Genomic DNA, 72089 nt, shown 5'->3' with positions numbered 1-72089 from the left:
TCTCCTTATCCATTAGGTCTTTTACGGCCTCTTGGCCGGGTACATTACGTGTTATGTGGTCTCTCACTTATTAGTTATTCTTTGTGTCCTGCCTGTTATATCCTAGTGTTATATAATTACTACACATTTGCACTCGGCCTTAATTCTAGTACCAGTTAACCTTTAGGTTTCTGCAGAATTAGTTTCCATGTCACTATAGGCTAAGGTCTCATACTTACTACGGGTGTACCTTTTAAGTTAAATCTAGTCCTCGGACTTGGAATTGTTACTGTTAATTCTTACTTTATATATTTACTTTATATATTTTAATATAAAGGTTATATAGTCCTTAAATTATATATTTTGAAACTTTATATATTTACATGTTCAATATTAAGTTTAATAATATCAACTTTGTTATAAGTCTATAATATAAACCGTGTTTAATATAAACTTTATATAATTACTTACTTTATATTTGAACTTTATATATTTACATGTTCTGCAGAATTTAATCTTCAATAAACTTTAACGCCCCATACTGCCAGTATCTTTCTCCCCCTGGTCAGAAAATTATGTACCCCGCCCTGCCCTGGTTACTCTCTATTACTCCCTCATCTATCCATACCTCAACTATGGTATTTGTGCTTGGGGTTCTACTACCCAAAATCATTTACGTCCTCTTATTACTCAACACAAAGCTGCTATTAGGACAATATCCAACTCTGGCCCCAGACATCACTCGGCACCCCTACTCAAATCTCTGAATATGTTAGATATTAAGTCACTGCACATTCTCTCTTGTGTATTATACATATATAAAACGCTGAACTGTAATGCCAATCCTGACCTCAAAAGCTTCATTGAAGGTTGTAACAGAACCCATGAGCACCACACCAGAAATAAATACAGTTTTGATATTCCTAGAGTACGACTTAATCAAACAAGAAATGCTCTACAAATCAAGGGGCCCAGAATGTGAAATGACCTTCCCAACCATGTTAAAGACTGTACCTCTCTCAACCAGTTTAAGTTAAAAACGAAGCTATACCTAATAAATTCCCTGTAACCTACCTTACCCTTCTATTGTCAACCCATGTCTGTTTTTTTAAAGAGCGCTGTTTGTCGACATAATTGTATTTGTGCGGCTTTTCATCTATGTTTTCATTTCTTGTTTTCATTCTACTCATTATGCTCAATTAGTATTAAGCTTGTCATTTAAGTTTATCATGCCCGAAACGCTTTGCGTAATAGTGGCTTTAGGCATTGCATGTACTAGCTCTACCTATAAGTCAACCATTCTTTGTAAAAAATTATTGTATGTATGTACCTTACCTAAATAAACATTTTATTTTATTTCATTTTTTAATTTTTTATTTTAAGATATAGTTTCACCGAAGAAAGTTCAACACCGGCCGATATAAATATCCCAGAACTAAGTCAACTCTCATACCAAGAATGGTTAAGGGCCACAGAGCTAACCTTATTTACTTATTTATTTATATACAAGATGGTATAACCACACTGCAAACCACGCATGACAGAGCGGATTTCACCGAAACGTTTAAAACACTGAATAATTTGGAGGATGTTGAACCAGACAACTTCTTCAAGATGTCAGATGCAACACAAACAAGGAACAACGGTTTCAAGCTTAACAAACCTCAATGTAGGTCTGAAAACAGGAGCTGCTTTTTAACCCACAGGGTTATAAACCCATGGAACTACCTACCCGCCGAAGCCGTAAATGTCAAAACACTGTTGAATTTTAAGATCTAGCGTGAAAAAAATCATCAAAATAAATGGGGGGACCTTTGACAGGCCGCCGGCTTCTAACAAGAAGCGGCTTCCTGTCTTCGTCGAGGCCACTAGTGTTAGTGAATCATAAGAACATAAGAACAAGGTAACTGCAGAAGACCTATTGGCCCATACGAGGCAGCTCCTATCTATAACCACCCAATCCCACTCATATACATGTCCAACCCGCGCTTGAAACAATCGAGGGACCCCACCTCCACCACGTTACGCGGTAATTGGTTCCACAAATCAACAACCCTGTTACCGAACCAGTATTTACCCAAGTCTTTCCTAAATCTAAACTTATCCAATTTATACCCATTGTTTCGTGTTCTGTCTTGTGTTGATACTTTTTTAGTTAGTTAGTTTAGTTCATTTATTATGCACCCTATACCCATCTTGTGGGTGGTAGTGGAAAGGGCATGTAATGGCTGTTATCCCCTTTGTTATGTCCATTCATCCACTTGTAAACCTCTATCATGTCACCCCTAACTCTTCGCCTTTCCAGTGAATGCAACTTAAGCTTTGTTAATCTTTCTTCATATGAAAGATTTCTAATTTGGGGAATTAACTTAGTCATCCTACGCTGGACACGTTCAAGTGAATTTATATCCATTCTATAATACGGCGACCAAAACTGAACTGCATAATCTAAATGCGACCAAACCAGAGCAAGATATAACTGAAGAACAACACCAGGTGTCTTGTTACTAACGCTTCGATTAATAAATCCCAGTGTCCTATTTGCCTTATTACGAACATTCAGGCATTGATCATTTTGTTTTAAATTCTTACTAATCATATCTCCCAGATCCCTTTCGCAATCCGACTTCGCAATCTCAACACCATCAAGCTCGTATCTTGTAACTCTATCATCATTACCTAGCCTCAGAACTTTACATTTATCAGCATTAAACTGCAGACTCGGGTAAATTCAGGTAAAATATAAAAGTATATCTAACTCGTTTTCTTTGAAACGGTCTGAATAATTTGATTTCTGCAAATGAAATTTATCTGAGGGGTCACTGACATATATTGGTCTCGACGAAAGAAAGGATTAGTAGAAATTCTAAGAGAGAATCAAATAGTTTCCGACTTTCATATTATTTCACCTGTCAGCTAATGATATTAGGTGAACATGCTTGTGCTTTAATTTTATTTAGTAGCCCCTCATATATAATATGGTATTAGTAGAAGTAGTACATTGTACTACCTAAGCTTTTAATCAAAACAAAATACATAAATTCACTACACAATTGAGGTTCTTATTTGCGTCTTATTTCATTGTAAAAGGAGTTAATTTCCAAATAGGGTTGTATAAATAAATCTTATCTTATCTTTGCATTCAATTTTGTACGGTAATGTTGACCAGACCACACACTAGAAATTGAAGGGACGACGACGTTTCGGTCCGTCCTGGACCATTCTCAAGTCGATTGTGATGAGGAGGTAGGGACAGGCAATAAATAGGCAAGAGAGAGCTGAGGAAAGTAAGGTGTAGGGGATAGTAGTAATGAGAACTGCAGCAGGCCTATTGGCCCATACGAGGCAGCTCCTATTATAACCACCGAAGGAGATAGAAATAGGAAAAAGAAGAGGATAGCAAGGGAGCGTAGGAGAAGACAATGAACAGAAAAAGGGAGAAGAGAGAAAGAAAAGGAAAGAGAAAGAAAGAAATGGAAGGGGGAAAGCTTATGTTAAGTCACGTTTGTTAGAAAGATTAGAGCATTTGAGTATATACTGTGAAAGGGAAGAGTCCACAGCAACAAAGCCAGGACTCAAGTTCATGTTGGGTACATTGTTTATAAGAGCCGATTCTACAAGACGGCGTCTGTGTAGAGTAGAGGCAGGAAAGATTATTTTGGAGGAAGACCAATCAATGGGATGATTAGAATCCCTCACATGGCAGAAGAGAGCATTGTTAGTGTCTGCAGACTTAACACTTCTCTTGTGTTCTTTAAGTCTGTCATTCAGTGTACGGCCAGTTTCGCCAAAGTATTGGAGAGGACAAGATGAACAGGAAATAGAGTAGACACCAGCAGCATTAGAAGCAGGAGGAGCAGTGTGAACTAGATTGCTACGATGTGTGTTAGTTTGTCGAAAGGCGAGTTTAATGTCAAGAGGACGAAAGGTATTGGTAAAAGTTTTGAGTTCAGATATGAAGGGAAGGCATAGTACAGTGCTACTAGTGTTGGAAGCAGGTTTAGGATGAAAGAAATTTCGTTTAGCTTGAGAGTGGGCACAGTAATTGCCCACTCTCAATTTGTACGGTAATTTTACGGTAATTTTTCAAACTTAAAATGTAAATAGCTATATATATATACCCCCTCTAAATGAAAAATGGCCTAATTTAACATATGTGCTAAAAATATTAACATAAATAATTCGTTTGTTAGATAACAAGATATTCATAGCAATAAGGTTTCTTGGAATGGCCTATAATGCACGCAAATACTAGTTTACGCACTTTTCGGGTAGTACGCCTGGAATTTCAAAATGGCGTTCAAACGGCGGTTGGTCGTTAAAGGCTCAGGCGCTCAGTATTGTCGCTGCCGCCGACGCGACAACATGTACCGCTGATTTCCGCGACATCAGCAACATTGCTCCAGGTAAGAGTGATAATTCTTTTTGACATATTTATATCTTATATATACACAGTATATAGAATTATATAATATAATGGGGTTTCGCGTATGGAGTTTACTTCGAACAATGCCTATCAATGTTAGTTTAGTTCGTTTATTATGCACCCCATACCCATCTTGTGGGTATAGATACAAGTTAAATGTGTGCTATAAAATATGTGTATGTGACATATATTTATATAAGCACAGACGTTGCGGTATTCAGAGTTACCTACCTTGAGGTTACCTTGAGGTGCTTCCGGGGCTTAGCGTCCCCGCGGCCCGGTCGTCGACCAGGCCTCCTGGTTGCTGGACTGATCAACCAGGCTGTTGGACGCGGCTGCTCGCAGCCTGACGTATGCGTCACAGCCTGGTTGATCAGGTATCCTTTGGAGGTGCTTATCCAGTTCTCTCTTGAACACTGTGAGGGGTCGGCCAGTTATGCCCCTTATGTGTAGTGGAAGCGTGTTGAACAGTCTCGGGCCTCTGATGTTGATAGTTCTCTCTGAGTACCTGTTGTACCTCTGCTGGGCGGTAGTGGAAAGGGTTACAGAGGCACATAATGGGCTCAGGGACTGAACCCCACAATTCATTTAGCTAAGCAAGTTACAATCTTGATGAGCTAGTTACAAAATTCAATATCAGTCGTCACATCAACAATGGGTTCGAGATCGACCTCAAGTACAGGTTCTAAATTAAGCACCTGACATATGTGGAGAGCTAGTGTCACAATTTATGTTTGTCCTGCACACCGCCCCCCATCCAGTGGGCAGCGGTGGATAGGTTACAATCACTCGGTTACTACCTACAGTTAGCAGACTGGGGATATTTGGCTAAAATTTCTGGTAGCAGATCAGGTCCCCCATTTGTTCCGATTTTTTTTCAAATTGGATTTTACAATTCAAGTGTTATGTTATTTACTGCTTTAGCAGATAGGCGGTTCCATGGGTTTATAACCCTGTGGGTGAAAATATAGCTTATGTTTTCAGTCCTACACTGCGGCTTGTTGGACTTGAAATGCGTTGTTCCTTGTTTGTGTTCCATCTGACCTTTTGAAGTTGTTCTCTGGATCCATATCTTCGAAACTGTTCAATATTTTAATAGGCAGGCGATGAGTCACAATAACGTGGCTGAAGTATGTTGACCAGACCACACACTAGAAGTTGAAGGGACGACGAGTTTCGGTCCGTCCTGGACCATTCTCAAGTCGATTCAAGTCGATATTTTAATAGTTTCGGTGAGATCCATCCTGGCATGCCTAGTTTGCAGTGTTGTTAGCCCTGTGACCCTCAACCGTTCATGGTATGAAACTAGACCTCATTCTGCAATTATTTTTGTCGCCTGGTGTTCAATTTTCTCCATGAAAGGTTGGGCGCGGGGTGGGTTCTCTGTCGGGCTCCAAGTGGGTTCTCTGTCGGGCTCCAAGTGGGTTCTCTGTCGGGCTCCAAGTGGGTTCTCTGTCGGGCTCCAAGTGGGTTCTCTGTCGGGCCCCAAGTGGGTTCCCTGTCGGGCCCCAAGTGGGTTCTCTGTCGGCCTCCAAGTGGGTTCTCTGTCGGGCTCCAAGTGGGTTCTCTGTCGGGCTCCAAGTGGGTTCTCTGTCGGACTCCAAGTGGGTTCTCTGTCGGGCTCCAAGTGGGTTCTCTGTCGGGCCCCAAGTGGGTTCTCTGTCGGGCCCCAAGTGGGTTCTCTGTCGGGCCCCAAGTGGGTTCTCTGTCGGGCCCCAAGTGGGTTCTCTGTCGGGCCCCAAGTGGGTTCTCTGTCGGGCCCCAAGTGGGTTCTCTGTCGGGCCCCAAGTGGGTTCTCTGTCGGGCCCCAAGTGGGTTCTCTGTCGGGCCCCAAGTGGGTTCCTCTGTCGGGCCCCAAGTGGGTTCCCTGTCGGGCCCCAAGTGGGTTCTCTGTCGGGCCCCAAGTGGGTTCTCTGTCGGGCCCCAAGTGGGTTCTCTGTCGGGCCCCAAGTGGGTTCTCTGTCGGGCCCCAAGTGGGTTCTCTGTCGGGCTCCAGGGTGGGTTGTCGGTCGGGGCTCCGGGGTGGGTTGTCGGTCGGGGCTTCGGGGTGGGTTGTCGGTCGGGGCTCCGGGGTGGGTTGTCGGTCGGGGCTCCGGGGTGGGTTGTCGGTCGGGGCTCCGGGGTGGGTTGTCGGTCGGGGCTCCGGGGTGGGTTGTCGGTCGGGGCTCCGGGGTGGGTTGTCGGTCGGGGCTCCGGGGTGGGTTGTCGGTCGGGGCTCCGGGGTGGGTTGTCGGTCGGGGCTCCGGGGTGGGTTGTCGGTCGGGGCTCCGGGGTGGGTTGTCGGTCGGGGCTCCGGGGTGGGTTGTCGGTCGGGGCTCCGGGGTGGGTTGTCGGTCGGGGCTCCGGGGTGGGTTGTCGGTCGGGGCTCCGGGGTGGGTTGTCGGTCGGGGCTCCGGGGTGGGTTGTCGGTCGGGGCTCCGGGGTGGGTTGTCGGTCGGGGCTCCGGGGTGGGTTGTCGGTCGGGGCTCCGGGCAGGCTTTAGGTACTCAACTGGCGGGCTCTGGGTGGGTGACTGTTCGGGCTCCAGGTGGGTGTCTGTCCGGCTTCGGGTGGGTTCTTGGTAGGGCTTGGGGGGTGTGGGTTCTTGGTAGGGCTTGGGGGGGTGTGGGTACTTGGTAGGGCTTGGCGGGGTGTGGGTACTTGGTAGGGCTTGGGGGGGTGTGGGTTCTTGGTAGGGCTTGGGGGGGTGTGGGTTCTTGGTAGGGCTTGGGGGGGTGTGGGTTCTTGGTAGGACTTGGGGGGGGGGGGGGTTCTTGGTAGGGCTTGGGGGGGGTGTGGGTTCTTGGTAGGGCTTGGGGGGGGTGTGGGTTCTTGGTAGGGCTTGGGGGGGTGTGGGTTCTTGGTAGGGCTTGGGGGGGTGTGGGTTCTTGGTAGGGCTTGGGGGGGTGTGGGTATTTGGTAGGGCTTGGGGGGGTGTGGGTACTTGGTAGGGCTTGGGGGGGGGTGTGGGTTCTTGGTAGGGCTCGGGGGGGTGTGGGTTCTTGGTAGGGCTCGGGGGGGGTGTGGGTTCTTGGTAGGGCTCGGGGGGGTGTGGGTTCTTGGTAGGGCTCGGGGGGGGTGTGGGTTCTTGGTAGGGCTCGGGGGGGGTGTGGGTTCTTGGTAGGGCTCGGGGGGGGTGTGGGTTCTTGGTAGGGCTCAGGGAGGTGTGGGTTCTTGGTAGGGCTCGGGGAGGTGTGGGTTCTTGGTAGGGCTCGGGGGGGTGTGGGTTCTTGGTAGGGCTCGGGGGGTGTGGGTTCTTGGTAGGGCTCGGGGGGTGTGGGTTCTTGGTAGGGTTCAAGGGGGGGTTTTGGTTTTGGGAAGGGCTCGGGGGGGGGGGGGGGGTTCTCGGTAGGGCTCGGGGGGGGTGTGGGTTCTCGGTAGGGCTCGGGGGGGTGTGGGTTCTCGGTAGGGCTCGGGGGGGTTGGGTTCTCTGTAGGGCTCGGGGCTGGCTCCAGGTACTCAACTGACGGGTTCCAGTTCACTCGACTGGCGGGCTCCGGTTCACTCAACTGGCGGGCTCCGGTTTATTAAACTGGCGGGCTCCGGGTGTTTGACTGGTCGGGCTCCGGGTGGGTGACTGTTCGGGCTCCAGGTGGGTGTCTGTCCGGCTTCGGGTGTGTTCTTGGTAGGGTTTCGGGGTGGGTTCTTGGTAGGACTTAGGGTTGGCTCCCGGTCAGGCTCAGGGTGGGCTCTTTCGGGTTCGGGATGGGCTCTCGGGCTTGGGGTATCTCTGTAGGGCTCTGGGTAGGTTCTTGGTCGGGCCCAGGGTGGGTTCTCTGTAGGGCTCAGGGTGTTTTCATGGTAGGACTAGGGGTGGGTTCTCTGTAGGGATCAGGGTGGGTTCTCGGTAGGGCTCTGGGTGGGTTCTCGGTCGGGCTCGGGGCGGGCTCCAGGTACTCAACTGACGGGTTCCAGTTCACTCAACTGGCGGGCTCCGGTTCACTCAACTGGCGGGCTCCGGTTTACTAAACTGGCGGGCTCCGGGTGTTTGACTGGTCGGGCTCCGGGTGGGTGACTGTTCGGGCTCCAGGTGGGTGTCTGTCCAGCTTCGGGTGGGTTCTTGGTAGGGCTTGGGGTGGGTTCTTGGTAGGTATTAGGGCAGGGTTCTTGGTAGGGCTTGGGGGTGGGTTCTTGGTAGGGCTTGGGGGTGGGTTCTTAGTAGGGCTTGGGGGTGGGTTCTTGGTAGGGTTTGGGGTTGGCTCCCGGTCAGGCTCGGGGTGGGCTCTTTCGGGATCGGGATAGGCTCTCGGGCTTGGGGAACCTCTGTAGGGATCGGGGTAGGTTCTTGGTCGGGCTCAGGGTGGGTTCTCGGTAGGGCTCGGGGCGGGCTCCAGGTACTCAACTGACGGGTTCCAGTTCACTCAACTGGCGGGCTCCGGTTCACTCAACTGGCGGGCTCCGGTTTAATAAACTGGCGGGCTCCGGGTGTTTGACTGGTCGGGCTCCGGGTGGGTGACTGTTCGGGCTCCAGGTGGGTGTCTGTCCGGCTTCGGGTGGGTCCTTGGTAGGACTTGGGGTGGGTTCTTGGTAGGTATTGGGGCTAGGTTCTCGGTAGGGCTTTGGGCTGGGTTCTCGGTAGGGCTTTGGGCTGGGTTCTCGGTTGGGCTTGGGGGGTGGGTTCTCGGTAGGGCTTGGGGGATGGGTTCTCGATAGGGTTTGGGGAGGTGGGTTCTCGGTAGGGCTTGGGGGGTGGGTTCTCGATAGGGTTTGGGGGGGTGGGTTCTCGGTAGGGCTTGGGGGGTGGGTTCTCGGTAGGGCTTGGGGGGGGTGGGTTCTTGGTAGGGCTTGGGGGTGGGTTCTTGGTAGGGCTTGGGGGTGGGTTCTTGTTAGGGTTTGGGGTTGGCTCCCGGTCAGGCTCGGGGTGGGCTCTTTCGGGATCGGGATAGGCTCTCGGGCTTGGGAACCTCTGTAGGGCTCGGGGTAGGTTCTTGGTCGGGCTCAGGGTGAGTTCTCGGTAGGGCTCGGGGCAGGCTCCAGGTACTCAACTGACGGGTTCCAGTTCACTCAACTGGCGGGCTCCGGTTCACTCAACTGGCGGGCTCCGGTTTACTAAACTGGCGGGCTCCGGGTGTTTGACTGGTCGGGCTCCGGGTGGGTGACTGTTCGGGCTCCAGGTGGGTGTCTGTCCGGCTTCGGGTTGGTTCTTGGTAGGGCTTGGGGGTGGGTTCTTGGTAGGGATTGGGGGTGGGTTCTCGGTAGGGCTTGGGGGTGGGTTTTGGTAGGGCTTGGGGGCTGGGTTCTCGGTAGGGCTTGGGGCTGGGTTCTCGGTAGGGCTTTGGGCTGGGTTCTCGGTAGGGCTTGGGTGTGGGTTCTCGGTAGGGCTTGAGTGTGGGTTCTCGGTAGGGTTTGGGGGGGTGGGTTCTCGGTAGGGTTTGGGGGAGTGGGTTCTCGGTAGGGCTTGGGGGGGTGAGTTCTCGGTAGGGTTTGGGGGGGGTGGGTTCTCGGTAGGGCTTGGGGGGGGTGGGTTCTCGGTAGGGCTTGGGGGGGTGGGTTCTCGGTAGGGCTTGGGGGGGTGGGTTCTCAATAGGGCTTGGGGGGGGTGGGTTCTCGGTAGGGCTTGGGGGGGTGGGTTCTCGGTAGGGCTTGGGGGGGTGGGTTCTCGGTAGGGCTTGGGGGGGTGGGTTCTCGGTAGGGCTTGGGGGGTGGGTTCTCGGTAGGGCTTGGGGGGTGGGTTCTCGGTAGGGGTCGGGGTGGGCTCTTTCGGGATCGGGATAGGCTCTCGGGCTTGGGGAACCTCTGTAGGGCTCGGGGTAGATTCTTGGTCGGGCTCAGGGTGGGTTCTCGGTAGGGCTCGGGGCGGGCTCCAGGTACTCAACTGACGGGTTCCAGTTCACTCAACTGGCGGGCTCCGGTTCACTCAACTGGCGGGCTCCGGTTTACTAAACTGGCGGGCTCCGGGTGTTTGACTGGTCGGGCTCCGGGTGGGTGACTGTTCGGGCTCCAGGTGGGTGTCTGTCCAGCTTCGGGTGGGTTCTTGGTAGGGCTTGGGGTGGGTTCTTGGTAGGTATTAGGGCTGGGTTCTTGGTAGGGCTTGGGGGTGGGTTTTGGTAGGGCTTGGGGGGTGGGTTCTCGGTAGGGCTTGGGGGGTGGGTTCTCGGTAGGGCTTGGGGGGTGGGTTCTCGGTAGGGCTTGGGGGGTGGGTTCTCGGTAGGGCTCGGGGTGGGCTCTTTCGGGATCGGGATAGGCTCTCGGGCTTGGGGAACCTCTGTAGGGCTCGGGGTAGGTTCTTGGTCGGGCTCAGGGTGGGTTCTCGGTAGGGCTCGGGGCGGGCTCCAGGTACTCAACTGACGGTACTCAACCCGGCTTCGGGTTGGTTCTTGGTAGGGCTTGGGGGTGGGTTCTTGGTAGGGATTGGGGGTGGGTCCTTGGTAGGGCTTGGGGTGGGTTCTTGGTAGGTATTGGGGCTGGGTTCTCGGTAGGGCTTTGGGCTGGGTTCTCAGTAGGGCTTTGGGCTGGGTTCTCGGTAGGGCTTGGGGGGTGGGTTCTCGATAGGGTTTGGGGGGGTGGGTTCTCGGTAGGGCTTGGGGGTTGGGTTCTCAGTAGGGCTTGGGGGGGTGGGTTCTCGGTAGGGCTTGGGGGGGGTGGGTTCTCGGTAGGGCTTGGGGGGGGTGGGTTCTCGGTAGGGCTTGGGGGGGTGGGTTCTCGGTAGGGCTTGGGGGGGAGGGGGGTTCTCGGTAGGGCTTGGGGGGGGGTTCTCGGTAGGGCTTGGGGGGGGGGTTCTCGGTAGGGCTTGGGGGGGGGGTTCTCGGTAGGGCTTGGGGGGGGTTCTCGGTAGGGCTTGGGGTTCTCGGTAGGGCTTGGGGGGGGGGGTTCTCGGTAGGGCTTGGGGGGGGGTTCTCGGTAGGGCTTGGGGGTGGGTTCTCGGTAGGGGTCAGGGTGAGCTCTTTCGGGATCGGGATAGGCTCTCGGGCTTGGGGAACCTCTGTAGGGCTCGGGGTAGGTTCTTGGTCGGGCTCAGGGTGGGTTCTCGGTAGGGCTCGGGGCGGGCTCCAGGTACTCAACTGACGGGTTCCAGTTCACTCAACTGGCGGGCTCCGGTTCACTCAACTGGCGGGCTCCGGTTTACTAAACTGGCGGGCTCCGGGTGTTTGACTGGTCGGGCTCCGGGTGGGTGACTGTTCGGGCTCCAGGTGGGTGTCTGTCCAGCTTCGGGTCGGTTCTTGGTAGGGCTTGGGGTGGGTTCTTGGTAGGTATTAGGGCTGGGTTCTTGGTAGGGCTTGGGGGTGGGTTTTGGTAGGGCTTGGGGGGTGGGTTCTCGGTAGGGCTTGGGGGGTGGGTTCTCGGTAGGGCTTGGGGGGTGGGTTCTCGGTAGGGCTTGGGGGGTGGGTTCTCGGTAGGGCTCGGGGTGGGCTCTTTCGGGATCGGGATAGGCTCTCGGGCTTGGGGAACCTCTGTAGGGCTCGGGGTAGGTTCTTGGTCGGGCTCAGGGTGGGTTCTCGGTAGGGCTCGGGGCAGGCTCCAGGTACTCAACTGACGGGTTCCAGTTCACTCAACTGGCGGGCTCCGGTTCACTCAACTGGCGGGCTCCGGTTTACTAAACTGGCGGGCTCCGGGTGTTTGACTGGTCGGGCTCCGGGTGGGTGACTGTTCGGGCTCCAGGTGGGTGTCTGTCCGGCTTCGGGTTGGTTCTTGGTAGGGCTTGGGGGTGGGTTCTTGGTAGGGATTGGGGGTGGGTCCTTGGTAGGGCTTGGGGTGGGTTCTTGGTAGGTATTGGGGCTGGGTTCTCGGTAGGGCTTTAGGCTGGGTTCTCGGTAGGGCTTTGGGCTGGGTTCTCGGTTGGGCTTGGGGGGTGGGTTCTCGGTAGGGCTTGGGGGGGGTGGGTTCTCGGTAGGGCTTGGGGGTTGGGTTCTCGGTAGGGCTTGGGGAGGGTGGGTTCTCGGTAGGGCTTGGGGGGGGTGGGTTCTCGGTAGGGCTTGGGGGGGTGGGTTCTCAGTAGGGCTTGGGGGGGAGGGGGGTTCTCGGTAGGGCTTGGGGGGGAGGGGGGTTCTCGGTAGGGCTTGGGGGGGGGGGTTCTCGGTAGGGCTTGGGGGGGGGTTCTCGGTAGGGCTTGGGGGGGGTTCTCGGTAGGGCTTGGGGTGGGGGTTCTCGGTAGGGCTTGAGGGGGGGGTTCTCGGTAGGGCTTGGGGGGGGGTTCTCGGTAGGGCTTGGGGGGTGGGTTCTCGGTAGGGGTCGGGGTGGGCTCTTACGGGATCGGGATAGGCTCTCGGGCTTGGGGAACCTCTGTAGGGCTCGGGGTAGGTTCTTGGTCGGACTCAGGGTGGGTTCTCGGTAGGGCTCGGGGCGGGCTCCAGGTACTCAACTGACGGGCTCCGGTTCACTCAACTGGCGGGCTCCAGTTCACTCAACTGGCGGGCTCCGGTTTACTAAACTGGCGGGCTCCGGGTGTTTGACTGGTCGGGCTCCGGGTGGGTGACTGGTCGGGCTCCAGGTGGGTGTCTGTCCAGCTTCGGGTGGGTTCTTGGTAGGGCTTGGGGTGGGTTCTTGGTAGGTATTAGGGCTGGGTTCTTGGTAGGGCTTGGGGGTGGGTTCTTGGTAGGGCTTGGGGGTAGGTTCTTGGTAGGGCTTGGGGGTGGGTTCTTGTTAGGGTTTGGGGTTGGCTCCCGGTCAGGCTCGGGGTGGGCTCTTTCGGGATCGGGATAGGCTCTCGGGCTTGGGGAACCTCTGTAGGGCTCGGGGTAGGTTCTTGGTCGGGCTCAGGGTGGGTTCTCGGTAGGGCTCGGGGCAGGCTCCAGGTACTCAACTGACGGGTTCCAGTTCACTCAACTGGCGGGCTCCAGTTCACTCAACTGGCGGGCTCCGGTTTACTAAATTGGCGGGCTCCGGGTGTTTGACTGGTCGGGCTCCGGGTGGGTGACTGTTCGGGCTCCAGGTGGGTGTCTGTCCGGCTTCGGTTGGGTCCTTGGTAGGGCTTGGGGTGGGTTCTTGGTAGGTATTGGGGCTGGGTTCTCGGTAGGGCTTGGGGCTGGGTTCTCGGTAGGGCTTTGGGCTGGGTTCTCGGTAGGGCTTGGGTGAGAGTTCTCGGTAGGGTTTGGGGGGGTGGGTTCTCGGTAGGGTTTGGGGGGGTGGGTTCTCGGTAGGGTTTGGGGGAGTGGGTTCTCGGTAGGGTTTGGGGGAGTGGGTTCTCGGTAGGGCTTGGGGGAGTGGGTTCTCGGTAGGGCTTGGAGGGGGGTGGGTTCTCGGTAGGGCTTGGGGGGGGTGGGTTCTCGGTAGGGCTTGGGGGGTGGGTTCTCGGTAGGGCTTGGGGGGGGTGGGTTCTCGGTAGGGCTTGGGGGGGGGTGGGTTCTCGGTAGGGCTTGGGGGGGTGGGTTCTCGGTAGGGCTTGGGGGGGGGGGGGTTCTCGGTAGGGCTTGGGGGGGTGGGTTCTCGGTAGGGCTTGGGGGGGTGGGTTCTCGGTAGGGCTTGGGGGGTGGGTTCTCGGTAGGGGTCGGGGTGGGCTCTTTCGGGATCGGGATAGGCTCTCGGGCTTGGGGAACCTCTGTAGGGCTCGGGGTAGGTTCTTGGTCGGGCTCAGGGTGGGTTCTCGGTAGGGCTCGGGGCGGGCTCCAGGTACTCAACTGACGGGTTCCAGTTCACTCAACTGGCGGGCTCCGGTTCACTCAACTGGCGGGCTCCGGTTTACTAAACTGGCGGGCTCCGGGTGTTTGACTGGTCGGGCTCCGGGTGGGTGACTGTTCGGGCTCCAGGTGGGTGTCTGTCCAGCTTCGGGTGGGTTCTTGGTAGGGCTTGGGGTGGGTTCTTGGTAGGTATTAGGGCTGGGTTCTTGGTAGGGCTTGGGGGTGGGTTTTGGTAGGGCTTGGGGGGTGGGTTCTCGGTAGGGCTTGGGGGGTGGGTTCTCGGTAGGGCTTGGGGGGTGGGTTCTCGGTAGGGCTCGGGGTGGGCTCTTTCGGGATTGGGATAGGCTCTCGGGCTTGGGGAACCTCTGTAGGGCTCGGGGTAGGTTCTTGGTCGGGCTCAGGGTGGGTTCTCGGTAGGGCTCGGGGCGGGCTCCAGGTACTCAACTGACGGGTTCCAGTTCACTCAACTGGCAGGCTCCGGTTCACTCAACTGGCGGGCTCCGGTTTACTAAACTGGCGGGCTCCGGGTGTTTGACTGGTCGGGCTCCGGGTGGGTGACTGTTCGGGCTCCAGGTGGGTGTCTGTCCGGCTTTGGGTTGGTTCTTGGTAGGGCTTGGGGGTGGGTTCTTGGTAGGTATTGGGGCTGGGTTCTCGGTAGGGCTTTGGGCTGGGTTCTCGGTAGGGCTTTGGGCTGGGTTCTCGGTAGGGCTTGGGGCTGGGTTCTCGGTAAGGGCTTGGGGGGGGGGTTCTCGGTAGGGCTTGGGGGGGGTGGGTTCTCGGTAGGGCTTGGGGGGGTGGATTCTTGGTAGGGCTTGGGGGGTGGGTTCTCGGTAGGGCTTGGGGGGTGGGTTCTCGGTAGGGCTTGGGGGGGTGGGTTCTCGGTAGGGCTTGGGGGGGTGGGTTCTCGGTAGGGCTTGGGGGGGTGGGTTCTCGGTAGGGCTTGGGGGGGTGGGTTCTCGGTAGGGCTTGGGGGGGTGGGTTCTCGGTAGGGCTTGGGGGGGTGGGTTCTCGGTAGGGCTTGGGGGGGTGGGTTCTCGGTAGGGCTTGGGGGGGTGGGTTCTCGGTAGGGCTTGGGGGGGTGGGTTCTCGGTAGGGCTTGGGGGGGTGGGTTCTCGGTAGGGCTTGGGGGGGTGGGTTCTCGGTAGGGGTCGGGGTGGGCTCTTTCGGGATCAGGATAGGCTCTCGGGCTTAAGGAACCTCTGTAGGGCTCGGGGTAGGTTCTCGGTCGGTTCTTGGTGGGTTCTCGGTAGGGCTCGGGGCGGGCTCCAGGTACTCAACTGACGGGTTCCAGTTCACTCAACTGGCGGGCTCCGGTTCACTCAACTGGCGGGCTCCGGTTTACTAAACTGGCGGGCTCCGGGTGTTTGACTGGTCGGGCTCCGAGTGGGTGACTGTTCGGGCTCCAGGTGGGTGTCTGTCCAGCTTGTTCTAGAATCTTGTCTAGAAAGCTTGTCAGAATCTAGGTCCTGGACCTAGATTCAGGAAGCTCTCTGTATTTCTTCGTAAGTGGGTTTGCTACGAAGGTTCCTAAGTGCGCCCTAAGAAGATGCTTAGGTGCGATTCAATAAGGTATACTTAGGAAGAAAATTGTTGGTTCACCTGCGTGCCGATAGAGGTCACTACTGTGTTTCGTTTGGCCAATCAGAGAGCAGCAACATTCTTCATATTGAAGATTTAGCGCTGGCTTATTGGAGCTCTACTGCCTCCTATTTACGTCGAATTTTCTTATAAAATTAGTATATTTCGAAGTAAAACAATGTTTTTTCAACTTCTACAGCCAGCACCGACATTGTAGTAAACAAATATGTTATATTTGTTGTTTACCTACGTAATTCTAAGAGATACTGTGTAGCTGTCCTTGTTGCTCGGAAGATGCGCTGACAATTATTGTATATATTTACTGAATTTACCCAAGGGCCACTAACTATCTAGTGACCTCGAAGAGGACAGAAAGCCGGCAGCTTGTTAAAGGGCCCACCAATTGTCTTAATGATATTTTTTAGCTGGAATTTGGCATTTACGGCTTCAGCGGGTAGGCGGTTCCATGGGTTTATAGCCCTCTTGGTGGAAAAAAAACATCTGTTTTTAGTCCTACTTGAGAGAACATACTCTCCAACACTATATCTGTGATTGTCCTGTTATCAGTGACTTCATACCAAATGGTATGAGGTATTTTGAGCTCTGTAATTACTTCATACACTCAGGAATATTGGAAGATATTCTTGTGCTGCACCCAGATTTTGCCAGTGGAGGCTAATAGATCAGCATTAAGTATTTTGTTCTCTCCTAATTCCATGTATGACTGGCCATCCTGTGAGGTGAGGATGTTGGGTGAGCTTGTAGCTGGTTTTTGATCTACACTGTGTAGTCCTTTATACAGAATAGGGAAGCAGCACATTGCTGTGTATACCTAAACATGTTTAAAAATACATTGTTTGAGAGGAGTTTTGTAGAAACTGGTAAGAGTAATTATAATATAATGTTTTCATGATTCAGTGCTTACCTCTTGTGAAAATTGCTTAGAGTTGTTTAGTCAGAGTCGATTTGTTTTTTGTATTGAGGCTGGTATTTTCTAAATTGATTCCATGTACAGTATCTCTAACCATCCTGTGAGATGGGAGTATTAGATAAACTTATAGCTAGTTTTTTATCTACACTGTGTAATATTCCATATAGAATAGGGTAGCAGCACATTGCTGTGTATACCTAAATCTTCTTAATAAAAAAAATCAGTAATAAAAATGTTAAATTATAGTTGGTATTATTACAAATACAGTACTGTATTATCCTTATTAAATCATGTTGACCATGGATCATTAAGATCTCATGTTGATATGTAATACAAGTCATATTTCTTTTGAACTGCTAATCCATGCTAATCATTCATTAAATTGTGCATTATGTCTCAATTTTTCACTTCCTTGGATATACTGTACAGTACAAAAAGATAGGATAAAAATAAACCAGTAATATTTCTTTCATTATATTTTTCATTTAAATAACTGCATCAATATTTTTACAGCTGACAGGATATGTTTTCCCATACAGGTGCATTATTTGTTAAAAAGAAATTGGTTTATTGTTACACACAATGGTGCTACATAGCCTTCCCAGCTTGGTGCCTTCTTTTAATACTTACTGATTAAAAAATAAATAATAAATACATTTTATTCAGGAAAAGTACATACAGTTGATTTACAAACATAATGATGGATTTATAGACAGAGCTAGTACATACAATACCTAAAGCCACTAATACTCATAGCATTTCGGGCAAGGTGTGGGGGAAAAAAACAGACTAAAACTTAATAGTAATCGGGATTAGGTATAAATTGTGTTGAAAGAAGGAATAAAAAATACAAAAAGGGGGTTAACATAGCATAAATCAGCAATTGCACATATTGGTGAACAGCGTTGTTTAAAAAATAGCAAGACATGGGTTGACATTTAGGAGGTAAGTTAGGTTACATGGAGTTAATTAGGCAGTACTTGGTTTAACTCTTAAACTGGTTGAGAGAAGTACAGCCTTTGACATGATTCGGGAGGTCATTCCACATTCTGGGTCCCTTGATTTGTAGAGCACTTCTAGTTTGGTTACACACAGCCAAATTGAGTAACTGGAAGAGGTCTTGGACACAAATTTGTTCCATGCTAAATGTAGAGGAATCAGCTGAGTATTCCTCAAATAAAATAAGTTGCCTCAGCTTATAAGGTAAATAAAATAAGCATTTCTCAAATAAGTAGCTGCCTCACCTCACTGCCTTACTGCTACATAGCCTTCCCGGCATGGTGCCTTCTTTTGATAATTACTTGTTCCACACCCAAATTGTATAACAGGAAGAGGTCTTGGACCCCTACTTCCCTCTCTCTTTTTTAATAATCTATATAGTCATAATTATAGCTTTAAGTATTCAATGAATAAAGTTTTTGACATGTTTACCCTTTTCCTTACCTAACATCATTTGTGCAGCATATTTTTATTTTATGTCTCACCCAGATTTAATTTCAAAATAAAACCAAACTAAATAAATTAGAAATGGGTATGTATAGCTAAGGTACACCCTTACTACTAGGTGAACAGGGGCATTTGGTGATAGTAAATGATCCCATCAGGCAGGGCTCATCACCTTCTCTCATATTTCATGTTCACCAGTGTTTATTTACTTAATAACTACTGGTATAATATCTTGCTATTATAAAACTAATTCTACTATCATCAAACACATATTTACTTCAAGTTTCAAGCAGAGAATGCATATATAACTAACACGAAGGATTCCTCTTCACTAGATTCACCAGCTATAATATTTTGGTCATGTTCCAATATCATAAATCGATCCCAGTGTTATGTAGTAGAGAAAAAATGACTTATATCCAGTTTACGTAAAGCTACGAGTGGTCGAAACCACACTTAAATCCAGGAATGCAGTCTCCGTGGTGTAGTGGTAGCAGTCTCCGTGGTGTAGTGGTAAGACACTCGCCTGGCGTTCCGCGAGCGCTATGTCATGGGTTCGTATCCTGGCCGGGGAGGATTTACTGGGCGCAATTCCTTAACTGTAGCCTCTGTTTAACGCAACAGTAAAATGTGTACTTGGATGAAAAAACGATTCTTCGCGGCAGGGGATCGTATTCCAGGGACCATAGGATTAAGGACTTGCCCGAAACGCTACGCGTACTAGTGGCTGTACAAGAATGTAACAACTCTTGTATATATCTCAAAAAAAAAAAAAGAATGAACTTACGAAGATTTTTCCACTTAGGGTAGTTAATTGAATACGGACGTAGCCGCCACGAAGGCGCTAAGACGGAAAACGCTCTTAGCTAAGAGGAAAAACCTTCGTAAGTACCTTCCTGAATCCGGCCCCAGGGGCCGGATTCAGGTCTACAAGATTTTGTTGAAAATTCTTGGTGAACTATTGCTCTGAGACTGCTTATTGGCAATCCAAGATTATACTCAGTTTCTCCTTTCAAGGCAGATTCTTTGGCTAAGTCATTAGCTCTATCATGCATTCGGAGGCCAACATGAAATGGCGACCACATTAGATGGACTCTGTTACCATCATTAATAATGGTCAGTAATTCGACCGTGTGGGATGGGAAGGGGGGACCTCGATAAAAAGCTTAACGTGTACGAATACACTGACTGCTTTCCCCCGACACAATTAATTCTTAATATCAGGAAGAGGGGGGGATAGGGTAGAGTAAGTGAGTAGTTAGTGTGGAGTACGAGGGCTGGGTGTCCCGGTGACAGCTCACCCGTGACGTCATTATTGATCAAGCGCCAGCCGTGTTGGCAGTGTGGAATACCAAACACCTGTCCGGCCGAGCGCCCGAGCACTCAGGTAACACTTGTAGCCACCTCAGCTACCAAATACAGCCACTGTATCATGCACAGTAGTATAGGGAGAGCCCGTTGTCGCTTGCTGACTCGCGTCGTGGCCAAGTGCAGTGGGAATCTTGCTCGCAGAGTACAGATAACTTTACGAATAATTATGCATAATATTTACTGTAGAAGCTAAGGTCATTTCGTTATGTGTTCATTAGTAAGGTTTTATAGTTTAAGTATTGGTAATGTATAAAAATGAGCATGACAGGAAGCTATTAATCTTGTAAATTGTACTGTGCCATTTAACTGACATGTCCTATCACAGGAAAATTAAAGTATTTCTTCAGCTGTTACTTTTAGCATAAATTACATTATGACATTAGCTAAGAGTGCCGTTGTGTTATCAAGGGAGAGAGGCACACTATAATGAGGGGAGTGTAGTATATGGTATTGTGTTGAAGTGTCCCTTTTCCAGCTCCTTGTCTACCTATCTAATTGGATCTAACCTAGCTCATCCAGATATGCCATGAAAGCATGTTTAGATGAAATTAATTTAATAATTCCACTCATCATGAGTGGGTGTCACACTGGTATGGTCAAATTGCACAATGCACTTCATTTCATTTTCTAATTCTTGTAAAAAGCTAATACTGTACAGTTAATTGACAGTCGAGAGGTGGGACCAAAGAGCTGAGGCTCAACCTGTGTAAGCATAACTTGGCGAGTACTGTATATCATTACGGTAGACTGTGTTAGCTTAGGTCGAGTTAGGTTCCGATTGGTTCAGTTGGGTTAGGGTGTAATGTGTAGGAGAAGTTGGGTAAGGTTAAGTAGCGTGGGGATGAGTGGGCTAATGCATTTTGTGAACTTTCTAGAATACATACAACACCCACATTTTTTCTGTTTTGAATATTAGAATTTTTGTTTGTTAATTAAAAATTTAGATCTAGTCACCCCATATAATACTTATATTTATAGTTAGAAAATTATATTTATGAAAATTATATTTATTATATTTATGACTTTTTTCCAGAAGTAACAAAAGTAATTTGAAATTGAGTTAGAATGCAAGAGGAATCAGACACTACCACGGCATTGAAGGAGGTATTGCCTCGTAAAGGTTTATTGTACCAAGAGGACTCGGCTTACTTGGCATTGTGCCGCCCCAAGCTCATGCCCCTGAAATCTGTTACCTTGGAGAAGTTAGAAGCCATGCAGAAGAATGCACAAGACAAACTTCGGCAGCAGCAGGAACAGCAGCAGCAGGGGTTGACCTCAGGCTCTAGTGCCAAACCTCATTTCTTCTGATACTGTATTTCTTGTGAATTCTTGAAGTTACCGTTATACAATACTGTATGTGCAATTTTTGTTTGCTCCCAGCACTTTCACACTAAGTTTCCTGCAAGTCTGCAATGAATGACTGACTAGCTATAGTTTAGCTGCAATTCATGGAGAGACTTTTTAACTTATAATTTGCTTGTGCTTGACTATGAACTAAATGGTTCTTGCACTTCATCTTAGTACTACAATATGGTGAAAGCATAGTGCATTGATTTTTACACCTTAAACACACTGCTTGAAAATAGTTTTATCACCCACTGATGTAGAGCCAACTGTCCTGCTCTAAGACTAAAAGTCTGAACTCTTTTAAACAAAACGTGTAATGAATGACCTTCTATAGTGAATGTTATGCTTTGTTAAATATGTGTAGTGGTGAATCTCTTGAATTATGCTGTTCATTTTTTAACATTTATATTTGACTTAGTTTGTTGTAAGCTTTATGCAAAGTTATTTTAATGAATTACTGTGGCATGCTAGTCCAAATAATGTTAAAGTCAGTTTAGGTTGTGAATGTAAGTGACATGTACATAAGAAAATGCGATATTGAAGCAAGTTAAAAAAAAAGACTCCTAGATCCATATAACTGACAAAATGGGAGTGGGACCTCTGGTTGTTGAGGTCCTTTTGACTTTCGTAGTGGCAGCCGTGGTGCTTTCTCAGTATGGTAACTGGTACCGCCATCACCTGGTGGTTACAGTGGCTGTACTAGTAGCCTGGTACTTCTCCATGCTTATCGTCTTCATTCTGCCTCTGGATGTGTCAAATGTGAGTATTCATGTTTCAACAAAGCGAAGCAACAGTGTATGTTGTATCTATTTGGAATGATTGTTGTAAAAGTGTATTCATCATGCATGTTTTATTACTCAAGTTCTGTATACAGTAGTACAGTATATAGTAGAACTTAGTTTGCTTCTGTCTCTTTATTAATGTATAATCTGAAAATATTGTTAATGTCTCATGAATATAACTTTATTTTTCATAATCCTGGGAGACAATTGATCCATAGTTTTTACCAGATTATGTATTAAGGTCTGTCCTGAGACTGAAAAATTATTTTATTAATATATTTTTAATCTATAGTATTGTATAGTTATGTTCTAAAACTTCCAAGATTGATTATTCCTATTTAATAATTAAAACTGCAATCATTCATAGAGGTGCAAACCTCAAATAATTGTAAAATAAAGAACAAATAGATAAGCAAACTTAGCAAGATGGTATGAAAGATCTAGGGATGGAAACTTAAGGTAAATGTTACCAGAGGTTTTGCACAAGGGAAATATTAATCTTGGTAACTAGTGATATATACTTTGTTTAATCTTCTAATTTCCATTTCTAGAGTTTTTCCCATTTGGTACAGTTTGTGTTTGAGTCATTTCTCCTTGTCAGTTATGAGTTTGTGCCATTGTGGGCAGTTAGCCTCCAGAATTTGCTGCGTCAGTGGTTATGGTTTTATGTGGTTCCCCATGTGTCTTCTGTAGCTCCTGCTGGGCCCAAGTTGTTTTTTCCCCTCACTCTTAGGCATGAGGTATGGCCACTCAATCAAGAATTATCTGGCCACTCTGCTCCGGTTGTGAGTGTGTACTTGTCCTGTTTTTAACCTGCCTGTTTGACTCTATGGGGGGGTTGTGCTTACCAAACCCCATAGAGGGGGTTTGCTTAGACCCTACTATGGATTTAACCCCATTGCTTTAGGTTTATCCCTCATTTTCTCTCCATCGGTTTGTTATTTCTTGCCACAGTGGTTTGGTAAAGCTGGAGTTTTAACCTGCATCAGCTGGCACGACTATCCAACCCTCTCCTCTACCCTCCATGCCATCTTTTCTTGTCTGTTAAGGGTTTCATCGGGTTTTTATCTTCCTTGAGCCTTCTTCAAGTACAACTTCCTCTGTGAGGTAAGGTAATTATCAGGAGAAAGCACTCAGCTATTATGACTATATAGCATTTGGAAGGGATATGAGGATAAGGATTTAGGATAGGATGGAGGAAAGGAATGGTGCCCAACCACTTGGACAGATGGTGTCCAAGTGCCCAACCCACCCTTCTTGTTTGGTGGAGGTCTTTGCTTTTGGTGGCTTACAAGTGAGAAGGCAGGCTGCCTGGAACCCTAGATGACCTGGGGCTCCCACCTGATGGCAGTCAAATGCATTGTGATTAAGGTGTTTACCCTGTGCCAGTGACTATTTACCTTGTTACCTCAGGATACCTAATTTTCTCCCAAGCTGTTGCTTATTTCCTTATGCTTATACTTTGTAGGTTTTTCTTGGCTTTGGGTAAATCTCTGATCTCCAGAGGTTCTAGTAGGCAAGGATGAGTCTTGGAGGCCTTTATGCATTTCCATAAAGCATGGCTGGACTAAAGTTTCTTTCAGAGAGCTTCTCAGGACTCGCCAGAAAAAGGGGTTTCATTATATTCAATGAGTGATTTTTTAATTTTTTAAATGATTATTCAAAAACAAATTACTGTATGTCAATGTTAAGATCCCGTTCATGAAGCAGCCTATATGACAGATACAGTATCAATACTGTACTTGATTTACTGTGTCATTAAATATCCATTCCACAAGGAAAACTGGGTATCAGAATTGAATATCTTGCATGCTCTTTTTATATTTAGATGTCTTTTTGTAATTAAGGAATTTTAATCAAATATTTGCATTTTTAATTAGATCTGTTTAACTTTTATATTTACTATTGTTATTTCTCATATATGTAGACAATCTACGAGAACTGTCTCCAAGACCATGTTGAACTGATGTCAACTAAACACTTAAGAGCAGTAGCTGGCAGTTCGGTGCCAGAGACCAACTTCAGTGATGCTGCTTTGAGCAACATACCACTGGATGATAGCAATGAGACAGTACTGACCACCCCTGCACCTCCTGCCCTGGAGTGCCACAAGCCGTGGAGTCTAGTTCCTGCAGGGGTGTTTCCTGTATTCTGGAGAATCGTGTATTGGACATCACAATTTTTAACATGGTATAGTGTTTTCATATAGTGTACTGAATCTTTAAATATTTCATTACTGTAAAGGAAGCGTCTGTTTGGTTTTGCAAATCAGCTATTCCTGAGACAGAACTAACAGTCCCACAGAATGTTTATTCTTAACTCTGAATAGAGCATGGTGCAAAAAGTATAGCTATACAGTATGTAGGCAGTATAAATTTTTAACTGTAAATGTCTTTCAGGTTAATATTACCATTGATGCAGTCCTACACAAAAGCAGGAGACTTCACTGTTGGAACCAAATTGCGGTCTGCTGTAATTGACAATGCCATATATTATGGGTCGTACCTACTAATCGTGGGCATCCTCTTCCTTTACATATTGCTTACAGATCTTGGCCTTGATGGGTGAGTAAGAAGTAATGGTGTCATTTAAGTTATTGTAGTTAGATGAAGCATGAATTTGATGAAAGTTTATGGTGCACAATTTTTTAAATATTGGTACAGGTAATTATATATTGATGACCACGAGCTAAAATAAAATATTATAACTTGTAACACAGTCAGCTTGCAACCAATCGGTCTTGGATTCGATTCCCAGACTGACAGATATAGAATGCTCCAAAATCACATCTGCATTTCTATAGACCATTGCTCCTCGTGCCTCTCAGAGGGGGGCCAGGTTCTGGCCGTGGTCCCCGCTAGGCCTAGAACTCCACCCACATCGACTGATGCCAAAAGTTAGGACTATCCCTATCAGCCTGGATAGCTCCGGGTAGCCTCTGGGACTCACCCAGAAAATGGTGTTTCATTACATTTAACGCTGGGTTTTTTTATTAGTAATGCTAGTACTGTATTTGTTTATTTATTTACCATACAAATACACAATTATAGGAATCACTAAAATAAATCTTATAATTTCTAAAATCTTTACAGGGCGAAGATACGTGCCATTGCCGCATCGGCTTCTAACACTTGGGGTTTGTTCTGGTTGGTGTTGCTGTTAGGTTATGGGTTGGTAGAGGTACCTCGCTCTTTATGGTACTCGGCCTCCATTGCCCACACACTTCACCATTCATATTTCCGAGCAGCTAAACTTTCTCAAGAGCGAGCAGAGTCCAATGAACGAGTTAATGATCTTTTACAGGTAAATCTTCATCATTTATCCAGTTAGTACTTTATGTATGCCAGACTTCCATTTATTTTCTTTAAAATACTTTTGTGGGATGCAGGATTTGGGTTTTACTGAGAAGGCTGCTTTACCTTCCTCACCACTAGTTTTATTGATAGATGTTCTGTATACTGAGGTATTATTTGGTTAATTAATTTATGTAACTTTATTTCTTAACATCATAAAATATAAATTTTGTTTTGTTTTGCATGTAGCATGTATTATTCTCTTGTGTTTATATGATGCAACTGACATTAGTGGTGTAGTGCCACAAATATTTAAAAAAAATTAATCACTTATCATTTACCGAAAACATTGAAAATAACCTCATTACATGGGTCATATTCTCATTAAAATTATATATATTTATTTATATTATTACTCCATCAAGGAGATTATATGCTCCTTGGTGGAGCCCTGTTGCTCGTGCATTGTTAATCGCCTAGAGAGAGACGTTGTTGTCTCTCTCTCCTAACACCAAACAGAACGGCTTGAAAGAGACCAACGTCGTCTATGCCTTCACATGCGCACTTGGGGACTGTCAGCCCGAAAGATCTCGGTATATAAGCAAGACAACAACGTCTCTCTCTCTCTAGGCGATTAACAATGCACAAGCAACAGGGCTCCATCAAGGGGCATATAATCTCACACAACCAGACCGTCACCAGAGAAATCTTTACGAGCAGCACAGAAATTATCGATAGATACGACGACAACAGGAGACTCGACATCAGCGAGGCTCTACACATCTAAAAGGCAAAACCAGCAATCAACAGCCAATTTACACATAATTACAGTCTACCCACTTCAAGACCCCGAACCAACACAGAAACATTTGAAGCAAGAGCATAGAACATGCAAAAGCCTTTATACCCATATGTCATTCATATACTTGTTCATCTCAAGCATGTCCTGCATCACCTCACCTAGGCGAATATAAACCTTGGCAGAGCATGTAAAACTTGTCTTTGAAAATATAAGGAGTGCCTTGCGAAACATTTTCCAAGGCGTCAGACCATAAATATAGAGTGAAAATGAACTTTGGAGAGTTGATTTTTCAACTACCCTCGACAGTGAAGAAAAACATAAGAAATATTTTGAGTGTAAATCACGAAATCTCTCTTGGCATGACAGTCTGACAATCATTTATAAGGAAAATCACTCGGCCTATTAGGCAAATCGGGCCTTGCATAGTAGGCCGAGAAGTGCGTTCTGGCTACTAGGTACGACATACATATATTATATATATATATGTCGTACCTAGTAGCCAGAACGCACTTCTCAGCCTACTATGCAAGGCCCGATTTTCCTAATAAGCCAAGTTTTCATGAATTAATTGGTTTTCGACTACCTAACCTACCTAACCTAACTTTTTTGGCTACCTAACCTAACCTATAAAGATAGGTTAGGTTAGGTTAGGTTAGGTATGGTTGGTTAGGTTCGGTCATATATCTACGTTAATTTTAACTCCAATAAAAAAAAATTGACCTCATACATAATGAAATGGGTAGCTTTATCATTTCATAAGAAAAAAATTAAGAGAAAATGTATTAATTCAGGAAAACTTGGCTTATTAGGCAAATCGGGCCTTGCATAGTAGGCTGAGAAGTGCGTTCTGGCTACTTGGTACGACATATATATATATATATATGTCGTACCTAGTAGCCAGAACGCACTTCTCAGCCTACTATGCAAGACCAAATTTGCCTAATAAGCCAAGTTTTCCTTAATTAATATATTTTCTCTATTTTTTTTCTTATGAAATGATAAAGCTACCCATTTCATAATGTATGAGGTCAATTTTTTTTTATTGGAGTTAAAATTAACGTAGATATATGACCGAACCTAACCAACCCTACCTAACCTAACCTAATCTATCTTTATAGGTTAGGTTAGGTTAGGTAGCCGAAAAAGTTAGGTTAGGTTAGGTTAGGTAGGTTAGGTAGTCGAAAAACAATTAATTCATGAAAACTTGGCCTATTAGGCAAATTTGGCCATGCATAGTAGGCTGACAAGTGCGTTCTGGCTACTAGGTACGACATATATATATATATATATATATATATATATATATAATGTCGTACCTAGTAGCCAGAACGCACTTCTCGGCCTACTATTCAAGGCCCGATTTGCCTAATAAGCCTAGTTTTCCTGAATTAATATATTTTCTCTAATTTTTTTCTTATGAAATGATAAAGCTACCCATTTCATTATGTATGAGGTCAATTTTTTTTTATTGGAGTTAAAATTAACGTAGATATATGACTGAACCTAACCAACCCTACCTAACCTAACCTAACCTATCTTTATAGGTTAGGTTTGGTTAGGTAGTCGAAAAAGTTAGGTTAGGTTAGGTTAGGTAGTCGAAAAACAATTAATTCATGAAAACTTGGCTTATTAGGCAAATTTGGACTTGCATACTCGGCTGAGAAGTGCGTTCTGGCTACTAGGTACGACATATATATATATATATATATATATATATATACACACACTGTATATAATGTACTTATATATTATGTATATATTTTTATTTATATATTATATTTACTATATATATTATTTATTTATTTATTTATTTAATTTTTTTTTAAGTGCAAGTTAGAGCAGCGATGCAATATTACAGTAATTGGTGTAACATACTTATTGAGTAAAGATGTGAATAATAATAAATTTGACTTAGTACTGATGCCTTAGTTCATGATTTGATGAAACAGATGTATTTACAGAGCATGCGTGCCCTTGGAGGAAGTGTTGGACCAGGGCACCCTCTTCGTTCTCATATGGATGTCATTGAGAACAAAATCCCAACAGAGCTGTTAGATCGTGTTATCCGGCAGGCTCCACTAGACTCGCCTCATGCCGATGTACCCTCTGAAAAGGCGTTGGTCAGGTTACACAAACAGGTGTGTAAAATTCAAGATGGTAATGTGAATGTTAATTTATGTTAAATTTATGAGTTAGTTTATGAAGTTTAACAATATGGAAATTAGATGGAGAATATTAAGCTTAAATAAGCTTTTAAGTTACTTTTAGTGAATAAAGAGACTAGTTTTGAAAAGAGCTAGACAAGTACACACGTTTATTTGAATTTGAGGTCTACCTCCTTCTTGGCCTCAAGAGGCCAAGAGACCAGAGACAGGAAGCCATCAGCTTCTCAATAGAACCTCTCATTATTCCTGAGGATATTTTTTCAACTCGATTTTAAGCTGAAGTACTCTCTTGGCATTTATGGCTTTGGTGGGTAGGTGATTCCTTGGGTTTATTATCCTATGGGTGAAGAGGCATTTTTTTCTTTTTATGTTATGAGGAATGATATTTTCACTCTGCATTGAACATTTTCCAAAGTAGCTATGTTCTTTTGAGGGTGAAGTCTCCATGTTTGGATGCATTAGTCCAGATGTGAGCACATGCCTTCTTAGCGTGTGCAGTACAGTACAGCTGAATTATGTACAGTATTCGGCTTAAATCAGTTTTATTCTAACTTCCAACACTTTCCTCATACTAGTGCAATTTCCTTTTTATCAAAAACAGGTCACAGTCCAACTTATTTCCAAAAATAAAAATATGTTTGATCATTCAAATTTAATGAACTTTTGTCAATGGAAAGACAGCATTTTAAATAAATAGTAAATAATTTGATCATAGTTGCCTGTGGAAGTATTAGAGTTGAGAATTTTTCATAAATAAACTTATACTATTGTGCCACTTGATTTTGCCACCCTTTCAATAAATGCAGTACTGGTTTCTGAGGAAGCCCCGTCAGCTCCCTGGAGCTATCCAGGCTGAAAGGATATGTATAACTTTCTGGCATCAGTCAATGTGTATGGAGTTCTTGCCTACCAGGGACCACGAGCCAGAACCTGGCCTCCCTCAGAGAGGAGCAAGGAGCAATAGCCTATAGAAACTCCCATATGGTTGGGAGCATTCTATGTCTGCCATCAATTATGTCTGACACCAGAAAAGTAGGTGTCCCAAAACAAACCCCTATTCTGGTGAAACTATTGCTACTGAAAGCTGAATGAGTGGACAGAACTCCCCAAACGAAAATTAGCAAACAAGCATGACATCATCACGTCGCTGCACTGCTGTCTGCGCAACCCCTTCCCTCCCCGGGAGGGGAAAGGGGGAGCCCCAGACCCTCCATGCCGGCGATCCAACTGGCAGTTCTTGGCTGATGCGATTCTGGAGAAGTCGTGTGCCTCTGGCTCCTGTTTGGTCTCAGTTTTGTGCCTTGTGGTGTGGACTGTCTTTACAGGTGGTGTGTGAGACAAGAGAAATATTCCGTGGTACTCGGGCTACATGCGCCTAGGATTCCCTGCCCTAGGTGCTCAGTAACTACTGCCCTTGGGGCCTCCTTCCATAAGTCACCTTGGGATCTTCCTTCGCTGTGTCCTTTACTGCTCGGTACTTGGCTGCCCTTGGGGTCAGCTGGGGTTTTGTTGCCCCTGTTTGTCTCATGTTCGTCACTGGTAGGGGCGTGGGGTACTGCACAGCTAGTTATCATCTATTATAGCTGCCGGCTCTGTTCTGCCTGGGTACGTTGTCCTCTTGCGGGGTTTTCCTTTTGTTTTTGTTTGTTCCTGCCTGGTGGAGGGGGGGGGGTCTGTCTTGTCCTCTTCCCCTCTGTTGTTGGGGTCGGTGTGTATTTTCTTCAGTGTGTTGGTGGTACCCCCTTGCTAAGCCCCCATGAGTAGGCACGTCCCAGGGGTTCAGCTTTTAGAAGTTCATTTGGTAAAATTTGACACTGATTCGCAGTACCCTGCTTGGGCTTTCCGTAGCGTCTAACCAAGGCCAAGGGCCCTAGGAAACCCCACAGGGGCTCCCGTGGTCTGATGGATGTGACCCTTGAGTCCTCTCTCGCTTCTTGCGAAATTGAAGGTTGCTCTGTCCCTATGTCTCAGGGCGACACTCACCGGTTGTGCCTCCGCCATTCTGCCTGTTGAGTCGGTGATTCTTTTGACCTAGAGTCGTGCGACGTTTCTTGTCTGTACGTGCTCCAGTTCACCCAAGCTACTGAACATGATATGTGGTGTAGGCAGCTGCTGCGTTGCATGCTCGGTTCGGTTGGTGCAGCACATTAGGTTGGTTGCGGCCCCGGATGCCCCGAGACTGCCTCGTTTTGGTTCTAGGGACCTGGACTTAGGGGTAGGAGTCGCCTCGGCTCTGGTTCTGTCCGCCTCTCCTGGTTCTTCCCATTCTGTTGTGCATTTGGTTCCTTCCCCCCATGCTTCCGGCATTGACACATCTGAGGGTTTCGGAGTTGGGGCAGGGTCTAGTTGGCGTTGAGACTTGGGCGGTCTCGGAGGTGCCCTCTTCCGGGGTGGTGGCGGAGGCATTCGAGCCTGTTCCTCCAGCCGTGGCGTATGGGTCTGACCAGTGAACTCCCTTCCTTAGTGTTTTCACGGCTGCCCCGGCTTTTTCTTCTGAGGCCAGGGCTTTGGGGGGACGGCTCGGCCCCGGGTCCTGTCGTGGAGGTTCCCGGGGCTGGGGAGGGGTTTACTGGTGGGGGGGGGGGCCTTGGCCCCGTTAGCCCCGCTTGGGTCTTGTGCCTCCCTCCCTCCCTCCCTCCGGTCGGCGGTGTTTTTTGCATATTTTGACATCCAGCCTAAAAACTGCCAGTTGGATCACCAGTGTGGAGGGTCTGGGGCTTTCCCTTCCGCCTCCCCCTTCAGAGGGGGGGGGGGAAGGAAAAGACGGTGGCGCGTTGTGCAGACGGTGGCACGGCGACATGATGATGTCACGCTTGTTTGCTAATTTGCGTTTGAGGAGTTCTTTCTACTCGTTCGGCTTTCGGTAGCAATAGTTTCACCAGAATAGGGGTTTGTTTTAGGACACCTACCTTTCTGGGTATCAGACCCAATCAATGGCAGACATAGAATGCTCCCAGCCACATGGGGGTTTCTATAGGCCATTGCTCCTCGCACCTCTCTGAGGGGGCCAAGTTCTGGCTTGTGGTCCCCGGTAGGCAAGAACTCTATGCCATTGACTGATGCCAGAAAGTTATACATATCCATTCAGCCTTGATAGCTCCGGGGAGCCTCCGGGTTTCACCCAGAAAATGGCATTTCATTACATTCAACGCTGTTTTTTTTTATTCCTGTTACTGTACTTGGACCTATTCTGACTTTTCATGTTCTTTCACTTTGTCTCATTTGGCTGAACTTGTCAAGGGCAGTCGTCTTTCCTGTCATTAGCAGCTGCTTGTATAATACAGTATTTAAATCAGCATGTGAAATTATTTCTGACATATTTTGGATGCTTATTCAAGATTGAATACAGTGCTGTATTTACAATGTTTTAGAAAAGATTCTACAATTGGAAAGATATTAGAGGAAAGAAGTCAACAAAGATGTATATGCAGTAAATTGGAACATGATTTCTAACCATTTAATAATCAAACTGTATCCTCTTCTTTCAATTTCTGGCCTGAGAAAGTTGAGATACATTTCATACTCTGATGCATTTGAATTTTGTCAAAACATCTCATCTCTCCTTTCTCTTCTTTATATGACTCGGATCTCTTAAATCCAGCCCCTCTTTTATACCATATCAACATACCTTGTTGAGTTAAATTTTGTATCTTCACATATGGACTCTAAACCACTTGTGAATATTGTGCATGAGCATCTCTTCCTATGTACAAATGTGCATTACTGTTTGTTGACATAGTGTATTTAATATTCTTGTAGTCTTTATCCTTTTAAGTTATGTTCAATTTTATAAAAGATTCTGTATGAGACTGGAATTAATAACTTATTATAAAACAGCTGATCAAGGCACTACAAAATCAGCGGCGTGTAGAAACACAGTGGGTGTTGCTGGTGGAGAAAATTATGGCATTAGAAGACACACACCGCAATGCAATCTCCCATGATACCTCCTTCAAGCACTCCACACCACCTCGTAGACATTACATCATATCATACGTATATACACCAACAATGGGTAATATTTTACAACTTTAGTATATATATGTATATGTATATGTCTAATAATAGATATTGCTTTGTTCTCTGAATTCTGTGTAAGGCTTTTTCCTGTGTAGCAAATGCTGTATTTATGGGCCATGCCATATATAGTTTTGACTTAAGAATTTGTGCTTACCTATTAGTACATACCTGACATTGACTATAGGGAGTGAGATCTAGGTCTTTATCTCCTGCCTAATAGCTTTGTAATACTTGCTGAGTTATAATTTATTTTTCCTGATGTTTTAATTCTTTGTTAAATTTGGCCTTAAAGATGTGGATGGAAGTGGCTTCCACTTGTTGATCACCCATACATGATACAAGTACATACTGTACTGTATTTCCTAACATTTCTTCGACTCTCTTGCATTCCCAGCATCCACTTGTGTCCTCATGTTCAACTTCCTCTCAACTCAGAGGCTGTCCATTTATATCATGACTATTCCTCTCAATATCTAATATATTGTGATGTATATTTTGTTTATTTTCTCCTAGAGGGTTGTGAGATTTTGTTTTCCTAACCTATCCTCATAGCTTAACTTTTTTTTCCAGCATTAATCTTGTTTCATACCTGTGCACTTTCTCAAATTTGGTTTTGTGCTTCACAACATGCTGATTCCAGATGGGTGCTGCATATTTCAGTCTACTGTGTAGATTGGCTTAACAAGAAATAAAAATCCTTATTTAGGATTTTAAAGGCCATTCTAATGTTTGCCAGCTCCCCAAATGCTGCTGATGTTACCATATTTATGTGTGCCTCTGGTGTTAGAATTATATCCACTCCTAAATCTATGTATCTTTCTGATTCCTTTAGATTCTCTTATGATGTAAACTCATCATGGCCTCCTTGTTTATCCATGATGTTACATAGTGTGAATGACATAAGAAATGGCCATGATTTCATTTAGTTATAGCAATCCTTAGTATAATATGTGGGACTCTTCAAAATTAAGAAGACTTCTAAAATGATTTTTCTTACTTCACTGAGGAATAATTTGTTTTTGTTTTGTTATATTTTCAAGAATGGCTTTGGCGGTGCCGTGTGAGAGGCTACCTCCTACGTGCCCTTGCTGTGTGCTTTGCACTAGTGTCAGTGGTGGTGGTGTGGTCGGAGTTGACGTTCTTCAGCACCAACCCAACCATCTCTCTATTTGCAGTGTTTGTCAACCTTGCCAAGACTAATTATGATTACTTTACAATTGAGGTAAGTGATTTAATTTTATAACATGCTCAAGAAAATACAGTGGTACCTCGCATAACGATTGCCCCAAAAGACGAATATTTTGGGTAACGAACGGCCCGATCGGCGTCAAATCGTCCCTTATGACGAACGCTGGTTTGAGTAACGTCAACACCACATGGTGGGGTCGCGCTGCTTCTTGCACATTCTTAGACGCCTCCGACGATGCACATAAATTATGTTGTTCTTGTTTAAAGATGCTAATGATGCTGGGATATAAAAGGGTGACTACTGAGATGTTGCAAAGCATTGACGTTTTTGTAGGAAAAAAGAAATGAAATGTCTGATATACAACAAATGTCAAAAAGGTTCGTTCGGTGTTCGGCAGGTAGGCTGCTCCATTATAACAATCTTTCTTTGTTTCAAATGTGTTCCATTTGTTTTTTTATGTCATTTGCGTCTCAATAATGGAGAAGCCTACCTTACATACACTGAATAAACCATTATGACATTTTCCTTTCTTCAAATGTGTTCAATATTTATTTTTCATTTGCCTTATAGCAAAAGGTTCGTTCGGTTGTCGGCAGGTAGGCTGCTCCATGTTTCTTACATACAAAAAACGTAAATAATAAAAAGAATGAAGAATTTTGAAAACCAGTACAAATGTCAAAAAGGTTCGTTCGGTGGTCTACAGGTTGGCTGCTCCATGTTTCTTAAAAAAAAAAAAAAGAAACGAAAAATAAAAGAACTGTTGAAACAATTTGAAAAATGGACAAATGTCATAAAGGTTCGTTCAGTGTTTGTCGGGTAGGCTGCTCCATTATTGAGACGTAAGTGACAAATACAAAACAAATGGAACACATTTGAAACAAAGAAAGATTGTCATAATGGAGCAGCCTACCCAACAAAAACTGAACGAACCTTTTGCCATAACGAATATGAAAGACAAGGGCTGCTGGCTGGGTTAGTACTGCGTGAGCAACCATTTGTGGCACACGTGCCTCTGGCTCTCAAACACCTGTCCCACACGGTGTTGAAAGACTGTGCTCAGTCGGTGCAATTCAGACCCTTTTGTTTGAAGAACATAAGGGTCATAACATTGGTGAAGCTAGGCGCAATAAGGGCTTAACACAACGGTCGGATGCCAGTGATACAGCACCTATGAGGATGATACAGCAAGCGTATCCAGGTGTAGCTCTGAGCCCCACCCTTGCCATCTCTAATGTATATAGATGATACGTAGATGAATCGTTTTCTGCGTTCAGTGATGATGCATCTGATACAAGTAGCATAGATTAACAGTGTTAGCGGCTTCCATGGTGGTGGTGTTCATTGATATTTTCAAGAATACCTAAATCTTTTCCTGACTGATGGACACTCTTTGAGGCTAGCTGAATCTCTTCCTGACTGATGGACACTCTTTGAGGCTAGCTGAATCTCTTCCTGTGTGGGACCTTACAAAGCGATCTTTTCAAGACTACCTTACAAATTGAGCTTTTCCTATAATCGTTTCAATACTACTTTATGCTTTACAAGCTTGGCTACATACCACCTACAAGTACTAAAGCCAAGGGTGCACGCAAGTGCGTTATTTGCAAGCACACATAACGATGAAACAGGAAGCAAAAATCTATCTGTAGCTGGTGCAAGGAGAGCAAAGTCGCGCTGTGTACCATGGACTACTTCGTTGACTATTATGCACCTCCAAAGTACTGAGTGTGTAATACAGTGTGTTACTGTGTAAATAGTATGTGAAACTGTACATATTGTAATATTAGTGAATTTTTACCACGTAATATTGTGACAATAAACATTTATTGTGGACACATTACTGACACATGTATCACAGTTTCATGGAAAATTATGAACATTCTACTGTATACATATTGTAAAGGTCACAAATATGCATCATATACGATAAATGAAACAAATAAAACCGCATTGGAAATGCATAGAAAAAATATTTGAAAATATATTTGTGGCAACACGCGGTGCTTGAATGGCCTGCGCGACCGTGTCTGGGAGCTTCACACACGGGCGACCAGGCCCTGATGACGTCACAGCGCACCTTGTCCACGCCCTCACAGCTAAAGTAAGTGGAATTTGGTAATTATTTTTACATAGACATGTTCAGGGACGGTAATTTATCATTTTACAAAGAAAAATTTTATTTTGGGGAACATTTGATGTCATGCACTCTGGGGAAATTTCACAATAAACACAGTGCATCACACTGGTTACATGGGGGGACACTCGTTTTGTATGACGTCCGTTTCACATGACGAACATGGAACGGATTAAATTCGTTATGCGAGGTACCACTGTATTTGGTAGTGAGGAACATGAAGAATTTATAGAAATATAGAGAAGCACCAAGATGCAAGTAGATTTTTATTGTATACTAACTGTATACCCAGCCATGTGTTGCTGTGGCTCAGCAATGCATGTGCATTGCTGAGAGGGGACGAGGGGACCCCCGTCCCCTCGTCCTCTCCACCATTACCTCCTTTCCCCATCCTCTCGTCCTCCCCAGCATCTCCCACTTGACTGTTCCCTTATCCTCCCCACCATTCTCCACTTCCTCGTCCCCTCATCCCCAACATTCTCCCACTCTCTGTCCCCTCGTTCTCCCTGTCATTACCCCCCACCCTGTCCCCTCATCCTCTCCACCATCCCCTACTCTCGTCCCCTCGTCCTCCCCCACCTTTCTCCACTCCCATCCCCTCGTCCTCCCCCACCTTTCCCCACTCCCATCCCCTCGTCTTCCCCACCATTCCCCACTCCTTCGTCCAGTGAGTTCCCAAATGATCTGATGTTCCCATCAGAAAAATGGGAACATCCAATGATCTGATGTTCCCATCACTGAAAAATAAGTAGAACTGTTAAAAAAATGAAATGAAAAAATAAATAAACTAACGAAATGAACAGCATAGTAAACAACACAGCTCAATTCCAATGCAATGTCACTCAAAATAATTTAATCAAATTTAAAATAAATCGAAATCTATGAAAATTAAATTTATCAATGCAATTGGAAACATTGAAATGGAATCGTAACATATTTAGTACAGTGTGTGTTGCTATTAACATGTAACAGATGGCACTGTTTTTAAAAAAAAAATCATGTTTTTACCTGTCACAGGTGTGGCATCTATATAGTAGGTACAGTATATAAAAACACGCGCGTGTTCGAATGGAACGTTTTGTCAAAATTTCAAAGCAATTGGTGAAGAAGTTTCGAAGATTACAGCGTGTGTTGCTCTTACGTCCAACAGATGGCGCTGTTTAAAAAAAAAAAACATTTTTTTCCTGTCACAGGTGAGGCATGTATATACAGTGGGGCCTCGACTTATGATGGTAATCCATTCCCAGAGACGGATCGTAAGTCGAAGCGATTTTTCCCATAAGAAATAAAGGGAATTGAATTAATCCGTTCCTCACCCTCCAAAATATTAACCTACAAATACATTTTATACTGAATACAATTTTTTTTCTAACTACAATACTGTACATATGGTTATCTTACCTTTATGGAGGACGCTTGATGGCATATGGAACATGGTGATGAGGGGGAAGGAGGAGAGGTGTTACTGTTTGGAAGGGGAGTCCCCTTCCATTATCACATCAGGCAGTGATGTTTTCTCTGGGGTACTCTCTCTCCTACGTTTTGCCTGCATATCACCACTAGGTTGTGGTTCAGTGCTTGTTTGTCTCACTAAAAATTTGTCAAGTCGCTTGTTTTTGCCTTCGTTTTAACATTTGTCTGTAGTGATGCATCAGTATCATTGAATAGGTTAAGGCAAAGGCTTACTGCAGCTTGATTTGGGGTGAGTCGTTTCAGCAAACGTTTGTAGTTCTTCCCATGCTGCACACATTTTCTTAATTGTTGAGGAAGGGACATTCGGTACTGGCACATCCTCCCCTGAAGAAATTTCCTCAGCTGCCTCTTCTTGCTGCTCCTTTTGAAGGGCTTGGAGTTCTTCGGTGATCAGTTCTTCATTGTTTTCTTCCACCAACTCCTCCACATCAGCATCATCCATCTCCAAACCCTATTGCCAACCCAGAGAAACAATTTCCTCAACAAGAGGCACTTCAGGTTCAGGCTCAAACCCCTCAAAGTCTCGTTCTGCAACACATTCAGGCCACAATTTTCTCCAGCTAGAGATCATGGTTCTTACAGTCACTTCTTGCCAGACTTTGTCTACAAGTTTTAAAGCACCACAAATGTTAAAATGTTTTTTCCAGAACTCTTTGAAGGCGAGTTGTGTGGCATCTGACACTTTGACACATCTCCGGAAAAGTGCCCTTTCATAAAGTTTCTTAAAATTGGCAATGATTTTCTGGTCTATAGGCTGAAGTAGAGGAGTGGTGTTGGGAGGAAGGAACTTTATTGTAACAAAGCTAAATTCCTCCATCAATGAATCCTCCAAGCCTGGAGGATGGGCAGGAGCATTGTCGAGGAGAAGCAGGGCCTTGAGTGGCAAACTGTTCTGCAAATATTTTTTGATGGCAAGACACACCACCTCATTCACCCACTCCGTAAACAATTGCCTAGTCACCCATGCCTTAGCATTAGCCTTCTACATCACACACATTTTGTGTTTCTGCACATTATATTTTTTAAAAACCCTTGGATTTTTGGAATGATACACAAGCAAGGGTTAATTTTCAAATCGCCACTCGCATTACCACACAACACAAGAGTAGACCGATCTTTCGTAGGCTTGTGTCCAGGCAATGACTTCTCCTCCTTGGTAATGTATGTTTTGCTCGGCAATCTTTTCCAGAATAGCCCTGTCTCGTCACAATTAAACACTTGTTGCGGTAGGTATGTCTCATTCTGACAAAATCTTTAAATTTGCCAATGAATCTTTCAGCTGCTGGTTTGTCTGAGCTAGCAGCCTCCCCATGCCTCACAACACTATGATTGCCACTTCTTTTTCTAAATTACTCAAACCATCCCCTGCTCGCCTTAAACTCTTTCGCTTCTTGCATCACTCGTTCCAGGGGTTTTCTTTATAAGATCTTCATGCAATTTTCTTGCCTTTTCACAAATGATGGCCTCTGAAACGCTATCACCTGCTAACTCCTTGCTGTGTATCCAAATTAATAACTGTTCAACATCCTCAAGTGTTTGTGTTCAATGTTTCGTGATTATTGATACGCCTTTTGCCACTTTAACACTCATAATGTCCTTTTTCTTAGCCAGTATGGTGGATATCATTGACTGAGATTTGCCTAGCTAGTTCAACAACCCGCCCACCATCTTCATATTTACGAATGATCTCTTGTTTTTGCTCTATGGTCATCCATACATGGGTTTTCATATATTGAACCTTACCACTGACTTTCTTGGGACCCCATGGCATGATATATAATAATTACTTTTATGTTCAAAAAGCAAAAAATCACCACAAAAACAGAATTTCTTATAGGTGTGATCGTCACTAAGTGGGCAGCTGTAGTAAACTGAGGCAGGTCGGCTCGCATGACCAGGAACCACACGCTTGGTCAACCTAAACGTGTACCAACAAATATCTTTAGTCGACGACACCATCGTATTTCGAGTTGCATTTTTCTATCAAATTTACATCGTAACTCGAAATTATCTTAAGTTGGGGCAATCGTAAGTCGAGGTACCACTGTAGTAGATATATAAAAACACGCGTCTATTCGAATGCAATGTGTGAAAATTTCAACGCAGTCGGTAAAGAGGTTTCGAAGATTTCCTTCACATGAAAAACACAGTTTTTCAAAAAAAGCATATTTTTTCTCATCACAGACGTAACATCTAGTACGTATATAAAAACCCGCTCGGATGCGAATTGAACGTTGTCAAAATTTCAAAGCAATCGGTGAAAAACGTTTAGAGATGAGCAATTTTGAACAAACGAACATTTACATTTTTATTTATATAGATGATATTACACATGTATTGGCCTAATAAAATCTGATACATAGAGCTAGTGCTATAAAGTGTCAAAACAGGAAAAGTCAGCAAGGTAAAAGTGAGACATGACTTATGCAATTGCTGCAATCCATCCTCCGATTTTTTTTTTTTTTTTTTTTTTTTTTTTTTTTTTTTTTTTTTTTTTTTTTTTTTTTTTTTTTTTTTTTTTTTTTTTTTTTTTTTTTTTTGAGATATATACAAGAGTTGTTACATTCTTGTACAGCCACTAGTACGCGTAGCGTTTCGGGCAAGTCCTTAATCCTATGGTCCCTGGAATACGATCCCCTGCCGCGAAGAATCGTTTTTTCATCCAAGTACACATTTTACTGTTGGGTTAAACAGAGGCTACAGTTAAGGATTTGCGCCCAGTAAATCCTCCCCGGCCAGGATGCGAACCCATGACATAGCGCTCGCGGAACGCCAGGCGAGTGTCTTACCACTACACCACGGAGACTGCTATCAATTCACGGAGAATTGACAGTACGATTTAATACTAAGTGTAATAAGTACACTTTCTTACTGTAATAAGCAGTGCATAATTGCACTTATGGGGCTGTTACATTGACCCAACTCCCTCCCCCGCTTTAATTCTTCTCGTTTTCTGTTAAGTCACTCAGAATTTTAGGATGACGTTTTCAATTTCGATTTGCAATACACAAGTTTTAAATATCAGGAATTTCTTTTTCAGGTTAATTAAACAATATAGACTTTATACAAAATTTTAAAATATCCTGAGTTACTTTACAATTTATTGATATATTTTAGTTTTGTTTTATTAGTTTTATAAAACTGTAATATCAATATAGCTATAGGTTATGTACTAATTGTAATTAAGAAGCAATACAATTATTATCTTCAAAAACTAAGATGGTTAGGTGAGGGTGTGGTTTTCTATTCAGTTTTTCAGGTAAACTCAAATATTCACAATATATTTGACAGTACGATTTAATACTAAGTGAAAATAAGTACAATTCCTAACTGCTATGAATAGTACATAATTGCACTTATTTGTCTTCTTACATTTACCACCCCATTTTTGGAGGACGGGCTGAATTATATTATGTATTGTCTGTAACAATAAAATATTGTGTGTATAATTTATCATTCCTGGGGCTTTTACAAACTTTACATACCATCATTTGTCTTCGGTAAGATACCATGTACAGTACTGTACAATTTTAAGGAGATCAAATGTTTACTTCTTTTTCAGGTGATATCCTCCTTGTCAATGGCATACATAGCCCTGTGTGCCTATTCAACACTGTTCAAGATTCGTGTGCTAAACCTGTACTACTTGGCACCTCACCATCAAACAGATGAATATTCTCTCATATTTTCTGGTATGATGCTGTGCCGCCTCACTCCACCAATGTGCCTCAATTTCCTCTCCCTCATACACATGGACTCGCATGTCATCAAAGTGCGCACTGAGGAGACACATTATACACAGGTATGTGAAGCGGAGTATTATAAACTAAAGCAAAGGTATATTTAAATTGTGGGGGTGTAAATGTACGTTGATGGATTGGTGAATCTGTCACGACTTGATAAAGGGGTCGAGGACTGACTGAAACATTGTCACTTTCATCTCACATCATGTGTGGGTTGGGTTATTAGATTTGTTAATATATGAGATAATATAGTTGAGTATGAAATGTAGTAAACTGCCTAGGTCCATTATTATTACCCCTGTTTCCCATTTTCATGGGGTGGGGAAGCATTAGTCCATAAAAGACTGAAGTATTATAAGAAGGTTGAAAATATTAAGAATGACATGATGACCAAACCCCACACCAGAAGATGAGACGACGACGTTTTGATCTGTCTTGGACCATTATCAAGTTGATTGTGATAATTATCATAATCGAGTTGATAATGGTCCAGGATGGACCGAAACGTCGTCGTCTCCTTATCTTCTGGTGTGGGGTTTGGTCATCATATCTTTAGCCATGTTATTATGACTCATTATCTGCATTAACCCTTAACCACTGTGCTGCGCCAACCGAGAAATCTCATTCTGAGAGTTGTACTTTTTTTTTAATTGGGCTGTATTTTCATGCTTTTTATTGTTTTTGTCACTTTTTGTGTTTTGAAATGAAAATAGTTGAGTTTGGAAACAGTTTGACATTAAGTTTACTTGAACATTTCTAAAAACAACAAAAATATGTCCTTAACAATTGCACTATGAAGTTTTTGCCAAAAACACGTGCGCAGTGCAGGGGTTAAGCTGCTAACGGGTCCTGAGGAGATTTACACCCCTGCGCAAGAAAAAAAAAATGATAAAAAATTATTTCGTCTTCTAAAAATGTTAATTTGTGTTCCCTGAGCACGGGAAAAATAAAAAAAAATCGTAGGTGACATATTTTGGTTGCAATAGGCCAAGGAAGTATGGCAAAATGTGGTCGTTGACAGAGCGGTCATCAGAGCTGGTCAGTGTCACCCAAGCTGACAGGTGGCAGTTGCCACAAAGATATTATTACCTAATTATTTCAATGTTTCTGATTGATTTTTTCTGAGTTTTTTTGCAGTAATATTATTCAATAGTGTGTATTGTGATATATTTATATAATAAAAAGGGTGAATCATCGCTATACTCAAAAGTATGGTGTGCATATTAGTGATTCAATTATTATGTTCATAAAACAATAAACAAATAGTTTTGCTGTTATTACACTCTATACACAGGTTATATATAAATATCTGCATGTTTTGTTCACCATAACGAACCACCAAGTTAGTATTGAGTCGAAAAGCAACGAGGAGTGACCGCCACACACCAGCCAGTCACTCGGTGCCGCTCCCTCAACAACGTCTCACTCGCCCACTTTCTCCTCCCACTATCCTATTTTTCTGTGGGGAGCCCCTACGGCTCCCTGGAACCTATCGGGCTAATGTATGTTATGTTAGACCGGGACATTAGCTATGGAGTTCAGACCTACCAGGGACCAGCGCCAGAACCTGGCCCCTTCAGAGAGGTTTCAGGGAGCAGTGACCCTGGAAACCCCCATTATGGTTGGGGGTTTTCCTTATCTGCCATCGACCGGGGTTAGGCACCCTGAAAGGTAGACATAACAAAAGAAACCCCACATGGTAAAAAGCTACAACAAAAAACTAAACAGAGAGGTAAAAACTCCCTACAATCCCAAGGATACAATCAATCAATCAATTTACTGCTGTGCCGGTTGTCCGCCTAGCCCTCCCCTTCCCAGGAGGGGGAGGGGGGAGCCCGGACCTCACCGCGCCGGCTGCCTTCAGTTCGTAAGCTAGTGTCAACCGGGATAGACGCTTCTCTGGCCTCAAATTCCTGGGTGGTGTTTGCCTCATGTGGCGTTCTCTGCTGTCTTTGTGTGGTGTGCGGTGGCCAGGAGTACCTCATCAGTGCCGGGGCTGCATGCGCTTAGGGGCTTCCTTCCCTAGGCGCCCTGTGAGTACTGCCCCTGCGTGTCAGGGTTATCTTCCTTGGGGCGTTGGGGAACCGCTCCTGTAGGGGTCCTTGCTGCTCGGCATTTGCCTCGCCCTTGGGGCCAGCTGGGGCTTGGGGCCCTTGTTTGGCCTTGGGTAGGGAGTGGTATTGTGCTGGTTAGGGCGTCAAGGTGTTGCACGGCCTGCCACCTAAGCGGCGCCCAGTTCCTGTTGCCTCTGGGGACGGTGTACTTTTGCGGGGTTTTTCTTTTGTTTTGTATTTGTTTGCCTGGTGGAGGTTCTGCCTCGTGGATCTATAGTTCCCCTGATATTGTTTTGGTGGCCCTCTGCTAGACCCCCGTGCTTGTACACGTTCCAGGGGTTTTCAGTGTTATCATCTACCCTTGTTTGTTTGGGTTTCTTAACCGGTTTCTTCACCTTGCCCGGGCTTCCCGTAGTTGTTACCCTACAGGCCCTGGAAACCCCTGTCGGGGTTCGGTAGACCCATGGATGCGTCTCCCGAGTTCCAGCCTGCCTTGTGCGGGTTTGAAGGTTGCAGTGTGCCCATGTCTCAAGGTGACAGTCACCTGTTTTGCCTCCGTCATGCTGCCTGTTGGCTCAACGACACCTTTGACCCGGAGTCTTGCGAGTCATGTTCTCTGCTTGTGCTCCAGTTTTACTCTGAGGATGTTCCTGTTAGGGTACAGGCAGCATCAGCGTTGCATGTTAGGTTTAGGTTATTGCAATGCAGTAGGTTGGTTTCCCACCCGGATGCCCCGAGGCTGCCCCGTTTTGGTTTTAGGGACCTTGACCTGGGGAGCGTTAGTCGCTTCGGCTTTGGCTCCTGCCGCGCCCCCTGGTCCTTCCCCTGTGGTTCTTCCTGCACCTTTCCCCGTGTCCGGCTCCAAAACGTCTGAGGGTTTCGGCCTCGGCACATGGTTTAGTTGGTGGAGAGACTCGGGCTGCCTCGGGGGGCTGCCCCATCCGGGTCGGGGATGGAGGTATTTGAGCCAGTTCCTCCTGCTTCTGGGTCCCACCAGCAGATCCCCTTCTTGTTTGCCTTTTCCTTGGACTCTGCCTTTTCTTCAGGGGTAGAGGGTTTGGAGAACGGCTCCGCCCCGGGTCCCGACGTCGGGGATCCTAGGGCTGGGGAGGAGTCAACCTGGGGGCCTTGGGCCCCCTTTGACCCAGCTTGGGTGCTTTTGCCTTCCTCACAGGGCTTATTGTTGCAGGGGGAGGGTTTTTCTTACCCCCCCCTTCCCTGTACGAGTATGATTTGGGTTCGGCTCCTCCCTGGTTTCAGTTCCGGGCACCTTTGGGTACCTCGGATTTGTCTTTCCAGAGGTTTTCTACTTCCCCTATCTCTGCGAAGGTGTCTCGGGAAGCCCTTGTTGCTTACCTGTTGCGAGACCCGGGTTATGCTTCTGCAATGGATCCGTCCTCGTTTGAGTTCGGTTCTTCTTCCCGTTTTTGGGTGTGTTTGGAGGTTCCGGAGTCTTCCTGGCTGCCCTTTCTTTTCGTTGGGGACGTGGCATGGGTTCTGTTGGACCCGCACACTTGATTGGCGGGAAACTTCTACTTTTATGCAGGTTTACCTGGGGGCGAGTTTGAGCACCTTAATGCGTTTTTGTTCGCTCCTGTGCTTTCTCGGGATGTTGGCCTTTTCCAGCTTCACGTGCAGGTTCCTCAGCTTTCAGCTTCATTGGTTGTGGAGGAGTTGCACGCCCATGGGCATTTGGCTTCAGTCTTGCGTTTCTTTTCCCTTCTCGAGCTGTCTTCTGCTTGGCTTGAGGAGGATGTGAGAGCGTTGAGTGAAGGGCCTTCATCTGGGGCGCTGACTTCGGCAGCTAGGGCGTTGGCTGCACCGTTGAAGTTCTTTGCGCCCATCCTGAAGGAAGCGGTGTCTCTGTTTTTTGCTTCTCGCCTCGCGTGCCGTCAGGCTGTGCTCGCCCTCTCTTTGGACTCCACTTGGGCCCTGGCTCTTAAGTTTTCGTCTCCGTTTTGTCCATTGCTGTTTGCAGAGACTGCGGTCTCTCAGTTTCTGCACGCGGCTTCGTTTAGTTGTCATCCTATGGCGGACTTGTTGATTTTCCGAAGCGGTCGTTCTCGGCAGTTTCGCTGGGGTCGTGCCAGGGTTCCAGGTTCTGTTGGTCGAGGTGGGCCATTGGTGCCAGTTTCTGAGCCGTTGTTTCCTTTGGGGCCAGCGTCGTCTGGTCGGCGCAGTGATCGCTCTGTTCGACGTTTGGGTTCTTGTAAGGGGCGTCGGCCCTTTCGCGGTTCGCCCCGTTGATGGGGTGATGGGGGGGGAGGCTCACTCTGTTTGCCCACGCTTGGTCCCACGATTTGTGGGCCTTTTCGGTTGTATCATCCGGCCTGCAGTGGCGTTGGGCGACTCATCCTCCTCTGGGGGGTTTGGGGCTAACAGGGCAGGTTTCTTCTCCTGCGCTTCGTCAAGTCATCTTGGAGTGGGTGCGCTTGGGCGTGGTCGAAACGACTACGTCCCTCAGGTAGGTTTCCCGTCTGTTTCCAGTGCTGAAACGGGACTGGGCGGATCTGAGGTTCATTCTGGACTTGTCCCGTCTGAACCCCTGGATTCTTTGCCCCTCCTTTCGGATGACTACTCTGTCTCAAGTACGGCTTCTGTTGGAGCCAGGTGCCTGGATGGTGTCCCTGGACCTCAAGGACGCCTATTGGCACGTTCCTATTCATCCGGGGTTTAGGGACTGGTTAGGTTTCGTGGTGGGGCGTCACGCTTACTGTTTTCAATGCCTACCTTTTGGCTTGAATCTGGCACCTCGCGTTTTCACACTTCTGACCCGGGTTGTGGTGACCTGTCTGCGTCTTCTAGGGATTCGGGTTTTGGCCTACCTCGACGACTGGTTGGTGTGAGCTCCCAGTCGGTCAGCTTGTCTGGTCGCCAGGGATATGGTTCTTTCCCAGCTCGTCAGATTCGGGTTCCTGGTGAACTGGAGGAAGTCCCATCTGCTTCCGTCCTAGGTTCGGACCTGGCTGGGTCTTGTTTGGGATTCTCGGACCGCTTCCTTGTCTCTTCCTCCAGAGGCGTTGCTGCGGCTGCGGGACCGCCGTTGGCTGTTTCTGATGGGGTCCCGGGTCACTCCGTGGTTGCTCGAGCGGTTGTACGAGAGTCTGAACTTAACAATGCTGTTCGCTCATGCTGTGTGAGCCAGCCTTGGTTGCTCCCACAGTACTGTGGCTCTCACACCGGAGAATATTGCCCATGATTTTTTTTAAACATGGCGTCTGTTTACATGAGTCCTGAGGAAGCTAATGTGAACCCCATGTAGCCACGGGCCATTTGAATCGTGCCTGGCACCCTATGGCGTATATATACGCCATGCGCACAGTGGGACATAAATTCAATGGCAAATTATGTATCTTTGTGTATTCATTCCAGCAAAAGATTTATTCTATATACCACAAGCCAATAAATACTTGCTTGCAGTACAGTATTGTAAAACTTCCTAGGGTATCGTTTGCTGTAGAAACTACTGATAACTTGATGCAAGGAGATACAGTACTGTGTGTGTAGGAATTTTGGTAATTACCTAAGTGTAATGATTATGATAATGATTATGGTGTTACAATTGTTGTGCAATCTGCCACCAAGGGGTTTCATTGCCCAGTAATATTAAGGACATTTCTTGCATTGTTATACACAAGTCATAAAAGCACCAAACTAATGTGAGACAGTGTTCAAATTTTACATAAACATCTTAACCCTTAAATAGCTCAGCTAATGAAAGGTCCTATACTGTGGTGCACATCACAAAATAAGGAAACTCATTTTGTGCAGTAAATAATCGCAGATGGCGATTAAACCCTTTCAAGGATTAAGTGATAAGAAAAAACTATTACGTCTTCCCAAATCCACTAGGAATCCCTTACAGGAATACCTTGTTAGCTTGAAACTTCAAAGTGTTTTATTATGTTCATGTTTGTGATAATATTTGTTTTTAACTACTTTGGATTTTTCCATAGATAATGGGCCATATGGATGTTATAAAGATCATCAGTGATGGATTCAACATTTATTTTCCCATGATGATCGTGGCACTTTGTCTGGCTACCTACTACAGCTTAGGATCCAGACTACTGTCTGCTCTAGGCTTCCAGCAATTCATGTGTGATGACGATCTTACAACAGATCTCATTGAAGAAGGCAAAACGCTAATTAGTAGAGGTATGAAAATTAATTATTTTAGCCAGGCTAATCTACTTTTCATGTTACTAAGATTTAAAGATAATTTTATATTTAAAATATCTAATTGAAGAATAATGGTACTCTGTATACATGAATAATGGTACTCTGTATACATGAAGAATAATGGTACTCTGTATACATGAAGAATAATAGTACTCTGTATACATGAAGAATAATGGTACTCTGTATACATGAAGAATAATGGTATTCTGTATACAAATACTGTACATAGGTTCTGTATTAAAAGATTTTCTTTATAGAATCTCGTCGTCGCCAGAGAATGGAAGATAATGCTGCCCGTCGAAAAGATTTTGCAGAGAGATTTGGGGGTGGAGAATCTTCTGCCAGTATGTACAGGTAAGATGGTGACCCCTTAGAGAATTTGCACCTGGTTGGGTGATATTATTTAGTGTTCTTCCTTGGAACTTATAAAGAGAACATAAGGATGCCTGAAATGTTGTCTATCAAGGTCTATCTCACAAAGGAATATTTATAGGGTGAGTGGGAAGGGGAACTATCAGGAAAAAGCACCAAGCCATTACAACTATTTAGCACTTGGAAGAAATCAGGATAAGGATTTGGGGTGGGACGAGGAGGGAAGGAATAGTGCCCAACCATTTTAATGGTTGTGAATTGAACGCTGACCTGCATGAAGCGAGATCATCGCTCTATTGTTCAGCCCAAGTACTTAGCCCCCATCCTATCCAAAATTCCTTTAACCCTTAAGCTGCTAAGGGGTCCTGAGGAGATTTACACCCGTGCGCAAGAAAAAAAATTCTAAAAAATGATTTTGTCGTCAAAAAATATTAATTTGTGTTCCCTGAGCACGGGAAAATAAAAAAAAATCGTTGGTGACATATTTTAGGCACAATAGGCTGAGGAAGTCTGGCAAAATGTGGGCGTTGACAGAGCGGTCGTCCGAGTCACCTGAGCTGACAGGTGGGAGTTGCCACAAAGATGATATTACTTAATTATTTCAATATCTGATTGATTTTTCTTAGTTTTTTGCAGTAATATTATTCAATAGTGTGTAGTGTGATAGATTTATATAATAAAATGTGTGAATCATCGCTATACTCAAACATATGGTGTTCATATTAGCGATTCAATTATTACGTTCATAAAGCAGTAAACAAATAGTTTTGCAGTTATTACACTATATATACACATTATATATAAGTATCTACATGTTTTGTTCACCACAACTGTACAATTAAGCTGATATAGTTAGTTCAGGCACTAAGAGACATCGTTACACACACAGCTGGCGGCTGCCTCCCTCACTCATTTAAGGTCAGGCACACTAAAATTTCTCTTCCAACAATACTCTTTGTGGTGTTATTACACTATACACACATTATATATAAGTATCTACATGTTGTATGCACCGAAACTGTACACCTAAGCTTGTAGGGTGCCCAAAGAGCATAGTGGCCACCCTCTACACAGCTAGACAAGTCATGCAAACGACGCCACCTCCGTCAACCAAATGGCTTCTCCCAACATAATCCTTTTGCAGTTATCACACTAATACACACATTATATATAAGTATCTACATTTGTGTTCACCATAGAGAACCACTGAGCTGGTATGGTGAATGCAGACAATAACAGGTGGCCACACAGTCCGTAATCTCCCTCCCTCCCTCAGCATTACTCCTCCCACACAGCGCTAATTATCACAACAATCCTGCTATTATCACACTCCTGGTCATTTTCATCACAGTCAGGGATCATCTGTAATACTGTCATCGCTAAATAATAGCAGTCATATTTATTTTGACATTTTTAGGCGATGCTGTGGTCACAAGCTGAACAGCAATGCTGTTCGCTCATGCTGCGTGCGCCAGCCTTGGTTGCTCCCACAGTACTGTGGCTCACACACCGGAGAATATTGCCCACGATTTTTGTTAAACATGGCGTCTGTTTACAAGAGCCGAGGAAGCTGATGTGAACCCTGTGTAGCAGCAGGCCATTTGAATCGTGCCTGGCATCCTATGGCGTATATATACGCCATGCGCTCGGTGGGACATGTTACTCATGGCGTATGTATATATATATATATACATACATATATACATATATATACACACACACACACCATGTGCAGTTTAAGGGTTAATATGGTGAGAATTGGCAGATATCACCACCCTCCAATTTCTAATTATGGGGAGAGAGGAAAGTATTAAGAAAAGATTATTTTGATTACAGTAATGTCTTTTATGCTTTGTATTGTCATCAGAAAAATAGCTATGCAGCATCACATATATTTCATGTACTAAACATAAAGTACTCAGTTTGAATACTGTAGTTCCAAGTGAAATTCCAAAAATTTCCTCAGGCATTTTCCACTTACTAGTCCTGTGTGTAGTATTCTCATTTAACTTGTGTTATATTCCTGTGCTTACAAAATTTTCTCCCGTGGTCATTATCTCTGACCATCTTCTTAGTCTTCATCCTCCCCTTAGATTCATTTGAAAATGTATTATCCTTTACCACTTGACAATATAAGTAACATGTATATTCGGTTTTAGATCGGCTCGACAACGGGCAGAAGAGTTAGTCCGACCATTGAAACGAGATGATTCTTCTGAATCGGCTCAGCTAGAGCTTCTCGGGGGTTCAGACAGCATCGCCGACTACTCGTCACGAACAACCACCTCCTCTCTTACCATGGATGATGACCTGGAAACTGGTCATGGAGGTGGCAGGATGTCCGGGCTGGCACAATATTCAAGAGCTCGAACTCATAAGCCTGATAAAGGACTGTTTGATGATGTATAAGTACTACAAGATCCCAGAAAAGCCTTATTTAACTTATTTTAAAAATTGATATGATTCTCAACCTAATCATTGTCATATGACATTATATTAATATAATAAACTGTTCTTAAATTTTTTTTAATTTTAACAGGTTTCCAGGTCAATATGTTTGTTTGGATTAAGATTCCTTTTCTTACATTAGCATGTTCCATTTGTAAAATAGTTATATACAAAATATTTATCATATTTTCATTGCACAAATGTTTAGAAAAACTCATAGTACTGTAAATTAAATTGATTTTTTTTCTGTGACCCAAGAAAAGTATCTAAGTAATAATACCCAAAGGTTTGAGAGTAAATTATGAATAACAAGATCTGTAATAATGCTGATATTATCAAGGAGTTCTCAGGTGTTTACCTAGTCAGTTACTCAGTGACGAATTAAGACCCAATTGCCGTGAAACCTCGGTGTTGGTATCCTTGTAATACATGGTATGCTCTATGTCTAGTACAAGAGCTGGGACACTAGAAAAACAGCATATTAGTAATATTGTAACTAGAAATATCTGTACTGTACCTTGAAGTTATCAGTGGATGTAGCTAATTAAATCACAGGTTGTATATCTACAGGTATTTCATATAACAAGAATGCCACATTTTAGACTAGAAGGGTATGAATGCAACTGAATTAACATCTCGTGTAATTTCCCTGAGAATTATGTACATCTTTAGTGTGGCTTCAATTAGACCAGAACCTTAACTTGATGGTGACCTAATTTTAGCCTGCCATTGTTAATAATACAGTGCAAATTGTCTAGCTGCATGACAACCTGCCTCTAGAACTAGTTACTAGGTCATGTGATACTCGTATGATGTTTTGATCTTACCCCATCAGCTTGAGTATATTAATGACAATTTTGGGCATATCATGCACTGTATAACTCATGAGTGATGGAAGCTAACACGAGGAATAATTAAGAATTGTTGTGGTTAAAGATAATGCACTTGGCATGTGTGTGTCTAATACAACATTGGTTGTTTGAATACTAATAAATCTTAAATTGAATATCAAAGTTTTCCTTCTGTTATCAAATACAGTACTGCAATTTAAGACTGAAATATTTCAGCCTTGCTTGGTTAAGTATAAATTTTGATTGAAATTCAGTACACTACTCAATTGTATGTTTCCCTTGGCCTTTTCTGGGGCCAAGAGGCAGACCCAGAGGCTCCCTGGAGCTATCCAGGCTGATATCCATATCAGCTTTCTGGCATCAGTCAACGTGCATGGAGTTTTTGCCTACTGGGGACCACGAACTAAAACCTGGCCCCCTCAGAGAGGCACGAGGAGCAATGGCCTATAGAAACCCCCCATGTGGTTGGGGGCATTCTACGTCTGCCATCGACTGGGTCTGGCACCCAGAAAGGTAGGCGCCCCAAAACAAACCCCTTTTCTGGTGAAAATATTGCTACCAAAAACCGAACGAGTGGACAGAACTTCCCAAATGAAAATTAGCAAACAAGCACGATAGTCATCACTGTCTGCGCAACCCCTCCCCTCTTACCGGGAGGGGTAAGGAGGAGCCCCAGGTGGTGGTGTGTGAGCCAGGAGTATTATTCTTCGGTACTCGGGCTGCATGTGCCTAGAGTTTGCTTCCCTAGCTTCCCTGTAAGTACTACCCTTGGGGCTTGGGGCCACCTTCCACAAGTCGCCTTGGGATCTACCTCTACTGTCTTTTTTACTGCTTGGTACTTGGCTGCCCATGGAGTCAGCTAGGGTTTTGTTTGCCTTTGTCTCTGGGTAGGGGTTAGTTTTTGTCACTGGTAGGGGCACAGGGTACTGCACAGCTAGATGTCACCTATTATAGCGGCCCACTCTGTTCCGCCTGGGTACATTGTCCTCTTGCAGGGTTTTTCTTTTGTTTTTGTTTTCCTGCTTGGTGGGGGGTCTGCCTTTGGTTGGTTGCTCCCTGTCTATATTTAGGATATATATGTACTCATATTTGTGTTCTTGGTGGTAATCCCTGCTAGGCCCCTGTGAGTGGACACTTCCCGAAGGTTCAGCTTTTAGAAGTTTGCTTGGTAGTCTTGGGTGCCAGTTCGCAGTAGCCTGCCTGGGCTTTCCTTAGCGTGTTACCATTGCTAAGTGCCCTGGGAAACCCCGCAGGGGCTTCGTGGTTCAATGGATGCAACCCTTGAATCCCCTCTCGCTTCGTGCGAGGTTGATGGGTGCTCTGTCCCCTTGTCTCAGAGTGACAATCACCGGTTGTGCCTTCGCCATGCTGCCTGTAGGGTCGGTGATTCTTTTGACCAGGAGTCGTGTGACTTTTGTTGTTTGTATGTGCTCCAGTTCACCCTAGCTACTGATCATGATATGAGGGTGCATGCTAGGTTCAAGTTGCTGCAACGCGATGGGTTGGTTGCTTCCCCGGATGCCCCGTTTTGGTTTTAGGGACCTGGCCTTGGGGGGGGGGGGGGGGGGGTTGCTTCGTCTCGGCAGCAGTATGAAGTTTCCTGGCGGTCTTTCAGGTTTTCCTATCGCTGTGTATGTACTTCGGTCTCTGATAGTGTTGTTTTGTCCTTCCTTTCATGGTTGTTCCAGGACAGTCATCTTATGCTGCATACTGTCGCCTCGTGTTGTGCGGCGCTGGCAGGGCCACTCCAGCTCGTGTACGATATTGATGTTACTCTGCTCCGTTCCACAAGCTGTCTCGTGAGTTGTTTCATCTCCGGCCTGCTCTTGAGCCATCCTGGTCTTTGGACCGGGTGCTCTCTCTTCTCTCTTCTCCTTGGTTTGTGGTGGCCCCTTCGGTTCAGGAGGTATATGCAAAATATAACACTGCTCTCTCCTTGGGCTTACATTCTAAATACAGTAGTCTCGAGTAATTATCAAAAGAAGGCACCAAGCCGGGAAGACTATGTAGCTCCATCAAATGTGCGGAATAATCATAGGGTGCTAAATATCACCAAGGATGCCAATATGATAACAGAAATGCACAAGGCGAACGATATCAAAAGTATCTGATTCACCAAGAATTCTATCAAGGGACGGTCAGAAAGAAAGACACGATCATCCTGGAAGTCAGGACATTCAACAAGAATATGCTCGACTGTAAGAGGGACAATGTAGTTTGGACAATAAGGAGCAGGGTGGTGCTCCATTAAGTGTCCGTGAGATGTGTGTATGGCCAATACACAAATTTGCCAGAGCCGTTTCCCACCGCCGGTTATGGTGGTAGGAGGAATGCCACTGGGACACACTAACTACTCTTAAGAGTACACAGTTTGTTACCAGTAACAGAAGACCAACAACCCTGCCAACAGGCAAGGATGGAGGAATGAATAACGGTAAAAGTCGGAATAAGAAATATCTTTACAGGAGATGGGACAGGTGCTGATAGCTTCCTAAGCGGTAGCGGTAGCACCCTCATTTAAAGATACCAATATGGCTGGAAACCCAGCAAAATTCTACTGTCTTAAATCCACTGGAGATAAGAAACAGCCAATGTTGAATCTGGACTACTGCCAGATGGACTGGATTAAAGGACTCCAGAGCCATGAGGGCACTTCGACAGTCAGCTACAACCACAAAGGAGGATTGACAGCGAGAAAGCAGTAGACGAAGAGCAGAGAGAATAGCAAAGTTCTGCTGTGAGGATGCTAGTCTCTGGAGGCAAGTGACACATATAAGTGTGGTCAAGAAAAGTATCAGAGTAGCCTACACCGTCTGCAGACTTAAATCCATTGGTGAAGATAGAAATGGAGTGGGAGTGTGAAGGAAAGTGTTCAAGGAAAAAACGTTTCAGAACTGTAGGAGGGGTAAAAGCTTTAGTGATGTGGGTCAGGGATTTACAAAATTTAGGAAGGGGGGACCCTCCACGGGGGCAAAGACGGAACAACATAAGGAGAAATATTGGTAATACGAACCGAAAGATAATTTTGTAGGCGAGACAACCGGACAGAATGAGGGAAACGGTGAAAGGGAACAGGAACTAGTGCACCTCCATTTGTGTCTAGTGACCACATGCCATAAATCCCCTTCATACTTTAAATTTTTATAATTAAAACGTACAGTATACTTATTTCATAATTTTATTGACAGGCACTTAGCAAGGCGAGCCACTATGGCATTTTGCTAAAGTGCAAGCTCATGAAGTAAATTTTGATAAAAGCTCACACTTTAATTAAATAATCATAGGTTCACCTTGCTATGTCCATGTACACATACTTTGCACATTACTCATCTAATATTGCTTTTATTTTTTGTCTTCCAGGAAATTAGCTTTACACATGAAAATACAGTAATTATCATAAGAAAGCACCAAGCCAATAAGACTTTACTTCCATTATTCAAAGGGTTCTAAATATCACTCAGAAGGCCAATACTAGAGCAAAAATAAGACAAGCAATGTCAAAGGTATCTGATTCAGCAAGGATCTTGCTGAAGAACTCAGGGATAGTGGTAAAGCAAGATCTACACTCATACTGAAAATCTGGACATTCTTCAAGGAGATGCACAACTGTAAGCAGGAGGATGAAGTTATCAACATGAAAGTTAGGATATATGTTTAGTCACATTTTAGTGCATTGTAGCACTACTAAAGTAACAAGGTAAAGAATGAATTTATACCTTTAATTAAATCTTTATTTCTTCACACTTTATACATTAGTTTTGTTAACTATGCAGGAAAATATTCCAATTGCATTTTTCACACAGACAAAATGGTTTTAATATCTTCTAATCACTACATTTTGTCTTTTTCTTCTTGAATGGTCCAATCATAGTCTCTGGCATCGGCTGGTAAGGCTTGCTGTCAAGTCTAGTGGTATCTTTAAGAATTCTTGCACCTAAAATCAATAAAAACCACTTAATAAGAACCACTTCAACATAAAACTAAAATCAAACATTTTAAACATTAGGCTTGAAGCAAAGTTGGCTTTAATTTAAAGCTTAGGAAAATTAAACAAAATTAGTTTCAGAAACTATACAAATTTTTCTCTGACATTCCTGTACAGTACATGCTAGTCAAATGTAGATTCTGGTTTCTTTGTTTGCAGTGTAACCAGTTCTCCCAATTTCTTGAATGTTAGGACAGTCAGATCTAGCCAATGTTAGGACAGTCAGATCTAGCCAATGTTAGGACAGTCAGATCTAGCCAAACTCAGTCCCACTAAAATACTATTGCCCCACGTGTGGGAAATTACCAAAATTTCGGGAAGGTGGGAAATACTGTACAAGTTCGCTTATTCAAATTCCACTAAACTAGATATTTGGGTTAGCCGGCCAAAATCGCATCCAGATAATTTTCTGGCAAAACTTCTCCATATCCGGGGATTAGGTTATGTAAATTTTCAATAATTACATATTTCAAGATCTACATTATCGAACAAGAAAGCAAACTGCAACAAGGTAAGCTTTAGTTTCTCTTTTAAATTATATTTTTGATATAATTTTTTTAGTGTGTTAAAGTTCAAATTATGTTGGTTGGGTACAACAAATTTTGAATATGGTCATTTTTTAACTTATCCTGTAAGAATTCTGCTTACCTGGATGGGGGACCTTCCCATATAGTCCGATAATTCAAACTTTTTCTATATTACAACACAATGTGAAAATTCAAAGCCTTAATTTAAACAAGATATATATGAACTAACAAATAGGTACTATTGCAGGTATATATGAAGTGGAAGTTGTGACTTACTCCCCCTCCCACCCTCTTGAAGAATATGGCTGGATAATTGTGGGTAAACAATGATTTCAGTGTTAAGTTTTTGATTAAAGTTTTGGGTCCATGTTATGCTCAATTATCCAAGTTATCAGACTGGTAAACTGGTAGGTAAATGCAACATTTCATTACAACACCAAGAAAATAGAACAAAAGAATGCAGTATAAATTATTTGGTCGCGTATAAAGAAGGATGAACTAAGATATGAATGATAATACAGTGACAGGGCCCCAAGGGAAAAGCTTGACTGTGAGAAGTTGGAAAGCAAATAAAATATATTTAATTAGTTACAATACAAAACCAGATGTCAAGATCTGAGAGAGAAGGTAGAGAAATGTAGAGTATTTTACAGTACAAAAAACTGAAGTATGTCAACAGAACAGTTCAGTTTGATATCTCATACACAGTAATGTAAAATGAGTAGGTAAGTATGTAAATGGATGGTTATACACAGATGCAAACAAAGAGTAAAAATACTGTAGGTGTATATAAAAAGCAACCCCCCCCTCTGAGCAGGCCACTTTGTTGTTCTCTCGGGTAATGGCCCGTCCTCCCATGGCCAGATAGATCTACCAAATAACAGTCTGGAAATGGTAACAAGTTCCACTTCCCAGTTCAATAGTCCAACCACTTGGACCAGACGACAGTGTCTGGTCCAGTTCCAGTTACCTTCCCAGTTCAGTTTATCTTTGCTATAATGGGGGAAAGGAGAAATGCTTGAAATTTCTCTGTCAAAGACAGAATGACTTCTAGGAGGTTCATTTATCTACAAAAAAAATTCTCCAAGTGATACTCTGCCTTTAACAGACTGCCAAATTGCTCTGTTAATTTCTAGATGGCCCGCCTAACTGATAATCCAGATTGTCATCAGCTGTCAGTACTTGAGCTGTTAACAGTTGCAAGGAGCTGTCCACCTTACATTTATCCTTGCTCTACCTTGCTGAATATTCCTTAGTAACTTTTCCCTATCCTGGTAACCGTTTCCTGTAATATTTAGTCAAGTAGCTTGCAAAGAACCCTACTGCACTTGGAAATGATTGTCAACATGGCCTGTATATTTAGGTTATGTTCACAGGAGTGGATCTAGCTCAGAAGTAATATACATTATCTGGATGCTACAGAACATGTGCAGAATTGAATGAAAAGCAAGTGACTTTAACCACTGAACTGCGCAACGCGCTTGCAGGCGCTCGACGGGGTGTGCGCAAACTGCCTCCGGGATCTTATATTTTTAGCATATGATTCAAAACTCCCATGGCTACATGGGGTTCACATCAGCTTCCTCGGGGCTTTTGTAAACAGACGCCATTTAAAAAAAAAATCGTGGGCAACATTCCCGGGTGTGAGAGCCTCAGTACTTAGTGAGCAACCAAGGCTGGCGCATGCAGCATGAGCTCACAGCGCTAGCCACAGCCCCGCAGCATTATTTCGTCCATTTAGGAATCTTCAAACGACTTCTTACGTTACTTTACAAAATAAACTTGTGGTCAATTATTCAGTTACAGGATTTAGTGACCAGGATTGTAACAATTGCAGGATTGTGGTGATAATTAGCGCTGTGCCTAGTATTGTGGGAGGAGGAAGTTTGGTGAGGGAGGGAGAATCCAGGTAGCGTCACTGTGTGGCAGCCAGGTAGCGTCACTGTGTGGCAGCCAGGCAGCGTCACTGTGTGGCAGCCAGGCAGCGTCACTGTGTGGCAGCCAGGTAGCGTCACTGTGTGGCAGCCAGGTAGCGTCACTGTGTGGCAGCCAGGCAGCGTCACTGTGGTAGCCAGGTAGCGTCACTGTGTGGCAGCCAGGCAGCGTCACTGTGTGGCAGCCCCTCTTGTTTTGCTCACCATCCTAACTTAGTGGTTCGCTATGGTGAACACATATGTACATGTGTATATACAATGTGCGTATATAGTGTAATAACATCAACAGGAGTATGTTGGGAGGAGCCATTTTGGTGAGGGAGGTGGCGTCATACTCGTAGCGTTGTTTGCTGGCTGCTGTATGATTTCTCATGCAGTGTATGGTGGCCACTGTGCTGTTTGGACAGTACAGTGGTTAAAGTCACTTGCTTTTCATTCAATTCTGCACATATTTTGTAACATCCAGATACTTTACTTGCATAGTTATGGTGAATAAAACATGTAGATACGTATACATAACATGTGTAAATAGTGTAATAAAAACAATAACGGTGTGGTGGGAGGAGGAATGTTGGCGAGTAAGGAGTAAGCTAGGTGTTGGAGGGGTGAGGGAGGGCTGGCTGGGTGTGGCAGCTCACACTCGCATAGTTCTAAGTGTGTTGATGGTAAATGTATATAGTGTGTGATAGTGTATAGTGTGTAAATATGTTGTAAATATACATAAATGAACATGAAACACTGGATATATGAGCAATATATGTGGACACATCTGTGACACATAAAATACAGTGTTTTGGAACAGTACGGATGTTCTACTGCCATAATATTGTGTACATGTTCATTATACATAAGATTGGCAAGAAAAAAAAAATGTATTTGGAAATGTAAGCAAAAAAAAAAGAAAAACAAAATATTTGTGGCAACTCGCGCATGTTGAAGCTGGTGTGTGACTGGCTTCGGGAGTCTACGCCACGGGCGACCACCAAATCGTGACATCACATGCCATTTTCCGGACCCCATTGCAGCCAAAAAATAAGTACAATTTCAATTTTTTTTTTTTACATATCTGTGATCAGGGAAGGGTATTTAACATTTAAAAAAAAAAAAAAAAATCCAGAGAATTTATTTCCTGCACACAGGTGGGGGGGGGGGGTATTTGCAAGGCGAGCAGCACAGTTGTTAAAAAGGAAGCCAGGCTTAAAAAAAATTGGTGTACAAGTCTAAAACATTATTTTTGGTTGTTTATACAGTAAATGAATACTGTAGTCAGGAGTAGGGATGTAAGCAACAGTAAGAAGTGAACTAGCAAGGATAAACAAATTTAAGATATTTTACCTTTATAGGGACAAAAAGGTACGGGTAGACAAGCCCCCTGCTAGATCTTTCTGGATTGTGGGAAATAGTTTTAAAATATTTATTATTGATAAATATTGTCGGTGGAGGGGGGGGGGCGGCCCCCTCAGCTGTCAGGGGACCTGACAGCTGAGTGGACAGCGCTTTTGATTCATAGTCCTGAGGTTCTGGGTTCAATTCCCGGTGAAGGCAGAAACAAATGGGCAGACTTTCTTTCACCCTGATGCCCCTGTTACCTTAGCAGTATATAGGTACTTGGGAGTTAGACAGCTGCTACTGGCTGCTTCCTGGGAGTGTGTAACAAAACGGAGGCCTGGTCCTCGACCAAGCCGCGGGGACGCTAAGCCCCGAAATCATCTCTAGATAACCTCATGAAGATATACTAGCCCCTAGTAAGTTGTAAGCTATATTTAACGGAGTGAAAGGTTTAAATATTTCCCTTTGTACAGTAAATTCCTATACAGTATTTGTCAAAATATTAGCATTTGAGGAGTGTGTGAATTCATTGAAAAGGGGGTTGCAGCTACTTACCCAAGACCTCATGTTTCACTGACAGGCTAACTTGATAACCACGAAGCTACACAACTTATTCCCCAGAGTTTGCATTTTTTTTAAATTAGAAACTGATAATATGGTTAACATTCATAACAAATCTTAATGTTGAATGAATTGTATAATATTTTACTGTTAAATAAAATCAGCTCAACTTACTGTAATGTCCATTTTCTTTCCTTACAGCTTGTATAACAGTTGTCCGTAGTACTTGCTCCACTTGTTGCCCAAATGTTAAGAGCTGAAAAGGTTACAAGAAAAAAAAAAAAAAGACACCTGTATTAGTACTGCACCCGGTACTGATCTGGTTTATAAATTCAAAAGCTATTTCAATGTTTTGTTCACGGAAGATCAGACAATGTAAGGTATTCAGTAACCAACACAAGTGCTTGAATTACACAAAATAGGCAAAGAATTTGTTGAGCAGTTGCAGAGCACTGAAAACTAGATAAATCCCAGAACAAAATATTAACCTCCAAAAATACTTCAACTTCCTAAATTTTTAAGTGGAACATGGAAAATAACTAAATATGCTTCAACTACACATGGGCAATCATCAAAAAGCATCTTCAGGCTAGCATATCTCTGGATTCAAGCACAGTGGTTCCTATCAGGTACAGGGAATACAATGATTACAGGGTGCTGTTATAAACACAGGGTGCTATAATGTGTACATCAAGTTTAATGAACTTAGGATGTAGTGAGCACAGGCTATTATGGCCTGCATAAATTAATAATAAATGTACAGTACTTGCATGTTTGTACACTAAATGAATTATAAATTCATAATTACAGTACAGTGTACTTACAAATAAAAGTATACTTTATATGGTGTATGTGGCAATTGTGGGGGGAGAGGGAACGTTAGATTATTAGATTATAGAAGGGCAATGGTATGGGGAATTGGATGGAGGTTTCAGATACCAAATTCATTATTCTATCCATCTAGACCTAATCTGATATCCAGGTTACAATATGGCTGGAGAGAAACACCATTATACAATTCTTTTTATTAAATTATTATTAAAAGTAAAACTCATAAAATCTTTAAAGTCAAGACAAGAAATTATACAGCACTGATACCACAGAGCTTAAAGTGCCCATGTAAGACTATTGAAGGTGGCTGGGAATCACTGAAGAAAGATCAATTCATCCAGATTAACAGAAGTCAGAAGGCCAGCATCCAAGGAATGGGATGTGGTAAACCACCTTTGTTTAAACAATTAACTGTTGTCATGATGTGGGAATGCAACCAAACAGAAATGACCCAGGGTGGAGCTATTATCTTGAATGAGAACTTATATACCCATAAATTCCTTCACATAATAATATGTTTACACAAGAGCCTGAAGCCAATATTCCTGGCCAGAAGAACAGCAACCACAAAGCCCCATTCCCTGAAATTGGTGAAGTGTAGTGGCTACATTATCGGCAGTATTGATAGCTGCTACAATGCCATCTGCACCTTACCCCAGACCAAACCACTTCTCCCTGCTTAGCTGCTAGATGATCAAAAAGCAACATTGGTCTGGGTAGCAGGCAGCTGCAGACAGGTACTGTATATAAGATGACAAACCAATACATGACCAGCCAATATACACACAAAATAATGTCTTCCTGTTGTTCTCTCTTGTAAACCACAGAGGCACAATAATCGTGCCTATTTGTCTAGAAATCTCAATTTATATTGCTTTTGCTACCCAGCCACTTTGACTGGACGGAAGATTGATCGTCTCACTTCATGCAGGTCATCATTCAATCCCTAACCATCCAAGTGGATGGGCACCATTTCTTCCCCCTATCTCAACCCAAATCCTTATCATGATCCCTTTCCAGTGCTATAAAGTCGTAATGGCTTGGCACTTTCCCCCTGATAATTAAAAAAAATTAAAAAAAAATGAAGTGTGAAATACCTCTTCTACTGCATCAGCACTGGACACGTGTTTATTCTTTGCAAATTCAGTATTGATTTTCTCGCGAGCCTCTGGAAAGATTAGATAAAACATTTTAACAAAGACCTAGAAAAATTTAAAAATCATAGTAATATAAATCTTCTATCAAATGTTTTATTAAATTTTACATCTCAGAAGTATAAATTGTTAGGCAATAACCCACCTAATACTAGACAAAAGTATGTTTCATTACATTCAACGGCCTTTTCTAGTGGGCCACTCTGTGGCTCCTGAGCTGTGACACAGGCTGTCAAGCCTTAGGGAATTGCACTGGTCCTTTGAGGCTTACCTAAGCCTATTGGAAGACAGGACCAGAACCTGATTCTCTGTACAGGGTAAGTGGAACTTAAGAGATCCAAGAGACACTCAAAACCAAGAAGAAATCTGCCAGAAAGTATTAGCACAAATCCATCAGAAAGTATAAGCACATCACAATAAGCAAAATCCTGAAGAAACTTTGAAACCCAAAGGAAAATGAGGCAATCATTATTGTTGTAAGAAAATAACCCAGCAATGATGCATCCAACTGACATCAGATGGTGTTATGACCCCTGGGTTCTTAATTGGCACTGCCTGGAACCCAGGCTCAAATAGGGTTCTGTTTTATATTCATGCAGGGATCATTCACTTAAGTATTTTGGTAGTGGTAGGCCCCTGACAGTTAGGGATATGTGTGGGTTTTTGAGTAAGTAAATATTAGAACATTAATTGATAGGTTGGGTACATAGGAGGGAGAATTAGCTAGCAATACAGACTTGTATTTAAAGGGGACCTGAAACTTGCTTGGTTGATGGTTCCATTTCTCTACCAGACATAGGATTAACCTTGTTACTCACAGAGCTGGTGTACTCTGAGTTAATTATTAGTACAGTGTGTCCTGAATTGAATGAACTATATGGGGCGAGACCAATTTGTTCTACCCGTTAGCCCCAGGCTGTCCCTCCCCTCCGTGTGAAAATAACAGAGGTCCTACATCCACTATCAACAAAACAAAAATCACAGAAAATCTATTATGTACAATATTTATCATTTTGAACATGGCACATGATAGAACAATCATTGGTAAACAATTCCTTATCAAAATCATAACTGTGACCGTTATTGGTGGCTGCAAATATGATGTAATGGCCAGGATTTCCATGAGCCATCTATATCAGTCTCTATATAAATATTCATACAAAAATCATTTATCAAGAATTCTTCCTTTTCACTATGGTATTTGATAGAACAATCCTTTACAAACAATTTGAAATAAAAATGCTACATATATGAGCTTATTGAATCCAATCAAGAGAAATCACCTAATTAATGCAACAAACCGACAAGAGGATGGGGCAGTTGGCGGGCCACCAGTGATAGGGGAAGAGGGTCGGGGCCGGCCGCTGGTTGTCAGGTGCGGTAGGGGGTGGGGGGATTGTAGCATGTCAGCAGTAGAGGAGGGGAGGGTGGCAGCAGTCAGACTGGCCAGATCAAGCCTCGGGCTAGACCTCGGGCCAGACTCTAGTAATGTTGATCGAGTCAACATTGCCCGAGTCACAGGCACAGGCGGAGTCACAGGGAGGCAGGTACCACCTGCCTCACCTGACACCACCTTCCACCACTGACACCACTTGCCTCCCAACACCACCTTCCACCACCAGTCTTTTCTGACAACCCCCAATGAGAATAACTTCCACCACCTGACACTTAACCACTTGCCCCCAGACTCCAACCCTCACCAATGACAAAATCTGCCTCTTGTACAACTGTTTACACTTTAGTGAATCGTAGTTGATGACAGTGGCTGTTGTCAACTATGACCGCTCGGTCTCAGTGATCGCTTGGATGAACAATCCTCACTTAATCGAACATTTGTATGTTCCACTGAACATTTAGTACCGAATTCAATTTGTTCAGATCATCCCGTAATTCGATAGAATGGGGTTTGTTAGAGTGAGGAGATGTTAGTTATACTTAGACCTGTTCAAGTAGCAAGTACAGTAAAGGCTTGTCTTGGAAGACTAGAACTTATTACTGTACGATCAGTTATTTACTCCGGCAGCAACCGCATGGCTGAAAGAGAGAGCTCCTCCTGTTCAAGTGATCGGTGCTGAGTGGTTGTGGGTCTGGAGTGGCATTCCTCTCCCTCTTTGTTTTCCTCCTCCTCTTCCCTTATCTTTTCAATACCAAGTAGTGTATCATGCCATTGTAGTCTTAGGGTATTCTTTTGTGTCCTCTAAGCCAGTGTTTTGAGCCCAAGTGTTACCTCCGGGGTGGCTCAGGGTGACCACGTGTTGTGTTAGTTACCAGTGTATGTTCTGCCCCTTAAGGAATGTAGTCTTACCTCTAGCTGCTGTTTGTAACCCTCGTCTCCTGCCTATGTGGAACGCAGGGAATTAACGCAAGATTGAGGTGGTAAGAGAATTATTGTACTTGGGGGATTAGGGTTAATAAATTATATATTAAGGTTGAGAACCGGAGTATCCTTTTAACATTGTTGTAGTGGGGTGGTTAATCTTCCCGGATTACAGACCAGTTATAGTATTTAACATTTGCTGGGAATTGTGTTCCCTGGGGACCGGGCCTTACATAACCCCACTGTTTAGTAACTCCTTGACCTTAGATATTGACCCCACAGAGCAAACACTAGTCAATTGTAACAAATGGCATGCTAGGTCATTTACAACCACATAGATTCACGGAAGATGAAAAGGAAATGTGTGAAACACTAAACGAAAAGTTCCAAAGTGTGTTTGTACAAAATGAAATCTTTAGGGAACCAGATACAATAAGAATTCCAGAGAACAACATAGAACACATAGAGGTGTCTAGAGACGAAGTGGAAAAAATGCTCAAGGAGCTCGGTAAGAACAAAGCAGCTGGCCCAGATGGCGTTTCACCATGGGTTCTGAGAGAATGTGCATCTGAGCTCAGCATTCCACTTCACCTGATCTTTCAGGCATCCCTGTGTACAGGAATCGTAGCAGACGGGTGGAAACAGGCTAACATAGTTCCAATCTACAAAAGTGGCAGCAGGGAAGACCCCCTCAATTATAGACCTGTATCATTGACAAGTGTAATAGTGAAAGTATTGGAAAAACTAATCAAAACTAAATGGGTAGAACACCTAGAGAGAAATGATATAATATCAGACAGACAGTATGGTTTTCGATCTGGAAGATCCTGTGTATCGAATTTACTCAGTTTCTATGATCGAGCCACAGAGATCTTACAGGAAAGAGATGGTTGGGTTGACTGCATCTATCTGGACCTAAAAAAGGCTTTCGACAGAGTTCCACATAAGAGGTTGTTCTGGAAACTGGAAAATATTGGAGGGGTGACAGGTAAGCTTCTATCATGGATGAAAAATTTTCTGACTGATAGAAAAATGAGGGCAGTAATCAGAGGCAATGTATCAGAATGGAGAAATGTCACAAGTGGAGTACCACAGGGTTCAGTTCTTGCACCAGTGATGTTTATTGTGTACATAAATGATCTACCAGTTGGTATACAGAATTATATGAACATGTTTGCTGATGATGCTAAGATAATAGGAAGGATAAGAAATTTAGATGACTGTCATGCCCTTCAAGAAGACCTGGACAAAATAAGTATATGGAGCACCACTTGGCAAATGGAATTTAATGTTAATAAATGTCATGTTATGGAATGTGGAATAGGAGAACATAGACCCCACACAACCTATATATTATGTGAGAAATCTTTAAAGAATTCTGATAAAGAAAGAGATCTAGGAGTGGTTCTAGATAGAAAACTATCACCTGAGGACCACATAAAGAATATTGTGCAAGGAGCCTATGCTATGCTTTCTAACTTCAGAATTGCATTTAAATACATGGATGGCGATATACTAAAGAAATTGTTCATGACTTTTGTTAGGCCAAAGCTAGAATATGCAGCTGTTGTGTGGTGCCCATATCTTAAGAAGCACATCAATAAACTGGAAAAGGTGCAAAGACATGCTACTAAGTGGCTCCCAGAACTGAAGGGCAAGAGCTACGAGGAGAGGTTAGAAGCATTAAATATGCCAAAACTAGAAGACAGAAGAAAAAGAGGTGATATGATCACTACATATAAAATAGTTACAGGAATTGATAAAATCGACAGGGAAGACTTCCTGAGACCTGGAATTTCAAGAACAAGAGGTCATAGATTTAAACTAGCTAAACACAGATGCCGAAGAAATATAAGAAAATTCACCTTCGCAAATAGAGTGGTAGACGGTTGGAACAAGTTAAGTGAGAAGGTGGTGGAGGCCAAGACCGTCAGTAGTTTCAAAGCGTTATATGACAAAGAGTGCTGGGAAGACGGGACACCACGAGCGTAGCTCTCATCCTGTAACTACACTTAGGTAATTACACTTAGGTAATTACAATTCCCCCTCCCCTCCCCTCCCCTTTTTTCCACAACTCCCATGGGCAAAAAGATATGGTATGAGGAGCTCTCAAGTGGCCCACCAGAAAATTGTTTCATAACATTCAATGCTTGATTTCTGGAAGTGACCCCTCAGTAGCTTCCCAAGCTAGCTTACAACCAGCATCTTGGCAGACGAGGTTGTCTTTAATGAAAGGGGGAAAAAAAAACAGAAAAGACGGAGGGAACGGAAGGCCCTGCTGTCCACAGTGATGCAGAACCCACTACAGGGGTATCCCCTTATGAGTCGGTGCCTACAGGCCTCTAGTCTGAGGCTGAGTAGGCAACCTGTTCTCTTGCTAAACACTACATTTTTTACACAATTGACCCCAACATAAAAATGCAGTGGTTTAGGGAAATTAAAATCCCCATAATATTGATGCTTCATAAGCCTGACTATCAGTTCCAGTATTTTAGGTGGGTAGCACAGGTACTGATGCTTTTAGTTAGGCTAAAGTACTGCATTTTTTATGGAGGGGAACTCAACAGAACAGGCTTAAGTAGGAGCCTGTACTAATAGAAAAGAAGTCAAGAGGCCAGGAGCAGGAAAAGTACATAGGATTAGTACTTGAACCCTCATCATAACCATTCATCAAAAGGCTGCATATGCAGCAACAGATAAGAACAATAACATATATGTGACCAAGGTGCACTTCTGGCTGAATAGCAGGACTCTACCACACATAGGGAGCAGAGCTAGATACAACAGCCACACATGCACACAGCTAACTACTATGAGTCCCCATCAACAAACATTGTAGTGGAGAGCAAACACCTAAGTTACACGAGTGAGATGACTTGAGAGGATTCGACTCAATGAGGAGGAAACCCAAACCCGCAGAGCAGATAACTCTGGTGGAGTAAGGAAGACATAACTGGCTTCCAGTTATGTCTACCAGGGAAAAGAAAACTCATATATACCTGGAACACACAATAGGCAGGTGGCACAAAACCCAATAGAGAACCAGGTAATCTATATAAATAAAAATGTAAATGTTTGTTCAAAATCGCTAATCTCCAAAAGTTCTTCACTGATTGCCTTGAAATTTTCATGCAACGTTCCATTCGTATCCGAGTTGGTTTTTATATACATACTGTACTATATAGATGTCATGTCTGTGACGGGAAAAACATACTGTTTTGAAAAACTGTTTTTCATGTGAGGGAAATCTTCGAAACCTCTTTACCAATTGCTTTGAAATTTTGATAACATTGCATTCGAATACACGCATGTTTTTATCTATTATATAGATGCCACACCTGTGACAGGTAAAACGTGCTTTTTTTGAAAAACAGTGCCATCTGTTGCACATAATAGCAACACACGCTATACTAACCATGTTACGATTCCATTTCAATGTTTACGATTGCATTGATAAATTAAATTTTCATAATTTCAATTTATTTTCATTTTGATTTAATTTTTTGTGTGACACTGCATTGGAATTGAGCTGTGGTTTTTACCATACTGTTCATTTCGTGAGTATAGTTTATTTTTTTTATTTTTTCATTGTTTTTAATTTTGTTTTTTAACTGTTCTACTTATTTTTCAGTGATGGGAACATCAGATCATTTGGTGTTCCCATTTTTCTGATAGGAACATTAGATCATTTGGCAGCGCATCGAACAAGGGAGTGGGGAATTGCGGTGAGGACAAGGGGACGGGAGTGGGGGATGGTGGGGAGGACGAGTGGACAGGGAAATTGGGGAATATTAGCAACAAGGGGATGGGGGAGTGGAGAATGGTGGGGAGGACAAGGGAACAGGGAAGTGGGGGATGGTGCAGAGGACAAGAGGATGGGGAAGGGGGGGTAATGGTGGAGAGGACAAGGGGACGGGAGAGTGTGGCATGGTGAGGAGGACGAGGGAATGGAAAATGGTGAGGAGGACGAGGGAATGGAGAATGGTGAGGAAGACAAGGGGACAGTGGGATGGGGGATGGTGGGGAGGACAAGGGGACAGGGAAGGGGGGAATAGTGGGGAAGACAAGGGGACAGGCGGAAATAGGGAATGGTGGGGAGGACAAGAGGACGGGGGAGTTGGGTATAGGGGAAAGAAGAGGGGACAAGGGAGTGGGGAATGCTGGGGGGGGCGAGGAGTGGGGGATGGTGGGGAGGACTAAGGGAGGGGGAATGGTGGAGACGGGGGAGTGGGGAATGGTTGGGAGGACGAGGGGACAGGGGAGGGAGGGAATAGTGGGAAGGACAGGGGAGGGTTGCTGTGGCCGGGTACAGCTAGTCTATATAAATAGAAATGTAAATGTTCGTTTGTTCAAAATCACTACTCTCCAAAAATTCTTCACCGATTGCTTTGAAATTTTGACAACATTCCATTCGCATACGAGTGTATTTTTATATACTGTACCTACTGTATATAAATGTCATGTCTGACGGGTAAAAACATGCTTTTTTGAAAAACTGTTTCATGTGAGGTTTTCATGCGAGGGAAATCTCCGTAACCTCTTTACAGATTGCTTTGAAATTTTGACAACGTTCCATTCGAATACGCGGGCATTTTTATATACCTACTATATAGATGCCACACACCTGTGACAGGTAAAAATGTGTTTTTTTTTAAAGCAGTGCCATCTGTTGCATGTAAAAGCAACATGCTATACTTAATATGTTACGATTCCATTTCAATGTTTCCAATTGCATTCATAAATTGAATTTTCATAGATTTTTATTTATTTTCATTTTGATTCAACTACTTTGTGTGACATTGCGTTGGAATTGAGCTGTGTTGTTTACCATACTGTTCATTTCGTGAGTATAATTTATTATTTTGTTTTTCATTGTTTTTCATTTCATTTTTTTAACTGTTCTTATTTATCAGGGATGTTGGAACATCATTTGATGTTCCCCTTTTTCTGATGGGAACATTAGATCATTTGGGAACGCATCAGACGAGGGAGTGGGGAATGGTGGGGAGGACGAGTGGATGGGGGAGGGGGTAATGGTGAAAAGGACGAAGGAATGGTGGTAAGGATGAGGTAATGGTGGGGAGGACAAGGGGACGGGGAAGGGAGGGAATGGTGGAGAGGATGAGGGGACGGGGGAGGGGGGGAATGGTGGAGAGGACGAGGGGACGGGAGGTGAGGAATGGTGGGGAGGATGAGCGGACTGGGGGTGGTGAATGGTGGAGAGGACGAGCGGATGTGGGAGGGGGAAATTGTGGGGAAGATGGGGAACGGGAGGGCTGCTGAGCTACAGCAGCGCGTGGCCGGGTACAGCTAGTGAAACAATAAAACTGTGTGGAATGAAACACTCCAGAGATAGCCAAATACCACTTATCTGAATGTGGGCCCAGTAAGGGGAGATTCAACTCTGGCTGCACCAGGCAACTGAATGAGGAGGGTGCCTAATGGGGAACCCGTATTTACGTGATTACCCAAGTGCAATTACAGGATGAGTGCTACACTCACGGTGTTTAGTCTTCTCACCACTCTGTCATATAATATTTTGAAACTACTGAGTTTTGGCCTCTACCACCTTCTCACTTAAGTTGTTCTATCTACCACACTGTTTGCAAAAGTGAATTTTCTATTTTCTTTCTGGTTATCTTTGTTTAGTTACTTCCCCATAGTTCTTATCTTTCAGTTCCAGAAACAATTTAGTTGCATGTCCTTGCACCTTTTTCCAATTTGTTGATCTGCTTCTTCACTGATACACCATACAACTGCTGAATATTCTAACTTTGGTCTCGTAAAGATTGTGAACAATGTTTTTAGTATTTTGCCATCCATGTCTTTAAAAGAAATTCTGAAACTGGAAAGCATAGTATAGGCTCCTCGCACAACGTTCTTTATGTTATCATCAAATGGCAGTTTTTTTTTTAACTAGAACCACCCCTATATCTCTTCCTTTATCAGTATTTTGTTATTTTTTTTTTTTTTTTTTTTTTTTTACATAATTTGTAGGTTGTGGTATATTTTCTCCTATTCCACATTCCATAAAGTGGCATTTATTCACATTAAATTTAATTTGCAAAGTGCTGCTCCATACATTTATTTTGTCCATGTTTTCTTGAAGCGCATGACAATCGTCCAAGTTTCTTGCATTACCCAGTATCTGCAAAAATGTTCATATAATTCTTTATTCCTTCTGGTAAATTGTTTATGTAGACAATGAACATTACATGTGCAAGAAATGATTCTTGTGGTACCCACTAGTAACATTTCTCCAGTCTGATGCATTGCCTCTGATTACTGACCTCATTTTTCACATCACAAGGGGGAAGGGGCGGGGGGGAGATATTAGGGTATTTACCACACATCAGCAATGGTTTGCCTAGTTTTCCTCAGGGTTACTAATTTCTTTCAAGCAACTGCTTGTTTTGATGTGCAGGTACTTAAGATCTATCTTGTTTGGGTTAATCTCTGATCTCCAAGTTCCACTCACTTCAGAGAAAACCTTGGCTTCCATTAAGCTCAGATGGGTCTCAGATCTGGTGTGATTCCCAAGGTTTGGCAGTTCTGGGGCTATAGCTCGAGAAGCTACCCTCTCAAATAATTTTAAATGTCTCACCGGCAAGTGCAGTTGTGTCCCCCTGGAACACAGTCAAGCGTGTACGATGCAACTGTTTGAAGCACATAAGTACCTAATAATTAAAGAAAATTATGCATTTAGAAAATTAAATAATCTATTATCATCCATATATTAAACATTTCACCTTTCCTAATGATCAATATGATGTACAGTATTATTAAATTTTATATTAATACGGTACCTACCTAGTACTCGTGTGATACAAACTGATAATGTTAAAATTAAACAAAAGGCATCATGATTAATGTATTATGTATAAAATAGTTATTTATTTATTTATGTATTTATTTACAAGAAGCTACATTGGGTTTGTGAGAATACATAGCATAGTACAGTATTTACAATCTTGTAAAGCCACTAGTACGCACAGCGTTTTGGCAGGTCCTTAATCTAACAGATAATTTTAAGTAGGTAAATTCTAGCAGAATTAATAAAATGATAACAGATACATTGCAAGAAAAAAAAAATGAAATGAGAGGGTATAGGTATAGGAGATAAGGTACATTGTATATATTAAAGTACATTGGTATATTGAAGCTCTGATTGATTACATTGACAACTTGATTGGTAATTTAAACAAGATTAATAGGCACCATACAGCCGATTGATAGTACATATAAGAAGACAGCAATGATCACAATGGTAAAGATGTTCGGATTTGGTACATAAAGATTGGGAGATTGGGTAGCAATAGATACAGTGCAATTTTAAAGCAACAAGGTAAAAAACTATGAAGATGAAATTAGGTACTTTAGTTTTTCTTTGAATGACGCAAAAGTTGGACAGCTTTTCAATTCACTAGGGAGTGAGTTCCATATACTGGGTCCCTTTATTTGCAGAGAGTGTTTACACAGATTAAGTTTGACTCTGGGGATATCAAAGAGAGATTTATTTCTGGTGTGGTGATAATGGGTCCTATTACATCTGTCCAGGGATAGTTTCAGAGCAGGATTTGCATATAAGAACAGGGTTTTGTAAATGTAGTTGACACAAGAGAATTTGTGGAGTGAGATTATGTTTAGCATGTTTAGGGAGTTAAACAAGGGAGCTGAGTGTTGTCTGAAAGCAGAATTTATTATTCTGATAGCAGATATTTGCTGGGTGATGATGGACTTGAGGTAGTTTGCAGTGGTTGAACCCCATGCACAGATACCATAATTAAGATAGGGATAGATTAGTGCATAATATAGAGAGATGAGAGCAGAGGTAGGTACATAATATCGGATTTTGGAGAGTATATCAACTGTTTTAAAGACTTTCTTAGTTATGTGTTGTATGTGGGTGCTGAAGTTGAGTCTCTTGTCTAGGAATAGGCCAAGAAACTTTCCATCATTTTTATTGCTAATGTTTACACTGTCTATCTGAAAACGAATTGCATTTGTAGATTTGCTTCCAAATAAGATGTAGTAGGTCTTTTCTATGTTAAGTGTTAGTTTGTTGGTTGACATCCATAAGTGGACTTTTTTAGTTCATTATTAACAACATTATTTAGTGTATGTGGGGTTGGGGTTAGAGTAGATGAGGGTAGTATCATCAGCAAACAATATAGGTTTCAGAATGTTAGAGACATTAGGCAGATCATTGATGTATATATAAGAAATAGGAGAGGTCCCAAGATGCTGCCCTGTGGCACTCCAACGGTTATTGGTAGAGTGGGAGAGGTTATATTATTGATGGCTACACACTGGTGTCTATCACTAAGATAGGATTGGATATAGTCCAGTGCATGTTCTTGGATTCCATAAAGATGGAGTTTACATAAGAGGTAATTGTGATTAACAGTATCAAAGGCCTTTCTCAGGTCAATGAAGAGTCCAATCGGAAACTCATTTTTGTCAAGGGCTGAGTAAATTATATCAAGGAGACTAATAACTGCATCGTTGGTACTCTTTTGGGAGCGGAAGCCAAACTGACTGGGGCTAAGAATGTCGAATTTTACGAGGCAGTACAGCTGTTTGTAGATAATTTTTTCAAATACCAGTATTTTTTATAGTATGGGTAGGTTTGATATTGGTCTATAATTATTTATGTCTGCCGGATTACCTCCTTTATGAACTGACGTTACTCTTGCTTTTTTAAGGATATCAGGGAAGGTATGACACTTGAGGGATTTGTTGAACAGCAGAGCTATAGGTGGCGCAAGGGCATGGGAGGTGCTCTTGTATACAATGGATGGAATTTCACTGATATTCCCAGCTTTGGTTTTTAGCAAGTGTATGATGGACAACATCTGTCGGGCTGACTGGTGAAAGGAGAAGAGAGTTTGGATAGCTGCCCGAGAGATATGTGTTATGTGTCTGAGTCTGTGGGATTTTACTGGCAAGGTTAGCACCAACCGATGAAAAAAAGCTATTAAATTTATTTGCCATTTCTAAATCAGTTGATGGTGTAAAGCCATCCTTAGAGAGTTATCTGGTTGTGGGAGTGTTTAGTTCCTAGGATATTAGAGATGGTATTCCATGTGCTTTTCATGTTGCCTTTTGCTTCTTTGAATCTAGTCTCATAATATGAAAGTTTAGCGTTTCTTATGATACTGGTAAGCACTGATGAGTACCTTTTAACTACTTCCTTTGTACCCTATAGTATCATATAAAATAGAGGGAGGAGGGTTGATTACAAGCCACAGGCTGCTTGTTCCTGATGAACCACTAGACATTATAGCTGACTAGTCAATACAGATACAGCAACTCAACATTTTAGCCGACCA

General features: G+C 43.9%; 2 protein-coding genes across 4 annotated transcripts in view; one reads left to right on the top strand and one right to left on the bottom strand.

Moving 5' to 3' along the window:
• Positions 1-19232: 19232 nt before the first annotated feature.
• On the top strand, positions 19233-50274 carry LOC123764038 (LMBR1 domain-containing protein 2 homolog). Its single transcript, XM_045751505.2, has 13 exons — positions 19233-19280; positions 20298-20368; positions 21109-21370; positions 23321-23583; positions 23793-23957; positions 24486-24696; positions 27450-27626; positions 31491-31668; positions 32714-32895; positions 40032-40271; positions 46223-46424; positions 46706-46802; positions 48980-50274. The coding sequence occupies exons 3-13, from the start codon at positions 21197-21199 to the stop codon at positions 49227-49229; spliced, it is 2139 nt and encodes a 712-aa protein (XP_045607461.1). The 5' UTR covers positions 19233-19280; positions 20298-20368; positions 21109-21196; the 3' UTR covers positions 49230-50274.
• A 3554-nt stretch (positions 50275-53828) lies between these two features.
• Positions 53829-72089, bottom strand: part of LOC123764039 (complex III assembly factor LYRM7) — a 22042-nt gene continuing 3781 nt past the window's right edge. For all 3 annotated transcript variants that reach the window (XM_069329912.1, XM_045751506.2, XM_045751508.2), the window contains exons 2-5: positions 69362-69434; positions 60384-60454; positions 58630-58711; positions 53829-54053 (exon numbers count right to left, since the gene is read on the bottom strand). In XM_069329912.1, coding sequence (XP_069186013.1) covers positions 53944-54053; positions 58630-58711; positions 60384-60454; positions 69362-69428 — 330 coding nt within the window. In that variant the 5' untranslated portion in view covers positions 69429-69434 and the 3' untranslated portion in view covers positions 53829-53943. The remainder of the gene's footprint in view (positions 54054-58629; positions 58712-60383; positions 60455-69361; positions 69435-72089) is intronic.

This window comes from Procambarus clarkii, chromosome 23, assembly GCF_040958095.1.
Source record: "Procambarus clarkii isolate CNS0578487 chromosome 23, FALCON_Pclarkii_2.0, whole genome shotgun sequence".
In the NCBI taxonomy this organism is placed as follows: Eukaryota; Metazoa; Arthropoda; class Malacostraca; order Decapoda; family Cambaridae; genus Procambarus; species Procambarus clarkii.
This window is presented reverse-complemented; position numbering and strand designations above follow the sequence as displayed.

Excerpts from the sequence above, each read along its gene's own strand:
- LOC123764038 (XM_045751505.2), top strand. The coding sequence starts at position 21,197 with ATGGGAGTGGGACCTCTGGTTGTTGAGGTCCTTTTGACTTTCGTAGTG. Across the intron at positions 23,958-24,485 it reads ACAGATCTTGGCCTTGATGG|GGCGAAGATACGTGCCATTG; the intron begins GTGAGTAAGAAG and ends AAATCTTTACAG. Across the intron at positions 46,425-46,705 it reads CAAAACGCTAATTAGTAGAG|AATCTCGTCGTCGCCAGAGA; the intron begins GTATGAAAATTA and ends TTTTCTTTATAG.